Here is a 71,460-nt window from a genome sequence, read left to right as displayed (position 1 = left end):
CTTTGCATGGCAAGCGGCTGAAATCCATGGATGCACGCTGAATGCGTTCAACAGCTGCAAAGAGAAAGAGAGAGCAAGATTAATAAGAGACACACAACGGAATCCAAGTCGGAGCGAAGAGCGCACGAGGTTGCGGTTCGAAGTTGGAGTTTGATTGATCGGACACAAACTCATGGCGTGTGTGAGCGAAAGCGAGAGAGAGATGGAGCGAACACGTTGAAGTAAACAAAACAACGCTTGGGCGCGAATGAGAAGACAACATAATAAATCAACAGAGGCAAATGAAGTAAAAGAGTGTGAGAAATAGCGACAGAGGGAGAGAGAGTTGGTGATTGAGAGAGAGGCGAAAACAACTGGCGCGTAGGCGCTGCAGAACAATAAACAATAAAAAATAATACGAGAAAAAAAAGCGAAAAAAAATGTTGAGCGATGAATCAAAAGCAACAACAACAAAGGCGGCAATAAAACGCAATTGAAACAACAACAAAGTACGAAATAAAACGCGTTAAATTAGCCAAAAAAAAGTAGCTCAAGTTGGGCAGTGACCGAGGAAGAGAAAGAGGAAGAGGAATAGCGAACAACAGCTTCAACGCTCAAAAAACTAACTGTTTTCTAAGCCAACAAAAATCCAATTAGAGTTTTAGCAAGCCAAACAGCCATACACTATGTATATATATAGTACATATATAATATTATTTTCTGGAAAATGAATTTCGATAACAAAGCAACATTTCGATAAAAACTCATAATTTAGTTTATCAAAAGGTTCTCTTAAGAGAGTTCCTTGTACATTTATGGTATATTTTCTGGAATTTCTTGTTGATACTTAACAAAATTCTTTATAATATGACTATATTAATCTGAATCATATAAGTATGAAGGTTATATAAAGACCGATATGCTATATATGAAGCATATATTTACATATAACGCCTTAAGGCGTCTCCAAAAAGTCTTCTATATAGACTTTTGCAGATTCACTTACATATATATGTACATATGTATATGTATGTATTAGATAAATTCATATCTATGTTTTCTAAATGATTCAATTCATCATCTTTGAGTGTCTTAATATTTATTTATTGATCTGGGAAGCTGATGATGAAGAGACTCGGCAAACTGTACTCGTGACAGCCCAACAACAACAACAACAACAACGACAACGACAACAGCATGCAGAAGAGGAAGAAGAAACACATGGTGTGCGAGCCGAAGGAGAAGAGCCGGAAGAGTCAGGGAAGGAGAAGGCTGGCAAGGAAGGCAAGCGAAGACTTGAAAGAAAAAAAGAGGCAGACGGGAGAAAAGGCAAAGCAAGAGACACGGGAAGAGAGGCAGGTGAACGAACAGAGAATCTCGAGAATCTTGCCGAGGAGAGTGGGGGGGGGCAGAGGAGACGGGGCCAGAAGCTGCCGCAGCGACAGGCAACAGCGATTTCTGCCAAAGTTGGGGCAGCTGCCTTTTTGGCCTGGGCAGCAAGAAATGTTTGTTGTTGTTGTTGTTGTTGTTGTTGTTGTTGCTGTTGTTGTTGTTGTTGCTGTTGCTGTTGTTTGCCTTAATCATCGCCAAAAACAAGTTTTGCGGTTTGTTGTTTGGCTTAACGTTTAAAGACCGAAACAGCAAAGCAAATGCATTCATGAGTCGCCGCCGTCTCTCTCTCTCTCTCTCTTCCTCTCCCTCTCCCTCTCTCTCAGTTTGTGGCGTCCAGTTTCAGCATTGATCAATGCTATTGTTGTTGTCGCTCCATTTTTGTTGGACTCCAATTTCAATTCCCTTTTCATGTTCCCATTGACTGAAAGATGTTTTCTCATCAGGATACAGCCAGAGAACATTTTTAGATCTCGAGATCTCAAGAGTCTTCCCATATGTGTCTGTGCTCTCTGTGTTCTCCACTTGGTCCCATTTCGTAAATGCGCATCAAGTTCTGCTTTATGTTTTCTTCCAGAATTTTCAGCTCTATTTGCTTGGCCCTTCCAGAGCGAATCACGAATCATGCTCGAATCACGTTTCATTTCACGCTTTAGCTACGTTTCGATGGCTTTCTCAAGTTTGCCAAAAAGAATCGCAAAGAAAGCAGCCAAAAAGAGAAGCGAAGAAGTCAACTTCTTCTTCTTCTTCTTCTGCTTTGTTGCTTCAGTTCTCAGGCTCGTGATCCGCTGGGCCCCCACAAGCGAGTCGTGCCAAGTACCTCTATGCCCACTCGAGGCTGTTGATTTAATAGACTCGTCCATTCCCAAAGCCCCAAAGGTTCCGAGCAATTAAAATTCCAATTATTTTTCAACTCTTTACATTTCATTCGCCGTCAAATCCGTCGATTAGTCCCCCCCTCCCCCCATCAACAGTTTATGCAAATTCAGTAAGAAGAAGCAGTTATATTTGGTAATGTCTGGACCGAGGCGAACTCTCTAATGCAGTCTCTGAGAGGAGCTATTGGTTATGATGCCCCTTTTCCTCCATTTATTGTTTAGAAATATTCCTCGGAATTCATCTTTAAGCTGCTTTTGCCATGCGGCGCAAAGTTTCTAACAAACGGAAGTAAACCAGAAGACAAAAATATTGAAGAAAAGTTTTCCAGAAACTTTAAAAAGTTGAGCTTAAGTCTGCTTAGAGCAGCAGAGAATCACAAAGAAACGGAGAGAGAGAGAGGGAGAGAGAGAGAGGGAGAGAGAAGAAAATCCCTTGAAGAAAATATACATTAATTATAATTTCTTTCAGTTAAATTTGAATAAAATTGATTTTAGTCGGAATCCGCTTCGATTTCACGAGAAATTGTGATTTGGACTCGTGCAAGTGATATGAGCTAAAATTGGGTTGCTTTTTTGATGTCTGCCCTAATGCTCCACTTTGATTATATCTTTCATAATTTCATATTTTCGAATCGCTTCCGCTCACTGCTAGGGAAACCGAAGCTATTTATAGCTATAACTGATACTGGTCCTCCTGTGCCTCTTCCCGTTCCCCTACACCTACACTCGTTGTTCTTTTCCTTCTCCGTTCCCTTCCCACCCTTCACTCTCTCTCTGTCTCAGTCTCTAGGCTTCTCCGATTCTCTATCTCTGAGCCAAAGCCCAGTTTCTTTCTCTAGCTCTACCTCTTTCTCTTTCTCTCTCTCTCTCTCTCTCTCGCAGTCTCCCTCCCTTTACAACTCCATCTCTCACTTTATCTCAATTAGTCATATGCTTTTCTTCTTATTGCATTCACCTCAAATTTCATGGGATTTACATATATATCATTTAAATTTCGCATTTTTCGTCCTGCTGACAGCTAAAATTTTAATTTAACTTATTCCCTCTCGCTCGCACACAGCCTGCGTGCTGCCTGCTAATCACCTTTGGTGCTGCCTATTCCACTTCTACTTCTACTGCTCCGTTTCTGCTTCTTCTTCTTCTGCAGCTACTTATTTGTCTCTTCATTAAAAGCACGCCAACAAAAACACACATACACACACACACACATATGCATAGCAGGCGCTTTGGTCCTTCTTTACGTCTAACTGTACTCGCGCTTTGCCCAAAAATAAAAATAACAACAACAGCAGGAGCAATCGTTGCTACGCGCCTCTGTTGCGGCGCTGCTTTGCTTTGCTTTACTTCTGCTTTATGCTTCATTCGCTTCAGTTTTGTTTTTTTTTTTTTATTTTGGCAAAAGATTTTGCGTTGGCAGCATTTGCAATAAGAACACGTTTTTGTTGTGATTTTTTGTTGGCGATTTGGTTTCGGCTGCAATTTTCATTGTGATTCATTTTTGGCTACTAAATTGGCCGTTTTACGGCTGCATTTTGGTTTATCTTTTGTTTTGTTATGCAGACATGAACCGGTTAAGCGGGTAATAATTGTTATTTTTACGTTGCTGCGTTTTGCATTTTGCTATTCGATTGTTATTGCAAATACACAAAACAAATAACAACACACATTCATACATACATGTATGTATGCACATCTGCAGCGCTGCTTTATGGCTTAAGAGAGAGAGAGAGAATATTAAGCTGCAGGCGCAGGGCAAATCAATGCGCTCAAAGAGCAAAGTCAGAGCAACAGCAGAGTGCGTTAGCTTGAGTAAAAAACACGCACAACACACACATATACACACACATGTAGGCTAAGCGGAGGAGGCCTAGCACTAATTAAAGAGCGCAGCCAGCAGGTCTGCAGCATGTGCGAGAGCGAGCGAGCTCGATCGTATGCAAACACAAAACAGATGCATACACACACACACACACACACACACTCAGAAGACTTTACATGCACATTCATGATTTTAGCTTTAAGAGCGAGCTCAATCAATTTCTATTTCAAGCTGCAAGCGCACACACACATCTAAATTTCTATACAAGCTGCACACACACACATACATGTTGATATTTATAGACTTAAGAGCGATTGGCATATTTGCAATTTGAAGAGCAAAATTGTAAGCAGGTAGCGCAGCTGCATCTGCTGCTGCACATGTTAGAGAGCACTCGCTCGAGCGACATGCGATCACAAGCTGCGCTTAAGAGCACACACACACACACATGCACGCACACACTTATGTATATTTAAGGCAATTTATGTTGTTTCTTCCTTATTTTTCACACGTTGTTTTTGTTACTGTTGCTGCTGCGGCTGCTGCTGCATTTGGCTGGCTGAACCGGTTCAACGGGTTGCCTCACACTACACTCACACAAGCACGCACACGCACGCTTGCACTTTTGTTGTATTTGGTATTTCTGTTATCTTCATCTTCTTCTTCATCTTTTACCTTTGCTTAGTGTTTCGCTTCTCTTCCAGCTTCTGTTTTGACTTTGGCTGATGCTGTTTGATTTTGCATTAATTTTGCTTTAATTGCATTTTGCTTGTGAACTGCATTCGTATTATCGCTTTACTGCTCGCACTCTCACTTTTCCACTAAATAACAATAAAAAAAATTATTTATCATCTTATTCTTATTCTTATTCCTCTTCTTCTTCTTCGTGGTAGCTCGTTAAGTGCTTAACAAAAAAAAAACACGCGCGCATTTTGTATTATTATTATTATTATTATTTTGAATTCTGCTTAGAATTTGGCTCGTTTTGCCGGCGATAACGCGCGCGCGACTGAGTGAGCAGAGAAAACCAAAACTCACAAAGTTAACCACACATAAGAATATTTTACGGAATTTTCACGCTCTTGACTCGAAATCGAACCTCGCATCGAACCCGCTACGACGACCGCCTCGGACGGCTTTGCTTTTGCATCTGTTAACAGCGTGGCTTGCGTTAACAGTGGTCACTGCTAAGCGGCGCTGTTACGACAACAGCCAACAGCTGCAACCGCTCTGTTAGCTCGCACGCAACCCGCAACGCACATGTTCGACGCGTGTTCGATGGCCAAGAGAGCGAGCTGGTCCGTAAGCGTCGGCTCTCTTAAATGTGTGCGCGGCTTAGCATTCTGCTTAGCTGCAATTAAACCGTTGCAATTTGGCAATAGGCAGACCTTCTTTATTTCACCCTAAACCAATTAAAGCAACGTCACAAACACACGCACGCACGCATGCAAATGAACGGCAGCTATTAGAGATGTGCCAACATTTTACCGATTGCTACGAAAATTGGCTTTTTAACGATATTTGGGTAATTTTAACATATATTTGACTAGAAATTGATGGAAATTGTAAGAAATTGAATTACAAGCTTGAAATTTATTTATAAATTAAATATGTGTTAATAGTTTTGCTTATATTGCATGCATATTTAATTTGCATTATATCATATACATATACATATGCATATTTGGATTCCTTTAGTAGGTCCGTCCAAAAGTATGCCACAGTTCTTACAATATTTTCTAGAAGGAGCTGCTCATTTGCTGAGATAGAATTGTGGCTATATTGAGCGCATACCCTGTAAGAGTTGTACGTCTGTCAATGGGGCATATCAGTTCAACTGAATTTTGTACAGGGTATCTCCTAGTCGCGCACAAGTGAAGTCTGCTTACTTTGACATTCCCTTTTCTTTAGAGTGTTTTTTTTTCCTGCAATTTTTGCGGTTTTCGGACTTGTTTCAAAGTCTCTCAATTAACTCAGGTGTGCTGTGTGTGTGTGTGTGCTCTGTGTGTGTGTGTGTGTGTGTGTGTGAAATTGTGTTGACAGGCTGTGGCTTGGGCTGATTTGTAAGATGAAACGTGCAGCTGCAACAGCAAAAGCCGCAAAGCACGCAACAATTTCGAAATACAACAAAAAAAATACTTAATAAATACTACAAAAAATACCAACAGCCAGAAAATACCAAATGGACAAATTGATAAATGACAACGAATTATTATCAAGGTCAAACACCAGCACCGCCCTCTCGCCCGCCCGTCGCCTGCCACGCCCCCACGCTGCCCCTAGCCCCTAGCCCCATTTAATTAACGTAAACATTTCAAATTCTTTTTTATCAATTCGGGGCGTGGCGCTTGATAAGGCCAAGGTTCATTGTTAGGCCGGAGGCGGTGTCGAAGCAGTGGGCGTGGCATTGCCAGCACTTCCGGCCAGTCTCGCGCAAAGAAATTACGATCAAATATTACTGTACAGCAAATACAGGGTATCAAGGTGGAGTTGATGCATTCCCCTAGGCAATGAGAAGCGCATAGAAGAGCGAATAGAAATGGAAATGGGAATGTAGTTAAGAAATTAAGGATAGATCAGGTAAGTTGCTAGAGCTCAGCTGTAACTGAGAAGTCCTCGCGCTGAAGAAGTACGTTCGATATATCGAAAGAAACTATCGTTGAATGAAAGTCTTCAAGCAGTCGAAGTGAATGAGAGGGGAATATGTTGCTTGCGTGATTTGAGCTCTCTCCTTCTCGCTATATGCAGAGAAAATGACAGATATTGGGCCACTTTATAGCGTTAATCGGAACTATCGTATAGCAATTACGACGAACTATTGATTAGATATGAAGCTGAACTGTGCGTGAATAAATTTCCATTTCTCTTCTTGGCCTTTCTTCATTCCCAGACTATATTCTCTGGAGCAGGGAACTCTCTCAATCTCACACCTTCCTTTTCCTCCCATTTTCTCTTCATCTCTTGCCCTCTCTGTCTCTGTTTTTTCCTCTTTAGCTCTGTAGCTCTCTCTCTCTCTCTTTCTCTCTCTCTCTTTCTCTCTTTTTCTCTCTTTCTCTCCTTTACCCTTCTGCCTGCTCTTTCTATATTTCTTCCGCTCTCGTTCTCTTTCATTTCCTCTTATCTTTCCCTTACCTTTCTATCACTCTTTCTCTCTCTCACTCTCTCTCACTCTTTCTTTCTTTCCCTCTCTCTCTCTCTCACTCTTTCTCTCTTTCCCTCTCTCTCTCTTTTTCTCTCTCTCTCTCTCTCTCTCTCTCATCACATCGAGAGGGCATCAAAATTTCGAGCTCCCCATCTGAGCTCTACGAGTTTTTCTCTTCTCCTTATCTTGTTCGTCCTCTCCTTCCTGTCGTCTTGTCGATATCGCGTCAATGACGTTTGCTGTCGCTGTCGCTGTCGCCGTCGCTGCTGGCGTCGCTGTCGCCGCCTATTGACGTCGTAAAATTTGTCACTTTATGGAAATGCCGCAATACAAATACGGAAAAAGAAAGCAACACAAATGTGTGCAAGGAAATACACTGAGAGAAACGCGGGTAGCTACAGTAAAAGAGAAAGATGGTGTGTGAGAGAGAGAGAGAGAGAGAGGTAAAGAAAGAGAGAGAGAGAGGAAGAGTTACCTCTACGATTCACTTCAAAATTGTGCTCCTCTCTCTCTCTCTCTCTCTCACTCTCTCACTCCCTCGTTCTCTCACTCTTTCAGTGAGTCATTTCGGTCCGTGTACGGCCGCTCACCTTTGGTACCGTTAGCTGGACTCGTCCTAGAGCCAGCCCCAGGTGCGACGCCAGAGGACGCGTGGGCGGCTAGCTCCGTCGTCCAGGCACGTGCCAGCTCCACTGGCTGCAAACGCTTTTAATAAAGTAACAAAGCTGACAACAGAATCCGCTGACGAGGGGGGGGGCGTGGCAGGGCGGGTGTCTACAGGTAGGTCAGGTGCTGCAGGTGCGTGCGTGTGCGTGTGTGTGGCATAAATAAAAATATATATATATATATTCTCGTCGTCTTCTTCTTCTTCTTGCTATATGGTATGCGTATACTCGAAATTATTGGAACAGGAACTGACAAATGGGGCGGAAGGAGCGAACAAATGTTGTCGTCCGAGGAGGGGGAGGGGCGGGTGAGGTGGGGTAGGCTATGCAGATGCTGATGGATGGCGTACCAGGAGTATAGGGCGCTACAAAGTGAAGATGGGGGCGGAGACAGATAACGTTGGGCAATCAGAGACGGTGCAGGGTATCCAGACGGTGTGGTAAAGTATTTAGAGAGCAAAGGACAGAGAGATACTGGGCCATTCAGATATGAGTTCCTAGATGGTATAGTGGAAGATATGCGCAGGGTACAGGTCAATCGGTTATCAAAGTGTATGAAGGGAATGTACGGTATATGATCAGTGTAGGGTATTCAGATAATAGATCGACTTATGAAGCATTCTGTTAATAAAAATCTCTATATGTACCCATAACAGATATATCTATATAGGAGTATACATCATCTCTCCATATCTCTCTATAATCAGGTATCTTTCTTTCGATACATTAATATATCAAACCTATCTATCTATCGATATTTCATAAGAATGTCTACGCTTATCGTCTATCAAGTAAAATTTCTATATTGCGCTTGATGTTTAAGCTTTGGTGATATTACGATCTCTAACTATCGAGCAATCTAACTCTCTGCTGTTTATCGATAAATCGATACATCTTTATATATGTCTAGATATCGAATGATCTTTATATTATCCATAAACATCATCGCGTTTCTCCATTGGTGTTGTATTTTTAGCGATTGGTACGTAGAGACATCGCTAGCTCTATATATATCGATATTTCGATATATCAATCAATCCATGATTTGGTTGTTATCTAGTGCCATAAGAAACACAGTACATCTTTCTCTATCTCTCTTTATGTCTCACTCTCCCTCTCCCTCTCTTTCTCTCTCTCTCTCTTTCTCTCTCTCTCTCTCTTTCTCCCTCTCCCTCTCTTTCTCTCACCTCAACTTGAGAACCTTTTCGCTTAGTTTCCAATAGTTCAACAACTGTCGATAGGAATTATTTTGCATATTCAAAGACTTTCAGCCTGTGCGCGACCCTCCATTCATCATTCAGCATTCCTCATTCATCATTCATCATTCATCATTCATCATTCATCATTCATCATTCATCATTCATCATTCATCATCCATCATTCATCATTCATCATTCAGCATTCATCATTCATCATTCATCATTCATCATTCATCATTCATCATTCATCATTTGCCTATGGGCAACTGGACCAAAATCGTTTTTAAAGCCAACTCTGAAAATAAAGTTAGAATCTCAGAATTGTATTGGAATCTGTTTTAACAATTGTTCAACTGCTGCTGCTGCTGCTGCTTCTTCCTCTTCTTCTTCAGGATCTGATTGTTGTTGTTGCTGGTCGAATGAGAATTTCGCTGTTTGTTGCTTTCAGCATTTCCCATTTGCGTTTCTCTTTGGCCTTACCTTTTGCTTCATTTTTATAGTTTACCTGGAATGGCACTGCGATGAAAGCGGGTATATCGGTTGGAGAGGAGGGGTATGTAACGCCTAGGCATGGGTTGGAGCTAAAAGAGGCAGAGAAGAGATGATGAGGAAGAAGAAGAAGTGAGAGAAAATGAAGGAAAAGCAGAAGAAACGAAAGAAGGGGGAAAAGAAAGCGAGGAAGAATGTAATGAAGAGAAAGCTGAACAGGTACAAACGGGAGAAGAAGGTGAGGAAGAAGACGAGGACGAAAACGAGATCGAAGAAGAAGAAATGGAAGTAAGGGGGGGAATAGAAGAAGAAAAGGAAAAACTAGAAAAAGGAATACGAAAAATATGTAAATGAATAAGATTGAGCTGAAAAGAAGGAGCAGATTATAAAGAATCGAAAGCACACGTAAAACTTAAGGGAGAAGAGAGTTTCGGGGAACTAGAAGCAAATGAAGAAACAGAAGAAACGCCTGCAAAAGAGGATGAAGAAACATGAGAATGGCCGAGTAAAGAAAAGGAAGAATGTCAGGTATATGGAATATCGAATGATGATATGAAGAAATAAAAGCTCAGCCAACTGCTTTATCTCACTCTCTCTCTCTCTCTTTCTCTGTCTATCTCTCTTTCTCTCTCTTTCTCTCTCTCTCTTTCTCTCTCTCTCTTTCTCTCTCTCTCTTTCTCTATCTCTCTCTCTATGATTTCCCTAGCACATTTCAAGAGCTGTCATAGCTTTTCATTTTCTATTTGTTTCATAAGTATTTTATGTATATTTTTTTTTTTCATATACACAAATCTCAAAAAGTCTTTTTCTCGAAAACTTTAGCAGTTAAACACCCAAAATTTGGAACGTAAACTCCCATCAGCTATGCAAATTTCTGGTTAAAATTCTTTTCTTGATTTAGCTGACTTAAAGCGCCGAAAACGCGAGATATTTGTATTTATTCTCTCTCTCTCTCTCTCTCTCTCTCCATCTCTTGCTCTTCCCCACTCCCTCTCCCCCTCTTTCCTCCCTCTCTCTCACTCTCTCTATCTATCTCTTGCTCTCTCTTACTCCCTCTGCCCCTTTCCCCCTCTCTCCACCCTCTCTCTCTCTTTTGTCTGTCTGTCTCTATGATTTTCTTCTTCCATCTTGCTTTACAGGGTATCTGGCAGTCGTTCACTTGTCGCTGTTCTTTGCACATTCGTTTGAGTTCCCCTCCCCCCCCTCGCGCTTGGCCTTCTTTTTATGCATGTGGTTACGTTTATTGTCTTTCGACGCATTTGCCAATACCCGCAGCCGCAGCAGCAGCAGCAACAACCGAAAAGTTGCTGACGCAGCAACAACAACAACAACAACAGGAACAACAACAACAACAATAAGCAAAATTGTTTGTCTCAGCAATTGGCGTGACATTTTTTTTGCTGCTGCTGCCTCTCTCGCCCTCTCTCTCTCACTCTCTCACTCTCACTATCTCCACAGTTTTTATTATGTTCAGCCCTGCTGCTGTTGTTGTTGTTGTTGTTGTTGTTGTTGTTATAAATCATGCCTACAAGTATGCAACGCAATTTTTTTCAATTACAACTCGCTCCACACAGGGTGCACCGCCCGAAAGGGGGCGTCACTTGGCACAGGGTGTCGCCTTTTGTCGCCCTCTCACCCTCTCGCCGCCTGCTCGACGACGACATTTCTTCTTCTTCTTCTTCTTTTTCTACCGTTTACCTGGCAACTGCAATTTGGCAATTTATGCGCGTCGCATATCGTCGTATACCCTATGCAGCGCACGGGCAGAGCGGGCATATAGGCGCGGCTGGAATTGGACAGCTGCGGGAAAAGCCTTGCTCGCCGTAAAGCGCCTGCTGTGCGTAGCATTGAATGGGATGTACCCTTGCCCAGTGGCAGTCGTGCATACCCCACTCTATTCACATTTGTAGGGTATTTTCAGTGAAAAGTTGCTAAGAGAGAAGGAAAACTTGATTGAAGCTGCAGAAAAGGCAATTTAGTATTTAGGCTAATAGTCGTGTATACCCGGTATCATAGAAAATAGATATATACATGGGGTGTATACAGAGAATTGGGTCAATAGGCAAATATCTGACAGAAAGAGAGAGCAAGGGAAAGTGAGACAAGGCGAGAGTAAGCCAGAAAGAGAGTGCCAAAGAGACATAGAGAGAAACAGAGAGAGAGAGAGAGAGAAAGAGAGAGAGAGGACGAGTGAAAGAAACTGAGAGAGACAGAAAATGACAGAGGGAGAAAGACAGAGAGATACAGATAGCTTCCGAGGCAGACAAAAAAAGTGGGAATGCGACTAAGGGAGACAGGGAGACTAAGAGAGACAGATGACAGAGAGACTGGGAGAGAAAGATAGAGACTCAAGCAGAGAAGGATAATGAGAAAGTAACAACAGTTTTCCTCGATAGATAGAGAGAGAGAGAGAGAGAGAGGGAGAAAGAGACAAACATATACATATAATACAGAGAGAATGAGAGGGAAAAAAGAGAGAGAGATCATGGGAGAATAGGAGAGAGGGCTGGAAAGATAGGAAGAATGAAAGACACTGAGGGAGACAGAGAGAGTGATAGGCATGAGTAGTGAAATTTAGAGAGAGGGAGAGAAAGAGAGTGAGGGAGAGAAAGAGAGTGAGGGAGAGAAAGAGAGTGAGGGAGAGAAAGAGAGTGAGAGAGACAGAGAAGGAGAGGGATAGAAAGAGTAAAAGAGCCTGAATGAGGCTGCAAGAGCGAGAGAGATATATACAGAGATACAGAAATTGATAATGATAGTGAAAAAGAATCATCTGAGAGTTTTCCTCGCTCGCTCGAACTATCGCATTGTTATCCATGAACACTTCTCACCCCACTGAATGACCTACTTATATGATCTCACACCAGATCGTCATTCGTTTCTCTAAATTCTTCACCTCTCGCTCCACTGCTTGAGCTTTCTGCACTTGCTTTAATAATAATTTCGCAATGCTTTTCTAATAGCTTTCGTGCTTGAATGGCTTATTATGTGGCCTGGCACTCGCTAGGTGGGCGGTGGGCGGTGGGGCGTGTCTCGCATTTCAGTTCAGCTCGAACAGAGTCTGTCAGGAGCAGTCGACAGGAGGCGGCGGACGGGCGGGACGGGCGGTACGCCTCTTCGGGCTTTCATTTAATTAAAATGTCATTATTATTCAGTTGCCGCTGACGGCGACAGCGACGGCGACGGCGACGTTGGCTGCGACGCCGGCGTCAGTTGCCAGTTAACAATTTAACAGTTAAATGTCAAGTGTGGCCCCCAAAAACTAGCAAAACTCTCTTTCGCTCTCTCTCTCTGCATTTCACTTTCGCTTTGCTCAACTTAACAATTCTCTGTCCTTGTCGCACACCCACAAACCTTCACACTCTCACTCTCATTCTCACTGCTCTATCTGCGTTTCGTCTTCGCTCTGTCTCGCTCTAGCGTCTTTTGTTTGTATTAGCAAGCTTCACACCTGCTCCTCCTACTCCTGCTGCTCCTGCTCCTGCTCCTCCAGCTCCTGCTCCTGCTCCTCCTGCTCCTGCTCGTTCGCTTCACACCAAACTGCATCGAAATGGCTGCCTCTGCCGGCGTCGCTGCTTTCACCGTTGCTTCTGCATTTACCGCTACTTTTAACAGTTCTCTGCCTCTGCCTCTGCCGCTGCCTCTGCCTCTGCCCGCAGCTTTCACTGCTTAGCTGCAATTAAAATAATACAAATAAATGTCGCCTGTCTCTCAATTTGTGGGCGAACGGGCGACAGCGGTGGGCGTGGCTGTGACGTTTTGACTGAATGCAATGAAATATTTCGCATTGCTATTGTTGTTGTTGTTGTTGTCGGTTGTTGCAGTTGCAGCTCACCCACTTCTCTACCTCTCTCTCCCCCGCTCCCACTCCCCACCTCTCTCTCTCTCTCTCTCTCTCTGCACCTGTAACAAATTGTTTGCAGCTCAGTCAACAAGAACGCGCGGAAGACAGAAAGGAAAACACAAATGGGAAAGGTAAGTTTTATTGTTGTTGTTGTTGTTGCTGCTATTTGACAACGACAACGGCAAATACTTGATGAATGCTACGCACGACCTTCACCTGGCTGCCCCTCGAGAGTATTGCGACCCTTGAGTCCGCTGAGCCAGCCACGCCCACAACAGCGCCCACTTTCGGCAAGAGACAGAGACAGAGAGAGAGAGAGAGTTGCTTCCTCTCTTGCTTGACTTTAAGAGAATCGCAGAATCGCATCGCTATCCCTGTCACACTCTGTCTGTCTCTCTCTCTCGCTCTCTCTGTCACACACTCCGTTTGCCTTGACTTGACTGTCACAGATTTCTCCAGCATCTAGGCAAACGAGCTTAAGGGAATACGAACAAAAAACATTGTGGAAAATTTTGTGCTTTTAAATTCAGAAACTCGAAAAATAGTTCAAAATTAAATCTTGAATTGATCTGCTTTAGGGGCTTTGGCAATGGCTGTGGAGGAGAGCGAGCGAACAGCGCCGACTGAGCAGCAGCAGCAGCAGGAGCAGCAGCAGCAGCAGCAGGAGCAGCCGTTGGCAGCACTTGGCGGCCGCGTAGCGGGAGGTGAAGTGGGACGGCAGACGCACCTGAACAACAACAGCGGCCAAAGGTGAGTCCGCGGCCAGAGCCAACTGTTTGAGCTGCAGCAAAAACTCTGCCCTCGTTCCACTAGCCAGCAGAAGGTCTATCCGACGCTGCGACTGCGGCTGCAGGAGACGCCGACGTCTGCGCCACGGCAGCTGGCAGGCAACCGCTCCAGCTCGGCGGAGCGACAGACGCGGCAGGCAGTGACGCGACCGCGACACGCCGCAGCAACGTCGTCGTCGCCGTCGCCGTCGCCGTTGCCACCGCTGGAGCTGCAGCAGAACAGCGGCAGCGACAGCTACTGGCTGGAGGCGCACGACTCCAGCACAACGAGCCGAGCCGCCCAGCTGCGGCAGGCGCAGCTGGAGCAGCTGCAGCAGCGGCAGCAGCAGCTGCTGGAGTCCTCGCCGTGGCTGCCCCACTGGCAGCCGCCCCCCCGTCCCGGCCAGCGCCGCCTGACCTTCGAGCAGTGGCTGCTGCGCAAGAGGTGAGTCGATAAAAGGGAATCGAAAGAGTATTCTCCCGCATTTTCCCTTTCTTCTTTACTCTCTCACTTCTTCTCTGTCTCATGTTCATTTCTTGTCTCTATCCATTTCATTTATTTTCATTTTTCGCCCTATCCCTTTTATCTATTCTTTCCTTTTTCCTTTTCCAACTTCGCTGTTCTTTTCATTTCATTTCACTCTTTTGCTGTTTCTTCTTTATTTCTTATTTCTATCCCTATCTTATTTCTTTTCATTTTATCCCTATTCTATCCCTCTATCCCTTTTATCTATTCTTTCGTTTCCCTTTTCTGTCTTCTCGCTCCTCACGCTTTCTTCCCTCTGAAAGATGTGAGTGAACTCTTTCCCTTTCTTACTTCTTTCCCTTTCTTTCCTATCCTTTCTTTCTTATCTTTTCCTTCTTCCTTTCCTTTCATTCGTTCCCTTTCCCTTCGTCATGTTCACTCTCCCTCTCTCCATCGCTTTCTCGTCCACTTTTTCTCTTTTATCTTCTCGCACCCCGCCCTCCTTCTCTCCCGCAGGAGTCAAGAGTCGCTGCGCCGCCGCCAGAGCCGACGCGAGGCGCAGCGGGTGCAGCAGGCGAAGCAGCTGCGCCAGCAAATGGCCGACAAGAGCTACGCGGAGTGGCTGAGTGCGAAGAAGAAGCGGCTGATGCTGAAGGAGTCGCGCTTCGACGAGGCGCTGGCCGCGGAGATCGCGACGCTGCAGCGGCAGAAGAAGAGCCAGCAGTCGCTGCTGGTGTGGCGGCAGCGCAAGCAGCAGGAGGCGCGGCAGCGGCGCGACCGGCAGGAGCAGGCCCAGCAGGAGGACCAGGCGCACCAGAGCCTGCGCGAGGAGCTCAGCCATCTCGCCTGGCAGCGCTGGATGTCGCGACAGACGGCCAAGCCGCCGCCGCAGCTGCAGGTCATGCAGCAGATCCGGCAGCAGCAGCTGATGCAGTCGCAGCAGCAGCAGCAGCAGCCGCGGCGAGACAAGCAGAGAGTGTCGGCCGCTGGTGCTGCCGCTGCTGTCGCTGCTGCGACGCGGCAGCGCAAGCATGCGCAGCCAGTCACCTCGTTCTATCTGCACGTGCCGCTGTCCGCGGCGCAGCGCTCGCTGCGGCGCCGTCTGGAGACCATCAGCTCGGCGCAGCACGCAGCGCAGCAGTCAGCGCAGCGCAAGCAGTGAGCGGGCAACGAGAGAGCTTTTTCCCCAAAGCTTTAAGCTGCGTGCGATTCAGCTAACCAACTGACTTCAAGCTAAAGCTCCAACCCCATAGCCAACCTTGACATCACTAGCCAATCATAACTGTAGCCGCGCTATAGCTTTCGCTGAATCCAAAAGCTTCTCAACAATTGCCCGCGTAGCTAGACAGTTCAAGCTAGTCAACTTTAGGCCACACACAAATCAAAGGCAATAAAATAAAATCGAATTCCCTCAATCAACGCTTTTGTTTTAAACGGAAAGCTGAAAGCTGCTTAAAGTTAAACTAAGAATTCATTGTAGTCAGCTTAAAGCTGCTAGAAGCTAAGCATTAGGCAGTTAGCTTTGATTAAAGCTCTCGCTTTATATGGATTTCTATGTAAATAGAACTTGGACTGTTAGCTCTGCCAGTACTGCTGACATTTAGTGGAGCTTTCAGCAAGACTTTACTACTTGCGCTCAATCCAAAAGCTTTTTGCTACAAGCTTAGATATGCCTTGAAAAAGTCTTCTTCATTTAATGCTGATTATTATACTCAATTGTTTCCTTCAAATTGTTTATTCGCTTACACTAAAAGCTTTCGGCCAAAAGCTTTTGATATATAGTGCAGCGCTTATAAAGCTTTGTGCTAAGAGATTAGATATGCCGTAAAAAAATTCCCTTTTCATCTAATGCTGATTATTATACTCAATAGTTCTTACTCTTCAGCTTGAAAGTGTTTATTCGCCCACACTAAAAGCTCGCGACAAAAAGCTTTTGGCATATAGTGCAGCGCTGATCGAGCTTTAAGCAGGATCCTTAAGCTTACTTGAATACTATCTGGTAAGCTTTGCATATAAGTAAGACCCCTGTCTAGATTTACTTGCCTGAAAGTTGCTTAATGCAGCTTTGAAGCTCAAAGAGGTAAGGCTAAATCTGCATATGACTGGCCTAAAATGCTCTGGACTGGGCCCAGTGCAGTGACAGTAATTAAGATTGAAGTTTTTAATGTTTTTGTTTAGGTTAATTCAATTAGGCCGACAATCGAGAGGGAGCCTTTGGGGCTGACTTGGTCAGCAGCGCCGACAATGCAGCTGCAGTCCGCAAGCCTCGAGGGGGAGCGAACGGTAGAGAGGTGGAGGTAGAGGCGGTCGAGCTCTATGGAGTTCAACCACAAGACAACGCCCACACGCTCTGCCGCCCACTTATCCTTTTAATCCATTTTCATTGTGAGACATTGCTCGAGCAATTCTTTTCCCCCCCTTTTGTTTTTAGCCAGGTAACAGGTAAGGCCAGCATCGATGTGTGACAGAGATAGAGATAGAGAGAGAGAGAGATAGAGAGAGTGTGTGTGTGGTATAGAAAGTGTGAGTGGATAGAGACAGTTGGTCGTAGGAATCGCAGCTGCTGCTGTTGATTTGAGTGCTGGCTAAAAGGAAGGGTCGAGCCCACATTTTAGCCAAAAATTGAGCTGCTCGAAATGTTCCTGTGCAGTGACCCCTCTCGGCTGGCCCTCGTTATGCCACCAGAGTGTGTGTGCGTGTGTGTTTTGGCTCGTTGTTTGGCAATCCAATGAGCTGCTTGTCCGACGCTCCGCATCCTGCATCGAGCCTTAGCCTTAGCCTTAGCCACAGCACCTGCGTCATTTGTAAAACAGAAAATGCAAATTTCTCCTCTCCTTACGGGATTTTGTTGTTCCCTTCCATTTTGGGTTTTTCCTCTACTGTTTCGTGTTCTACTTTTGTGTGTGTGTGTGTAACAATTGGTGCCTGATCGATGTGGAAATTGTTGATCTTCTTCTGGGTCAAAGCGCCTGGCAGCGTACAATGTGCTTCAATCAAGTTTCAAGTCCCCGGGGCCTCTGGCTGGCCACAGACATTCAAATGAGCGCCACACTGTGAGAGTTTGATTGATGATTGAAGGCGTGAGCAGGGCCCAACCCTATGAGAACCCTGAGCACACTGACAGCCCCCTAAAGAACAGTACAATCTCGGTTAGCTAGACGATATATCTATCTTTAATATTCGAATTGTAATTAAAATTTTTCACCCTGCGGCTTGATGGTAATGTTTTGTACCTGTTGAGGGAAAACGTATTGGACGTAATATACAGATATGATGCAGACAATATTTCATGCTCACCTGCACATTGGATGGAGTTGAGATGGTCCAGAGTACGGCGTCGGCCACATCCTCAGAGCGCAGCATCGGCATATGTGGCTTGATGACGCCCTGTATCTGCTCGGGCAGGATGTCCGTGTCGACAATGCCGGGACTAATGGTCTGAAATCAGATATCAAGCATAAAATTGTGAGCAATTAAGATGGAGGAGTACATCAATGTTTGACTAAATCTTTAAGGGCTAGCTTAGCTGAGGGAGGGATTGATAATCAAGAGAGTTGAGGCGATGGGACTCTAAGATATATACTTATATATAGAGATGGAGGGTGAGGTCGAAGAACAGGGCAAGTCGAAGCTGTAATGGACAATCGAGAGAAGATGATAGGGAATGTGGAATGTCAGGTCCTTTGAAAGGTCATTCGGATGGGAGCTTCACAGGAAGCTTGAATAAAATAGACGATGGATAGTTAAACGAAAGATGGGATTGAGGGGCGGGCACATCTGATACTAAGTCCAGATGAAGCTGGGCTAGAGGCATGAGATATCGCACGGTACGGCAAATATTCACATGGAGTGCGTCTGAGGCAGAGATTCACATTTTCCGATTTCCAATTAAAGAGACAAACAGCATTTCGAATAGCTCACGCTTTGTGACACGAGGCGGGCGTTTGGGTATTACACATTCCTGGCCTGCCTTTACCCCACTCACCGAGACCCGGACGTGCGTTTGATGGCGCTGAAACTCCTGGCGGTAGATCTCCTGCATGGCACGCAGCGCAAACTTGGTCGCCGGATAAATGTTTAGCGATGGCATTTGAGGTCCCAGATTTGGCACCTGCTGCCCCGCAACGCTGTTCACAATGATCACGTGGCCCTCGGCCAGCTCCTGCTGTTCCGCCTGCTGCTGCTGCTGCTGCTGCTGTCGTCGCATTGCTTGGAATGCCTCGCGGATGCAATAGACACTGCCCATTAGATTCGTTTCGATGGTGTCGCGTATCGCTTGGGTATTGCCCGGCCCGCTGAGCTCCGTGGTGGCAATGATGCCCGCATTATTGACCAGCACATGCACGCCGCCCAGCTCCCGCTGCGCCCAGTCGAACGCGTCGAGCACCTCGGACTCGCGCGTTATGTCGCAGCGTCGGGCATGCAGGCGCCGCTGCTCGGCTGGCGGCAGCTCTGCTCGCATCTTCTCGATGCGCTCCTGGCGCCGGGCCAGGCCAACGACCACCAGACCGGCACCGGCCAAGGCGCGGGCACAGGCAGCCCCAATGCCAGCGCTGGCGCCGCTAACCACGGCCACTTTGTTGCGCCAACGTTCCATTTTGTCGACTGGCCGACCAGGCCTCTGCAACCAACGAGCTAGCCCTCCCAGCCAGCCAGCCAGCCAGCCAGCTGAGAGGCCGTAGTAATGCAAATGAGCCAAGTGCTTGTATAGAGCCTAAGCCGTATCGATTTGCCTGTACCGAACACCCACCCACAAATCCATCCTGCCCACTGACATCATTTCGATTGTCGACTGCGAACTGTCGCTGTCGCTTTGTCTTCGAGCCAACTTGAGGTAATCTGCACGCAAGTGGCTGTAATTATTCCGAGCTGCTGTTCTCAATCAGAGCTCTCGGCGTGATTGGAGCAGCATCAACTGCATTACATTGCATCGAACTCCATTTACAGTTGTTTATGGGAAGGTATTCTCTGCAATTGCAGCAGCTGGCTGCGGTTCCTGTGAGCGGCCCACTGGGAAGCCTTACGGGTCTAAGCCTCTACCTGACTGGAATTTCCCTGCAGAGCTGAGCTACTTGCGGGCAAATCTAGTTGAAAAGAAAGTGAGGATTATATTTCCTCCTCTTCCTATAATATATTTCTATAATTTGATTAGAAAACCAATTCAAAAAGCAAACAGATTTTGGGCCCGAGTAAAAAATATATTTTGAAAAACTTACAAAAAAAAAGAAATTGAAATGAGAGGATGTTGACGATATAGGGAATTGACGTGAGTGAGGGAGGCGGGGAGGAAAGGGCCTTCAGGGCGTTCTAAGCAAACCTGAACCGAAATCTAACGCCATGGCTTCACTTTCTGAGGTTCCTTCGACTTGAGTAAATGTCTGGGCTCGATGCTGCGTGCTCGCTGCAGCGGCTTATTCGATTTGTTGGCCGCCGACAGCAGATGCTCGTCGGAGCGTAGAATGCGCGTCTCATTGAAGACGACTCGACGGCGTTGCACCAGGGCCGCCTCTTCGGCGAAAACGGCGCGACGCTGCTGCTGCTTGAGCTCATGCTTCTGCTCCTGCTTCAGCTCGTAGTTGATGTCGGTGCAGCTGTTGTTGCGGCTGCGCTCGGGCAGCGCCTTGCCCTCTGCGAGCCAGTCCTTGAGCCGGAGGCGCAGCTTCTCGCGCTTGTCCTGAAACTTTTTCGGCAGAATCTTGCTGTCCTGCTGGTCCTGCTGCTGGCGCAGCTGCTCCACTTGATCGTCGTGCAGCTCCAGCTGCGCCCCGTCCGGCGATGTGTGCCGCTTCATTTCGCGCACGCGCTGTGCATTGTCCTTGTTCCAGATCATGGACGTGCGCTGCGGACGCAACAGGCAGCTGTCCAGGGAGCTGCTCAGCTTCAGGGGCTCTGGCCGCACATTGGGGCTCTGCTTGCAGACCGTGCGTCGCGGCTGAGCCAGACGCTCGAGACGCTCGTAGTCGGGCCCCGGGCGCTTCGGACGCGGCTGCGGCGGCGGATTCTGCGGCTTCTTGACGATGGGCCCATGCACCGATTTCCATTCGTTGGGGTTCGTGAAGAGGGGCGCGGTAGTGCCGCGCAGCGAGTCAAGGCCCTTGCCCATGGGCACGGGCTTCGGCTTGTTGCGAGAGGCCAGGACCCATTGCTCAAAGGCCTCGGCGCTCATTTCGCGGCGCGCCGTCTCGAGTTGATTTTGCCGTTCGATGTAGGCCTCACGCTTCAGCCGCTGCTCCCTGAGCTCGGCCAGCTTTTCGCGCTCCCATTCGATGAGACGGCGTTGCGCTTCGGAGGCTGGCAGCGACTGACGCGAATGGGTTGTCAGCTGACCGGAGCTCACATCCGACTTGGCCCGTCGCAGCTGAGAGTTCTTATTCTTGATCCAAAGCTCATAGTTCAGCTGGGCGAGACGCGTGCGCTCCTTAGCACGTTGCTCTTCCAGCTCTGTTGAGAGACGGCGCTCCCTTTTCAGCTGATCCTGCTTCTCCCTGCGTAGGCGGAGTAAAACAAAATGAGATGTAATGAATTGATAAACCCAATCGTTCATTGATGTAGATAGAGCTAGCTTACTTTTTGGCAGCCAGCCAGGCGTGGAAGGGCGACGACAAGGGCGATGAATTATTGCTGTCTCGCTTGGCCATCTGCTCCTGCATGGAGAGCAGCGTGCTATGCGCTACGATCTCAGCGCTGTTCCACTGCCCCAATTCAGCGACAGTTCGACTTCCATGGCTGTGATGCGATGAAGTCCCAGACGACTTCGTTTCCTGATTCTGATCCGGATCCAGTGGCAAGTTATTCTGTGACTTGGCTTTGCGCTGTGATTCGTTGACATTCTTCAAAGTCGGCTCTGTATGTGACCTAGTCTTGAGCGCGCGCGGAATGTCCGAGTCCAACACCGTCAGCTTCGAGTTCATTTGCAGCTGTACCTTGTGTTTCGCTTGGGTTCGCTTCTCACGCTTTGGCTGCAAGTCTGCTTGAAGACACATCTCCTTCTGTGACTTCTCTGGCTCTGAACGCATCACTTGAATTGTCTGTTCTTTTAAGAATTCCAGATGTAAGCTCTCTGGCTTTAGTTTCTCCGTCTGACAATTTGTTAGCAGAGGTTTTATCTCATACTTCGATCTCTCTGTTTGCGATTTTATTGGCTGCGAGATCTGTTTCAGCTGTGACGTTTTCTCCGACTGCGAAATCGCTTCGTACGACCATTCCAAGTACTGACTATGATATCGACGTTTTGTCTGCTCCTTAGACTTCAATTTTTGTTTCACCTGCAATACCATCTTATTAGACTTCTCTTTCTGCTCTGCCTGCAAGGTCTTCTGTTCTGGCTTCTCTTTCTGCTGTACCTCCTCCTGTTCTACCTTCTCTTTTTTATCCACCAGCAACATCTTCTGTTCAGACTTTTCTTTCTGCTCTGCCTGCAACATATTGTGCCCTGACTTATCTTTCTGCTCTACCTGTGGAGAATTCTGGTTTGCCTTCTCTTTCTTATCCACCGCCATCATCTTATGTTCAGCTCTCTCTTTCTGCTCTACCTGCAACGTCGTCCGTTCAGCCTTCGGTCTCTGTTCTTTCCCCTTCTGTTCTGTGATCTCTTTATTATCCACAAGCAACGTCCTTCGTTGAGACTTCTCTTTCTGATCTAGCTGTAGCGTCTTATACTCTGACTTTTCTTTCTGCTCTACCAACAAATTCTTCAGGTATGTCTTCTCTACATGCAGTGTCTTCCGCTCTGGTTTCTCTGTCTGATCTACTTGCAGCATTTTTCGCTCTGCCTTCTCTATCTGCTCTAACAGAAAATACTTCAACGTGGCCTTCTCTATCTGATCTACCTGAAAAGACTTCCACGTTGCCTTCACACTCTTATCTACCAAGAACATTTTGCGTTCTGCCTTCCCTTTCTTCTCTACTTGTAGCGTCTTATCCTCTGACTTCTCTTTCTGCTCTACTGGCAAATTGTTTTGTTCCTTCTCTTTTTTATCCACCTGGAGCGTCTTGGGCTCACACTTTTCTTTCTGATCTTGCTGTAGCGTCTTATACTCTGACTTCTCTTTATGCTCTACCGACAAATTCTTCCGTTCTGCCTTCTCTTTCTTCTCTAGCTTTACCATCTTTTCCTCTGAATTCTCTTTGTGCTCTACCGGCGAATTGTTCTGTTCTGCCTTATCATTCTTACCTTCCACTTGCAACGGGTTCTGTTCTGCGCTCTCTTTGTGCTCTACCAGCAGCGTCTTTCTTAGCTTATCTTTCTGCACTACCTGTAGTGCCTTCTCTCTTCTATCTACCAGCAACGTCTTCCGTTCAGGCTTTTCTTTCTGATCTATCTGTAGCGTCTTATACTCTGACTTCTCTTTATGCTCTACCGACAAATTCTTCCGTTCTGCCTTCTCTTTCTTCTCTATCTTTGCCATCTTTTTCTCTGAATTCTCTTTGTGCTCTACCGGCGAATTGTTCTGTTCTGCCTTATCATTCTTATCTTCCACTTGCAACGGTCTCTGTTCTGCGCTCTCTTTGTGCTCTACCAGCAGCGTCTTTCTTAGCTTATCTTTCTGCTCGACCTGTACTGCCTTCTCTTTTTTATCCACCTGGAGCGTTTTGCGTTCCAATTTTTCTTTCTGATCTAGCTTTAACTTCTTTTCTGCTAATTTCTCTTTCTGCTCTACCGACAAATTTTTCCGGTCTGTCTTCTCAACGTGCAGCGTCTTCGGCTCTGGTTTCTCTGTCCGATCTACTTGCAGCGTTTGTTGCGCCGCCTTCTCTATCTGCTCTAACAGAAAATACTTCAACGTGTCCTTCTCTAACTGCTCTACCTGAAAAGATTTCCGCGTTGCCTTTGTCTTATCCACTAACAATGTCTTCCGTTCTGCCTTCTCTTTCTTCTCTAACTGTAGCGTCTTTTCTTCTGACTTCTCTTTATGCTCTACCGGCAAATCGCTTTGCTTTGTCTTATCATTATTATACTTCACTAGCACCGGCTTCTGTTCTGCATTCTCTTTGTGCTCTACCAGCAGCGTCTTTCTTAGCTTATCTTTCTGCTCTACCTGTACTGCCTTCTCTTTTGTATCCACCTGGAGCGTCTTGCGTTCAGATTTGTCTTTGTGATCTAGCTGTAGCGTCTTATACTCTGACTTATCTTTCTGCTCTATCAACAAATTCTTTCGGTCAATCTTCTCTATCTGTAGAGGGTTTTCCTCTGACTTCTTTTTCTGCTCTGCCGGAAAGTCGCCCTGCTTTGTCTTATCATTCTTATCCTCCACTAGCAACGGCTTCTGTTCTGTATTCTCTTTGTGCTCTACCAGCAGCGTCTTCCTTCTGTTTTCTTTCTGCTCTACCTGTACTGCCTTCTCTTTTGTATCCACCTGGAGCGTCTTCCGTGCAGACTTGTCTTTCTGATTTAGCTGTAGCGTCTTATACTCTGACTTATCTTTCTGCTCTACAGACAAATTCTTTTGTTCTGTCTTATCATTCTTATCCTCCGCTAGCACCGGCTTCTGTTCTGCATTCTCTTTGTGCTCTACCAGCAGCGTATTTCTTAGCTTATCTTTCTGCTCTACCTGTACGGCTTTCTCTTTTGTATCCACCTTGCGTTCAAACTTTTCTTTTTGCTCTATCTGTAAAGTCATATGCTCTACATGTAGCGCATTTCGGTCTGCCTTCTCTTTCCTATCACCCGGCAACATTTTCCGGTCTGCGTTCTCTCTCTGCTCTGTCTTCCGTTCTGGTTTCATTGTCTGATCTACCTGGAAAATCTTCTGTTTTGCATTCTCTCTCTTATCCTGCAAAGTCTTACGCTCAGACTTTTCCTGCTCTACCAGTAACGTCTTATATTCTGTCTTCTGTTCGGGCTTCTCTTGTTGCCCTACCTGCAATGTCTCCTGCTCTGACTTCTTTTTCTTATCCACATTGTTCTGTTCTGCATTCTCTATCTGCTCTAGCAGCAACTTCTTCCGGTCTGACATCTCTTTCTTATTCAACGCGTACTGGACTGCCTTATTCTCCAGCTCCGTCTGCACCGCCTTCTCTTTCAGTTTCGGCTTCAATGTCACCTGCTGTGCCTTCTCCTTCTGCTCCTTGCGCCCCATGGTCATATTTAGGTAAGGCATATCCAGCATCAAGTTCCCATCTGCCCGCTTCTCTAGTTGCTCCCCTTGCTTCTTTTCCTTCTTTGAATGTTCCCCCCTCTCTAGCTTCTGCTGATGCTTCCCCAGTGCCTGCTCATTCTTTCCGTCTTTGTAGCCCTTCTGCCCGTGCAGCAGATAAAGGTCCGTCCTCCGCATACGGTGCGCCGAGTCCGCAAAGTAATGGAAGCGATGTCGATGATCGAAACGCCCTGCGCTGCAGTACGAAAACTATTTTGAAGCACACATCTACATCTACAAGGCTCAGATGACTTACTGTGTATACGACCGGACTCCAACGGAGCTGCAGTTGATCCTCACATTCTGACAGGAAGCCACTGTTTTGTTGCCCGGCTCCGTAGAGAGAACTACTCGCATTACCTCATTGCCATGCTTATCATTGGTAGCCACGAAAGCCATCTCCCATTCAAACAGATTGATACACTCGTGACCACGGCTGCACTTGACGATTTCTTCTCTCCACTGCTAAAATACAGCACAATAAAAAATATAGAAAATATATATTGAGAAGTGAACACATTCACAGAATGCTCAGTTATGACACAGCACAGCACAGCTCAGCTCGGCTCGGCTCGACAAAGGGCTACTCAGTCAGCGAAGGCCAGAAAACTCACAGATCCCCAAACTGAAAATGTGTGTGGTTTATTTTATTTTGTTTAACTTTCAAGTCTAAAATTGAACACTATTAACAGAACTGAACTAAAACCGAGGGCCGACAAATACGTAAGATAAACTGATATAGTAAGCTAGCAATCGTTATTCAAGATTTAGTTTCGGCTGAGAGATTTTTAATTCTAGAAGTTAATCCGAACGTGCGGTCGATTAGATGACAAATGCCAATTGCCAAAAGTTGTGCATGAAGCCAACTACATTTTAGGATTTACCAACACTGCAAACATCGATAGCCCAAGACATCGATTGATGAGCAACGTTGCACAACACTAAACAATTAAATAATTGTCAACAAGCAAATCTAGCCTAATTTGTATAACTTGCTTCCGTCCTGAAGTTCCTTCCTGCCTTTTATTTCCTATAAAAGCCTCCCACTCCTTACAGTACGCCCCTTTATTTGATTATAGACGAAACGGAATTGCATTGAGTGCGACTCTTCGCACCACTCAACTAGTTAAATGCGGGGCCAGTGCCAGTGAGAGACTTAATAAGCAGCAACAAGTTGCAGAGGTTCCACGTAAATGTACTCCGCTCCACATCGACGTCGATTGCCGCCCTCGCCGCAGTCTCCGGCTCGCCTTTTCCATCCGACACTCATAAGTAGTTTAGCATTTAATGCAGTTACGACCTCAACAAACTCATTCAAGGACTTTGACAGCGCTGTCAGCCGGCTCTCCCCTCAAAGACACATGGATAGACTTTAAATATGTATATACACCTATACATACATATGTATATGGGCATGTTTATAGACACGGCCATCGACAATCTGCGACGACACTTGACGCACTTAAAAATTGTCTCAGAGACTTGAGATTAAATTATGCTCCGCTTCAATGTGGCTCGGTATCTTCTGGGTGAACTTGCAATACTCTCAAGTGGAAATTTTCTTAGTTTTATTTGACATTTTCCAAATTTAGCATACTCTTCTCATTTGACTCCTGAGCATATCTCAAGCTCCCTTTGTACCGCTCGTAGTTTTCATTTGATTACTCGGAAACCAGCTCTGATTCAGTGAGTGGAATATTTCATATATCAACTCAAGGCTTGTTGCAATATTCCATTGCTTATCTTTTCCTCACAATCGACTCTCGAGCCGTCGAGCATACCCCAGCACCGTCTGTAGGGTATTTGCGCCACGGCAACGTGCGCCAATGACAACTCATTAAAGCGTATTTGCGTTAAGTTCTTTTGTGAAAAATTTAACAGGCAAGCATTTTAGCTTGGCTAGCGTGACTCTCCCGCTGAGCAACCCCTAGACCCCCATAGCCCCCAATTGTGCCCACCCTATTGCAGCTGCCCATTAAAAAGTGCAGCATGTTATTTCAACGTAGACGAGCTGTTACCATTTTAGCACGGGCTACTCACGCTGCAGCCCGCCTTTGGCTTTGTCTGCGAGCTGAGCTGCGTCTAGGGAGAATCGCTCCGACTACCTCTCTCTCTCTGACATACGCTTGCCGTATATGTGTCTCTCCTCCCCCTCTGGTCAGGTACTTAACTTTTAATTATGCTGCCCGGCGTCGCGTGTCACTGGCCCAGCGAGCAGTCGACCAGCTGGACAGCTGGACAGCTGGGCAGGTGTCACGATTAAAATCGGGTAGCTGTACAGTCACCCAGCCCGACCGTAGCCCTGCTTGGTCTATTGGGTATACTTATTTAGCTGCCTGACTTGACTTGACTTGACAACCTGAAGCTAACCAAGTATGTCATTTGGCATGAAGAGCAATTGAATACCCTGACAAGGATCTATTTGAAGCTTACTGAAGTTCTCTTGCAAGACAAGCTAAAATGTCGGTATTACAAGTTCTAAAAGAGCTATATGATATAGGCATATATTAGATATAGATATAAAGGATATATTGTTTGTAAATATAAAGCTAATGAGCCAATTAATTTGTACGGGTATGGGATGGTGCAAGGTCTATAATGTTAACTGAAGACTCCTCCTACATCCCTTCGATCAAGTCCATATTGATAGGTGTAAGGTCTGGTATGCTCGTAAGTAGTTTGAGTTAGCTAGGTGTATGTATATACATAGGTAAGGTTTATTACTCCTTGGACCCTTAAATTACGCCTCACGCATACTCTTCTTGGCTGCATAACGGTGCTAGGGCGGCGTGTCCTATGGCTTGTACCCTGTATTCCCACAGACCTGTTTCAATTTGCACTGAACTTTGCACTCTGCACAATTTAGCTCTCTATACACACATACATACACACATTTATATTAGTATATTTGTATACGGTTCAAGCTGTAGAGCTAGTTAAGCATTTTTTCAAGTCTGCGCCAATTTGCTTTGGTTGTTATGCTTTTGCTTTCGCTTTTGCTCTTACTTTGGCGTCTCCCGCTGCTGCTTCTTCTTCGCCTTCTGCTACCTGCCTACCTCTTGCCCTTCTCCATTTTCATTTACACATTTTTTCAGCTACTTTTTACGCTTGTGCTATTCCTGTTGTTGTTATGCATTTTGCATTCGTCGTTGCACTAAAAAGTTGCTTGCTTTTATGAGCAAGTTTGGGTATACCTCGTGAAATTGACCCAATGCTGGGAGTAAGCAACTGCTGTGAGCCTATATAAGAGCCTATATAAGAGCCTATAAAGACTAAAGACTAAAGACTAAAGACTAAAGACTAAAGACTAAAGACTAAAGACTAAAGACTAAAGACTAAAGACTAAAGACTAAAGACTAAAGACTAAAGACTAAAGACTAAAGACTAAAGACTAAAGACTAAAGACTAAAGACTAAAGACTAAAGACTAAAGACTAAAGACTAAGACTAAAGACTAAAGACTAAAGACTAAAGACTAAAGACTAAAGACTAAAGACTAAAGACTAAAGACTAAAGACTAAAGACTAAAGACTAAAGACTAAAGACTAAAGACTAAAGACTAAAGACTAAAGACTAAAGACTAAAGACTAAAGACTAAAGACTAAAGACTAAGACTAAAGACTAAAGACTAAAGACTAAAGACTAAAGACTAAAGACTAAAGACTAAAGACTAAAGACTAAAGACTAAAGACTAAAGACTAAAGACTAAAGACTAAAGACTAAAGACTAAAGACTAAAGACTAAATTTTTCTTGATCGAGTGGAGTACAGGGTATTAGCTAGTCGCTTGAGATCTGCTGTTCTTGCATCTCAAATGATTTTTCGCGGAACCTCAAAAACTGCTGAAAAAATCCAACTTGATTGTCATTTAAGCATTGAAGTGCATTTCACTGGAATCGAGTTCGCGAGGAGGGAAGGGGGGGAGGCGGCGCAAGGGGGACCTTCTAATAAAGGGGGCGTCACAGGGCTTTTGGGCGTGGCATTTTGGGTGAGCGGGTCGTCTATTGCAACTGTTTCTCAGCTTGAAATTTGCTTTGTCGTTGGTTTCTCTGCTTCTTCTGGTTGCCCAGGCAGCAGCTAGTTGTAAATAATTTCGAATGCAACGTCAACTTTCGCTTGGAAAAATCGTTTTCGTTTTTCCGCAACTGGCGAAGAAGAAGCAGCCGCTGAAGAAGAGCAACCAGCAGCAGTGGAAGCTGCGGCTGAAGTCGTTGTCAAGGCAATGAAACCGCAATCGTTGTCAGGGCAATGGCCGCAATGTCTCATATCACATAGTCTGCGGCTCCATCTCTCTCTCTATCTCTTTCTCGCTCTCTCTCAGAGAATGGCAATTAGAAAAGTTATAAATATCAAAAATGTTCGTTTGCTTTAGCAGCTGAAAATGCTGCGTCAACTATATTAGAGAGCAGCCCCAACTAGCAGGAAAATCCTGCATCAAAATAAAAAGGTGTCACAGATAGCAACAACAACCCGAGTCCTAACAGCAACAGCAACAGCAACAGCAACAACAACAGCACAAAGAACAACAGCAATAACGAGGAACAACATTTTGAGTGGCATTTGGCAAAGTGGAAAGTAGTGGAAAATTTCATTGGAAACTTCATCTCTTCCACTTCCCATTGCCACATCGCGATCGACTTGGTTGGCTGGCATCATTGTTTGGTGCATTTGATTGATTGATTGATTGACTGTCGTTGATTGATACTCAAACTTTGCTGTAACACTCTCTGTGTGTGTGTGTGTGTACATGTCTTTATGTTTGTGGTATGCCGAGTCATCAGTGCGGTCCACTTCATAAAGCGTATAGTGCACAGTGGGCCTGGAATAGAAATAAGAGAGTCAATCTATGAGTCTTATACGCATATAGAATCTGTTGAGTCAGCTGGTTATCAATCAGGCACACAGGCAGCCAGTCGGCCAGCTATCTGAGCGGACTGTCTTGTTCAATCAAGCAGTCCAAGTTTCAATTATCATTCTGTCAGTCTGTAAGCCAATCCGTACATCAGTCAATCAATGAGTCTACCAGTTAATCAATCAGTTAATCACTCAACAGACTTTATTAGTCTGTTAATAATACTCATTCAGGTAGATATCAATCATAGTGGTTATTCTGTCTATCAATCAATCCATCATATCAATCAGTCAATCATCTAAGACAATTAGTCAGTCAATCAGTAAATCAGCGTGTCAGCCAGTCGAACAGTTCGTCAATCAGACTAGTGTTAATCCCTCAATCAATCAGCCTGCGGTCAAGTACTCAGTGAATCAATCAGTCTATCAGCTTGTCAATCACTGCATATCCAATCATAGTGGTTATTCTGTCTCTCAATCAATCCATCATATCAATCTGTCAATCATCTATGGCAATTAGTCAGTCAATCAGTAAATCAGCGAACAGTTCGTCAATCAGACTAGTGTTAGTCCCTCAATCAATCAGTCTACGGTCAAGTACTCAGTGAATCAATCAGTCTATCAGCTTGTCAATCAATGCAAGTCCAATCATGCATAAGAAAGAGAACCACATAAACATGCGTCTGTCTTTAGCTCTTGAACTCTGGCCTTTTGTGTTAGCCTTTTGCAGTTTTTGTCCCACTGTGCCATGACGCTGCACTTGAAACTTTCCGCCCAACATTGTGGCCAACAACAACATGAGTCGTAATAGTTGTTGTTGTTGCTGTTGCTGTTGTTACGTTGGCGGGTGGTAAAAGTATGTCATTTATAAGCGATTTCTTGTGGTTTCATTGCTGTCCCACACAACCGGCCAGAGTGAGTGAGTAACAGAGAGAGAGAGAGAGTGTGTGTGTGTGTGGGAGAGGGAGACAGTTAGCTTTTGGGATAACGATTTTGAAGGCGAATTGATGTCACTTGGCCGTCATTCATATGCGGCGTGTGTTATGCTCGCCCGTAGATTAACCTGCACACACACACACACCTACACGCACACACGCACACACCTACACACTCACAGTGGTCCTCACAGAGAGAATTGTGTTTTTTATTCTGTCCAGTCATTCGACAAACGGAAGTTACACTCAAGCGAAAACTAATTTCATTTCATCAGAATTTGACTGGAACTTTTCCCATTTACTTGACGCCGCTACGTGCCATCGTTTAGTGTGACCTACCGCACCGGCCCCCTCATCGCTCACACACCACTTTTCACATGCCAGCTCGCCTTTGGCACGCCCTCTTTTCTACTTAATACTCCGCTGCCCCTTTCGCCTTTCGCCTTTCTGGCCAGCAGCAAACAACAAAAGTTTATTGGTTTGATCCCGTCGCTCGTTTCGCAGTGAAAGGTTAAATGAATAAATGCGTTCGCCTCGGCGTCTGCCCTTTATACATTATATACAAAGATATAGATATACATATATTCTATATACATATATATATCTTATTTTTTTGCGGTGTCTATATAGACATCATGCCTGCAGCGCTCAGCTTATGACCCAGCGTTATTTTTTGCTCCTGCTGCGTCTGCGGCTGCTGCAACCGGCGAACGACGAGCGTCGAACGTCGAACGTCGAACGTCGAAAGCCGAACGCCGAAAAGTGCGCTGCGAAGAATTTTTGTTTGCTACTTTGTCAAGGACACCTTTGCGCAGGTGAAGGCGGAGGCGTTCGGTGCGACAGAGTGGGCGTGCTGGCTCGTATTCGTACACTGAGCAGAGAAGAAGACAACATGTCAAAGTTGTAGATGTTTTCAGAATATTAGAATGCCAGAGTGTAAGAATATAAGAGTAGTATAAGAAGTTTTCATCTAGAGTATAAGAACACAAAAGTGTAAAAGTGTAAGAGCATAGGAGTATAAGAGTATAAAGTATACGAGTATAAGACTATTAGAGTATACGAGTATATGAGTATTAAGTATACGAGTATAAGAGTATTAGAGTATACGAGTATATGAGTATTAGACTATATGAATATACGAGTACAAGAGTATAAGAGTATTAGCATAAAAGAATATGAAAGTATAAGAGACTAAGGTATAAGAATATAAGAGTATAAGCGTATAAGAGTCTAAGAGTCTTAGGGTATACGACTATAAGAGTATAAGCGTATAAGAGTCTAAGAGTCTAAGGGTATAAGAATATAAGAGTATGAGAGTATAAGCGTATAAGGGTATAAGTACATAAGTATGATAGTATGAGTGCATAAGAGTATAAGAGTGTGAGTGTGTAAGTGAATAAGAGTATGAGAATATAAGTTTATAGGAGTATAAGAGTATAAGCGTGTAAGCGTAGAACAGTATAAGAGTATGAGAGTATAAGTGTGTAAGCGTAGAACAGTATAAGAGTAAAAGTGAATAAGAGAATTCAAGTACTAGATTATAAGACCTTAAAAGTATAAGAAGGTAAGATCACAAGAGTAAATGATTACAAGAGTCTGGGAGCACAAACTTTAGTTATATAAGCATATCCCATGAGATTCCTATCCTAGATCAAATATATTATACAGTTTTCATATTTATGCAGGTAAATTGATTTGCTAACGAAATTTTCTTGAAGTGTAGCTGTTACCTGAACGCGATACTGAAGTCAACTCTTCCTCCAAAGTGCTCTGTCCCTGCATCCTCTGCGTCCTTGCTCTTGTTCTTGTTGTCGTCGCATAACGACTTTTGGTTCATTTATTATTCATATTCGATAATTCGCCGCGGGACCTGGCGACCCGGCCACCAGGTGAGCAGTCGAGCCAGCTCAGCTCAGCTGAACCAGTTCAGCACTCTGAACTGAGAATCGGTGAGCCGCAGCCAAATAATGCGACCGCATTGCCCCAAAGCATTTTCTGATTGCTACCCACTCGCCGGGGTCAGACGACTGGCGCTGCACTTTGAGCTAAGAACGAGGCACAAAAGAGAGTAAAGGAAAACAACTTCAAATCAGTTAATTAAAGCGCTTTGACTCCAAGTTGAGTTAAGCGTTTACTTTGTGTTTTTTAATCGAAAAAGCTGCAAGTGACAGTTGATTAAGAGCTTTATGAGGTGAACGCTTAAGTGCACTGTGCACATTATATGAGATCTAATAGTGCTGCAAGAACTGGCTTAAGCTGAGAGGTAAAGCTTTAATGAGCTTTTGCGCTGTAGAGTATCTAAAGTGGAGCTTGCTTGATCGATGAGAGCTAATTTGAGAGCATGCAGAAAAGTACTCTTTGAATGGCCTACATGATCTGGAATATTTTTAAGATCTGAAAGCTTTGAGATCACTCTATTGGTTTATCGGCTTCTGCTTGAGATCCTTGCTTGAAAGTGCTTTCAAAGTCAGCAGAGTTTTAGTTACGTTCGAGTAGAAGCTTTAATCTTAGAAATATGCATTAAAGTGACGATGCGATTTTTGGTTGTCTAGAGAAGAAGCTTAAAACTCAGTTTCAAGATATTTGATTTCTGTTCAGCTGTTTCTTGATCATAAAAACTTTCAAGTAGAGATTTAGTCGAGCTTTGCATTGTTTATAATGCGCTTTTATATTGCTTAAAGCTTTCAGGAACTTATACAATCCTCTTAATCCTCTTGAGTTGCGCTTTCTAGCTATTGCTTAAGCATATCTTACGTTTAGTCTTCTTTGGAGTAACCAATGCCTCTCGGCACTTCTCCCTTCAGTTGGAGCTTTCAGTTTGGCTCTTTCGCCGAGCTGCTCAACTGTTGCTCAGCCCTCGCTTCAGTCCATTAGTTAGCGAATTGCAACGCGTGAAACTTTATTAAAAACTCATCCGATCATTGAATGGATTGCCAAATATTTGAATGGATATGCACTTTGCAATGCTTAACGATACCTGTGGGGCAAGTGGCACACACACACACACACACACACACACATAGAGACATATTAGAGTCTTATCCGTAACGCAACTTGCAATCAAAATTTTCAATACAAACGAGACTTGTTTCCTTTGTTGCGTGTTACGCTGCGTTCCGCTCACAAGCCGCACACACACACGCTAATACCCACACCAATGGGTACACACACACATGCACACCCACCCGTCCGCACACCAACACACAGAGGCACGCCATGTTGTTGGTGTGTGTGTGTGGGAGAGGGAGACAGTTAGCTTTTGGGATAACGATTTTGAAGGCGAATTGATGTCACTTGGCCGTCATTCATATGCGGCGTGTGTTATGCTCGCCCGTAGATTAACCTGCACACACACACACACCTACACGCACACACGCACACACCTACACACTCACAGTGGTCCTCACAGAGAGAATTGTGTTTTTTATTCTGTCCAGTCATTCGACAAACGGAAGTTACACTCAAGCGAAAACTAATTTCATTTCATCAGAATTTGACTGGAACTTTTCCCATTTACTTGACGCCGCTACGTGCCATCGTTTAGTGTGACCTACCGCACCGGCCCCCTCATCGCTCACACACCACTTTTCACATGCCAGCTCGCCTTTGGCACGCCCTCTTTTCTACTTAATACTCCGCTGCCCCTTTCGCCTTTCGCCTTTCTGGCCAGCAGCAAACAACAAAAGTTTATTGGTTTGATCCCGTCGCTCGTTTCGCAGTGAAAGGTTAAATGAATAAATGCGTTCGCCTCGGCGTCTGCCCTTTATACATTATATACAAAGATATAGATATACATATATTCTATATACATATATATATCTTATTTTTTTGCGGTGTCTATATAGACATCATGCCTGCAGCGCTCAGCTTATGACCCAGCGTTATTTTTTGCTCCTGCTGCGTCTGCGGCTGCTGCAACCGGCGAACGACGAGCGTCGAACGTCGAACGTCGAACGTCGAAAGCCGAACGCCGAAAAGTGCGCTGCGAAGAATTTTTGTTTGCTACTTTGTCAAGGACACCTTTGCGCAGGTGAAGGCGGAGGCGTTCGGTGCGACAGAGTGGGCGTGCTGGCTCGTATTCGTACACTGAGCAGAGAAGAAGACAACATGTCAAAGTTGTAGATGTTTTCAGAATATTAGAATGCCAGAGTGTAAGAATATAAGAGTAGTATAAGAAGTTTTCATCTAGAGTATAAGAACACAAAAGTGTAAAAGTGTAAGAGCATAGGAGTATAAGAGTATAAAGTATACGAGTATAAGACTATTAGAGTATACGAGTATATGAGTATTAAGTATACGAGTATAAGAGTATTAGAGTATACGAGTATATGAGTATTAGACTATATGAATATACGAGTACAAGAGTATAAGAGTATTAGCATAAAAGAATATGAAAGTATAAGAGACTAAGGTATAAGAATATAAGAGTATAAGCGTATAAGAGTCTAAGAGTCTTAGGGTATACGACTATAAGAGTATAAGCGTATAAGAGTCTAAGAGTCTAAGGGTATAAGAATATAAGAGTATGAGAGTATAAGCGTATAAGGGTATAAGTACATAAGTATGATAGTATGAGTGCATAAGAGTATAAGAGTGTGAGTGTGTAAGTGAATAAGAGTATGAGAATATAAGTTTATAGGAGTATAAGAGTATAAGCGTGTAAGCGTAGAACAGTATAAGAGTATGAGAGTATAAGTGTGTAAGCGTAGAACAGTATAAGAGTAAAAGTGAATAAGAGAATTCAAGTACTAGATTATAAGACCTTAAAAGTATAAGAAGGTAAGATCACAAGAGTAAATGATTACAAGAGTCTGGGAGCACAAACTTTAGTTATATAAGCATATCCCATGAGATTCCTATCCTAGATCAAATATATTATACAGTTTTCATATTTATGCAGGTAAATTGATTTGCTAACGAAATTTTCTTGAAGTGTAGCTGTTACCTGAACGCGATACTGAAGTCAACTCTTCCTCCAAAGTGCTCTGTCCCTGCATCCTCTGCGTCCTTGCTCTTGTTCTTGTTGTCGTCGCATAACGACTTTTGGTTCATTTATTATTCATATTCGATAATTCGCCGCGGGACCTGGCGACCCGGCCACCAGGTGAGCAGTCGAGCCAGCTCAGCTCAGCTGAACCAGTTCAGCACTCTGAACTGAGAATCGGTGAGCCGCAGCCAAATAATGCGACCGCATTGCCCCAAAGCATTTTCTGATTGCTACCCACTCGCCGGGGTCAGACGACTGGCGCTGCACTTTGAGCTAAGAACGAGGCACAAAAGAGAGTAAAGGAAAACAACTTCAAATCAGTTAATTAAAGCGCTTTGACTCCAAGTTGAGTTAAGCGTTTACTTTGTGTTTTTTAATCGAAAAAGCTGCAAGTGACAGTTGATTAAGAGCTTTATGAGGTGAACGCTTAAGTGCACTGTGCACATTATATGAGATCTAATAGTGCTGCAAGAACTGGCTTAAGCTGAGAGGTAAAGCTTTAATGAGCTTTTGCGCTGTAGAGTATCTAAAGTGGAGCTTGCTTGATCGATGAGAGCTAATTTGAGAGCATGCAGAAAAGTACTCTTTGAATGGCCTACATGATCTGGAATATTTTTAAGATCTGAAAGCTTTGAGATCACTCTATTGGTTTATCGGCTTCTGCTTGAGATCCTTGCTTGAAAGTGCTTTCAAAGTCAGCAGAGTTTTAGTTACGTTCGAGTAGAAGCTTTAATCTTAGAAATATGCATTAAAGTGACGATGCGATTTTTGGTTGTCTAGAGAAGAAGCTTAAAACTCAGTTTCAAGATATTTGATTTCTGTTCAGCTGTTTCTTGATCATAAAAACTTTCAAGTAGAGATTTAGTCGAGCTTTGCATTGTTTATAATGCGCTTTTATATTGCTTAAAGCTTTCAGGAACTTATACAATCCTCTTAATCCTCTTGAGTTGCGCTTTCTAGCTATTGCTTAAGCATATCTTACGTTTAGTCTTCTTTGGAGTAACCAATGCCTCTCGGCACTTCTCCCTTCAGTTGGAGCTTTCAGTTTGGCTCTTTCGCCGAGCTGCTCAACTGTTGCTCAGCCCTCGCTTCAGTCCATTAGTTAGCGAATTGCAACGCGTGAAACTTTATTAAAAACTCATCCGATCATTGAATGGATTGCCAAATATTTGAATGGATATGCACTTTGCAATGCTTAACGATACCTGTGGGGCAAGTGGCACACACACACACACACACACACACACATAGAGACATATTAGAGTCTTATCCGTAACGCAACTTGCAATCAAAATTTTCAATACAAACGAGACTTGTTTCCTTTGTTGCGTGTTACGCTGCGTTCCGCTCACAAGCCGCACACACACACGCTAATACCCACACCAATGGGTACACACACACATGCACACCCACCCGTCCGCACACCAACACACAGAGGCACGCCATGTTGCTTTCATATTCCATTTTCAGTTTTATGCATGATTTATGCGCCATTGTCCGACACGCCGAGTCGCCAATGCTGGACGCTCTCCCTCCCTCCCTCTGCCCCACCGTCGCACCGCTCAACCGTGCCACGCCTCGTTGCCGTCTGACGCCTCCGTTCGCTGCGCTGGTGCCACATGTGAAAGCGAAACGCAGACGTGGCCAATGCCAAAGTCAGAGCTGGCAATGCACATGCAAAACCACGCTGCCACGCTGCCACACTGCCACGCCCACATATTGCAATTGCCCAGAAACACCACAGCCCGCTCTAAAAACAGCTCCAGCAGGACACATTTGCGCGTGCTGTTTAGCATTCTATTTATGTCGAAGCCTCTCGCCTAACCTCCAGGCTCCCCATGCGCTCTCCCTCTGGCCCTCTACGTGCCCCCCACCACCCACCACCCAGCCACTCCCCCTCTCATGCTCCCTCTGTGAGTCTCTTCTTCAGCGGCAGTTACCTTATCTCTGTTGCTAGCCCAATTCCTATCCCGATTTACACACACCCACACACACACACACACATACACACACGCGCACACACACACATTTTTTCGGGTGTTGCCTGCTTATCAGTGCACACACTTTACACCGGCAACAATGGGCGGCCAAAGGGGGCGTGGCAGCAGCACTTGGCATTTATGCGCACACATACACTCACACGCACACACACACGCACACACACACACACACACACACACACTTATAGAGATTTACAAGTGCATTTATGATTTTGTGGTCAACGGCATTGCCAACTCCAATATATACACACATTCAGTTAGACTTTTCTCTATAGATATATACACATATATAAAATACACTGAACAAAATTTTGGGCAAAATTTTACAACAAAATTGTTGCATTTACTGGAATATTTTCAAGTAAAAAATACGACTAAATATAAGATATTTTAGCAGCTCTTGATATACATATAATTAACTAAAAGAAAACACTACAACTCTAACTATATCGATATCGATAAAAATCGATAACAACTGCAAATATCATTTCAATCATTTCTCGCCAATAGAGAAATTTGAGGCCAGCACATATGGTATTTGGCTTTATCTAACGTCACCTCGCCTATGCCCTGCCCACCCACCTATTCCGCCTCCCCCGCTGTCGCCCAGTGTAGCCCGCTGCTTGGACAGTGGTCATTCGCTTGCATATATGTATGCATGCACACAGATAGAGTTTTCTGCTCGGTGATTTTTCATATGCAACTATTCATGTATTCCAGTGAGTTATGCCACTGCCCTGCAACCATCCACCTGCCTCAGTGACGCCCCCCCTAGCCCCTTATCCCTTTAGTTACGCCTCTGCCTCGCTCTCTCCCCTCTCGGTGCACTCTTTGTGTATATATTTGTGTGTGTGTGTGTGTGTGTGTGTGTTTGTGTGTGTGCATGTGTGCAGCATCCAAGCGAAATTGTAATCTGTGATTTGTGCTTTGTGCTTTGCATTCATTCATTCCCATAGCCAAGTCGGAGTCCAAGTCCGAATCATGTCGAATCGAATCGAGCTCGAGTGCAGACAAGATAATGCTATCGACTTTGTCCTTGGCTTCAGATATCTGCCTTTCAGATACGCTTGTGCTCTTCGAAGTGTCCAAGCTCAAAGCAGGAAATAGCCCTCAGGCTGCGCTTGAAGTCTGTTGCCCGTTGTCTGTCACCTTGTTGAGTTTGAAATTGTTAACCGAATTTTCAATGAATTCGAGATAAGGGTCGTTCAGCGTGCCTCCATTGTTGCTTTCGACTTGAGCTCCATCATTATTATAGTGGATCAAATCATAGTAGCCTATGAAAATCATAGAGCCTGGTTTGGAATCACATTTTCATTTATTATTGAAAAACACGTCGTATAGACAACACCCAAAATTTGTTTCTAGTTTTTCAATTTTTCTATTTTTCTAACAACGAAATTATTCACACATAAATATATACCGATTCAAGTTTATTGGACACGTTCCACGGTCTGGGCCGCTCAAAGCGAAAAGGTATGTGCTATACTATACTAAGATGATGGCTCAGTTCCCAAGAGCCCTTAATTAATCTTTCGATTCATTTTCCAAACTATTTGCTTGGCGAATATGAAATACTTTCGTTTTCACGTAAATCCCGATTTTCCGAGATACCCAAAACAATTTCGTGCTAAATTAACCATAAATAAACACACATTTCATTTGGTATTCCACTTCAATTTTATTTTATTTTTTTTTTTTTTTTTGTTGCAAATAAAACTCAAAAAATTCCGTCTGCACTTTATATATATAATATTTTGTTGTAGTCAATAGAAATTCTTTTGGTACTTCTCGGTGTAGCGTACAGCATTTCGCAGCATATTTGATTTCCATATTAAATAGAGCAACACGTTCGACTTGTAAACCAAATAAGCTCTTCACATAAATTGAATTCGCCTTATACCAATATTGAATAATTGCAACAAAAAAAGCATTCAATGAATGCAAGTAGAAGTCTGAACGCGCTATATCATATATTATGCAGCAATGTATACACCTGATATTAGTGGATGATTTTACCAATAACGTCATAAGAAAGTTGTCTAGCTTATACTTAAGCCTTTATAAGTCTCCACAGGCCACCCTTAATAAGTCACTAAAGGTCTCCACAGCTCTTTATCTCACTATCAACAGCTCTCACCAACTGTCCATAGGTACAGGCAGCTTCCATACAAACTCTCCAATTCTCCACATTGTAATATCATAACTCTCCACTGCTCTGCACAATCAATGAACTAGTAATAGAGATTACCGATTTCGCATAGCTCTCAGTTACCTTTCGCAGGTTGCCAAACAACTCTTCACAGCTCTCCACAGTTAACTATGAGCTCTCTGAGCCTGCAATAGAACTTTCAATTATATTCTCAACTCTCCACAGCTCTGCTCAACTCTCCACAACTCTCTACCTTAGTCCATAACTCTCCAACTCTCCACATTGTGATATCATAATTCTCCTCTGCTCTGCACAGTCAATAAACTAGTAATAGAGATTACCGATTTCGCATAGCCCTCTGTTACATTTCGCAAGTTTCCAAATAACTCTCCACAACTCTTCACAACTCTCCACAGTTAACTATGAGCTCTCTGAGCCTGCAATAGAACTTTTCACTTATATTCTCAACTCTCCACAACTCTCCACAGCTCTCCACAACTCTCCACAGCTCTGCTCAACTCTCCACAACTCTCCACCTTAGTCCATAACTCTCCACAATAGCCCATATCTTTCTGACAACTATCCGAAACTCAATTTAAATCGAAATAACTCTTTGCACTCGCGCCATACGCTCGGCGCAACACTTTAAAAACTCGTCCGACTATAAATTTCAACAACAACTCGGCAAACAAACTCTACACACACACACACACACACACACATGCAGCGGGCGGCTCGTTGCAAATTGAATAAATGCAACAAATAGACCAAATGAGACTTGGCTATGCGAAAGCCCCTTTACAGCATTTGGTTTGTTTAAGAGGGAGCTTGGGCCTGGGCCTGGGCCTGGGCATGGGGTGTGTGTGTGTGGGCGTCGGCCACTCCCACAGGTGTCATTTGTAGTTTCGCCTTTTTCGGCGCAAATATTAAATTGCTGGATACGTTTCGACACCCGAAGTACCAGAGCCAGAGCGCAGGACCCGGATAGCTGGCTTGGCGATGCGAAGCACGTTCGAGACGGCCTCTGCGTTGGCTGCTTTTTGTATGCAATGAGCGCGCCAAAAGAATTCAAACTTTGGCTGCATATTTCCAGCTTGCTTTTTGTAATGCACTTCAAAATCTCTACGCGAGAAAAATGCAAAAGAAAGAGAGAGACAGAGAGTGCAAAGATATGCAGCAAATGCCACAAAGTCGAATATAAAAATCTATACCAGACTGCGCGCCTGAATGCATATGCATACATATTTCCACAACGAGTTGTTGTTCGCCACCTGCCGCAGCATGCATACAAAAAGACAGAGAGAGAGAGAGAGCGAGAGTGAGAGAGAGAGAGAGAGAGAGAGATAGTAGCAGAGACAGCTGCTTGCCTTGGCCGCCACCCAGTCGCATTTTTTTTGGAATATCCTTGACTAGATGGTATTATAATTCGATTACGACATGCATTTTATGTAGAGCGCAGTATTTGCTAGCATTTCAAGTATATCTGCTCATGGTCAGCGGGACAAGAAATGCTTTTATTTACTAAAAAAAAAAAAAAAAGATGGTGAATAAAATGGATATGGAAATGGAAATGATTAAGCTGCAGCACCTGACAGTTGACCCAAAAATATTTGCACAAAATATTTACCAGCCCAGACTCAGGAATTTAAAGCCAACGGAATGCAAGAGATTCGTTTGATGGCCGTTTAAGCTCAAGGCTTAGAGCTCATAAGCTTTTTATGGCTTTATGTTTCGATGGCGTGAGCGTATTACAAATGGGAAATCTGTACCTGTTTCTGTCTCTGAAACAAAGAGTTTTTCTGTTGGTCTACCTGTCTTCCTTCTGGCTTGCTATTTGTCTGTCGGTCCGCCCCAGGACTATCAGACTATCAGTGATAGATAGCTTTTTCTTGTAATAATCGATAAATATCGATACCCAAAAATTGCTCTCTAACCTACAAATGATCAAGACAGTATATTTTCTTTTTGAGCACTTTCTTATATACATTATATAATTCGCGTAAATATTCCCAACGAACTTGTTAGGCACTACCAAAATGAGTCTCATCTATGCATTTCTGTCCTTGCCAAACCAATTTCGATAAACAAAAACAGAAGTTAGCTGAAATGTCGAATTCCAAATCTTTTCAAATGCAAATCATTTCGTTATTAGTCAACTGAATTTTGCAAAACATATTTGGCTTGCCCCAAGCACACACTTGACTCTATGGATGTCGGCCCGTTGGAAATCAACCAAAATTGTGGCTCATTTCGAATGGTGGCAAAGGACTGCAGACAGGTAGAACAAGGGGAATTCATAGCCAGAGAGAGAGAGAGAGAGGGCGAGGAGAGCGAGGGTATAGCTGCAAAGGCATGTGATGACCGCTGCGATTGAAAATCGCTTGTTTTGATTGAGTTTAGAACCCAAAAGCCAAATATGCAAATTGAATTAGTTTTTGCACGACTCTGCTCGAACCATAGGCACACACACACGCACATCGTTCCACATGTGTTTGGCCACAAACAAAGTTGTCACCTTTCTCTCTCTATGTGTGTGTGTGTGTGTTTTGGTGGTTGCGGCATTTGCGTCAATTTGAATGCCATAAATCACGAGCGATGCCCGGACGCCGATCTGACCTAATGTCGAAGATGCGTTTCCGGCGCCAACCGGAAATGAGTTGTGAAATGAGACGCCAAGAAACAAAAGTGCTGCAAAAAGCGAAATGTACAAAAAGGGATAAAAACAAAAAAACAAAAAAAAAACACTCAACCGACAAACAGAACCAAAATAAAAGAGTAAAGAGCAAAGAAACAAATGATTAATTGCCCGGCATTTGTGCAGCTCGTTAGACGGCGACGAGCCGTCAACAAACATAAACAAAGCAAAAGTTCAAATCAAATCAATGCACAGCACATCAAATACTCTCTAACTACGGGCAGCCATATGACACCATATCATAAATCGCACAAATCTCATTGAACTCGATATATGTTCTATATCATTGTAGAATAAACATTTCTACTAAATATCAGTGAGCTACCTTCTCAACGAGCTGAGGTCTTATAGGTTTATATATGATTTATTGAGCTGATTTGCTTGATTTTCACATACGTACATACCGACTATATAGGGAATGCTTACAACAAATTTCAAGCACAATGCTCCAAGAGCAGCCGAGTTTCTGTAGATAGCTATATGATATCATATACATACATATGTTACATCTCATTATATAAGAAAAGTTTTACCATATGCTATTTACATGCAGAGATTAAGTGTACCAAACTCAAGGAAATCGGTTCATTCCATGTGTTGAGGAGAGAGTTGAGCCAAAGTTCATACTGTAATCGAAATACCCCATTTCAGATGAGTGCGACAACAAGCGTAAAACATTGCCTTAGACACACATCAGACGGCAGTCGGTGGCTGTTGCTGCTGTCCTTGTGGCTGGCTTTTGGGGGCCAACAATGGGTTAATGCAACAAAACAATTTTTCAACATGCTTTCATTTTGGCCTAATTGAATTGCCAAAAACTAAAGCTGTCAGAAATGCCCCCTTAAAAAAGGACGCTAAGCAAACCATAGGGCAGACACACACACACACACACGGCCAAACATATACGGGCAAACACACACACACACACACACAGACAGACAAGATTAATGAGCGTAAATCATTTCAAACATTTTTCAAATAATTTATGAAAATTTCTCTCGTCGTGAAAAGGTCGTCAGCATATTTTGGTAGTCATTTCTTTTCTCTGCTCGTTCGCAGTGGCAAAGCGAGCATATTGGCTTTTTAGTGAGTGGATTACTTGTAGTAAAATTGTCTGTGTTCACGGCTTGCACGAGTATCAAACCGTCAGCTATTCCCCATTGCTAAGCTATGGCTTGTTTTGGGCACTTTGCATCGTTGTTTTCAGCTTTGTTTCACTTTTTGATTTCATTTTTGCCTTGCCCACATACAAATCTCGAAACACTATTTGCATGCGCTTTAGTTGTACCCAAAATATATGCCCTGTAAAATAGGATTGGGTTGGATGAACTAGTTTCGATTCAAGGAACTTCTAGTTTATTGAGAGTAGTTAGTTGAACTGGACTCTCAGCACAGTTTAAAGGACTTTCATGGATAGTTTTAGTGACACACAGATGCAGGGCATCTGGTAGTCGAGCATACACGACTGTAACATTATGGCTACTTGTTATATTTATGTTTCGGTTGAGCTCTTTGGGTTAGTCAGATTTAATTATGCGTAAGCCAAACATAAACGCGACCATCTGCTTGAGATCATGTGAGTATTTAGCTTAATGGTGTGCGAAGGGCTTACGAGACTCGGACTCGGGGCCTCGGCACTATTAAGTGGACATTTTTGACAAATTTCCTCATATAGCTCGTACAGCTAGTTAATATTAAATATGTCATATTAGCTCGAAAGGGCCGGCAAATTTCAAGCATTCAAAAGGTCGACTTAACATTATGTTAAGTGTGAGAAAAGCTGTTAATTATAATTTTACGGTATGTTATTTTTAATATGATTTAAATAGAAATATGACGATGTGAAGATGATGAAGTGAATGCTGTTAGTTATAGTTCGATTCTGCATTTAGTTGAGTTGCTCTGTTCTCTGTTCTCTGTTAACAACATGTTAATCGCATGCCAAGCAGCTGCTAGCAATGTAAGGCATTTCTTTAGGGTAAATGCTAAACTGCACTTTAAGGCTTAAATTAGCTGCAGCTCAATGAAACTGCGAGAAGTGTCGAGCCAGATGCCCGATTCAGCACTCGAGCACAACGAGCATAAACAACCGACACGCACTTAAGGTAGAGGAGGTTTTTGGCTCGATTGTTGTCGCAGGAAACTCAACTGACAGGCACACACTCCACGTTACACAGCCTGAGTTTGAGTTTGGGGCTCAAGTTCCGGCCCCAAGGCCAAGTAAGAGCCGCACATAAATCTCATTGTTCTAGCCGAGTGCAGGTCTCTCGTCTCTCGGTAAACTTGACAAATCTGCAGCCCGAATTAATGAAAATTGCAATTTCCAGCAGCAACAATGAAGCTGTTTTCCTTATTGCCGACTTCTCTGCTCTTCTCTGCGATTCTCATAAATATAAATTACAGCAAAAGTATCAATACCAGCATCAGTATTAGTAGCTCTATTCGTATTGCAGCTGTAGCTGTAGGTGTGGGATGCATTCGGGTTCGCCTCACATGCAATGCAAAAGTGCAATGTTAATTACGCACCATCTGAATCGGAAGCGGATATGCAGAGAGCTGGTTAATCATTGTGAAGTGACAGGCAGCTCTGGCTACAGCGACATCTGACACATACATATGTACATGTGTATGTATCTATACATGGAATAATTTGAACATGACACTCACTTTGTTGCTTTTGAGAGATACAAAGTGCTCGTTGCAGAAAAGACAATTATATCCGGCACTCGGTACAGCGATGCGACATGTGATTAATTAATTACTTAGCCGAGCGCACGCAGTGAAACCGAATGGAGTTTACTTCCAAAAATTAATAGCCAAACTCTCTGCAAAGTAATTGAGTAGTCCAAGGGTCTAAGCTGACTGAATCACGTTAGACGAGTGCCAAACGCACTGATTACAGACTTCACAGGAGGATGCTCCACTTGGAGCGATTATATGAATTATCTTTTCGGTTCGCAGACAATGAAATACCCTAGCAAAAGTGCGCCTCAAATGGGGTATATAGGGGTATAGCTGTTGCTCTCTTCAATCTTGCCAGGCAAATGGTAGTCAAAAAATTTTCAGCTGAAACTTTGATGTTGTACTTCACCTTAACTGATGGAAATTTGAAGGTTTTTCCCAGTGCTCATTGCGAGCGCAAAAAGTTGCAGCGTTGCATAGAGCTGCGCCCTTTGGGGCTCGCCAAATTGGCATCAAATTTCACATAACATTCCCCAGCATTTTTATTGTGAGCGCTGTCTGGCTGGCTGTTTGGCTAGTAGTTGAAATAATTATGTTTAAAGTTGATATTCAGCCACGCTTTACCCTGGCACAAAGTAGTTTTTTTTTTTTTTCCCCCTTTTAGTTAACATATTTTGCACAAAAGAATTAAGTCGCGCTGTTAACGAGCGCACTTGATATGCTTTATGCCGGTATTTAATTCCTCCATTTTGTAGTTGTAAAACATTTTTGTATTGCGGGGTGGTGGGGGAGGCAGCGACGGCGTTTATTTAAAAATGCGCATATGCTTTGACGACCAAACAACAATATTTGTGAGCATCATAGGAATATAAAATATACAGATATACGAATACATATGTATTTACACACATACATACATATATATTTATATACTATCTGTATACATTATAAGCAGACAGACATCAAGTGTGTGTGTGTCTGCGTGTGCTGTTGTAGGTCTGTCTCTATATTTTGTATGCATTCCATAGAAATTTACATAAAATAATATCAGAGAGCATCACAGCACGGTATGAAACAAGTACAAGTGCTTTTTAATCAGGAGTGCACGACTAACAGCTACCCGGTAGCGTTGACAAACACCCTTAGCAAAACCTATCCAATTTGAGAACTCGAGTTAATTCTGTATGAAAGAGTAGAAGGGACAGACAGACAGACATGACCAGAACTACAATATATATATATATATACTCTATGACGATTCGTCTCTCTTCGTTCCATTGAAAACTTCTTTAAATAATCCATGAGTAAAACCTCAGCTTCTTCTTCACTTTTCTCATCAGCATAGTACTCTACTAGATAGTAGATTAGCTCGTCTACTGATCCTGACCAGAACTACAATATATATTTATATATATAATATATGACGATTCGTCTCTCTTCGTTTCATTGAGAGCATCTTTAAATAATCCATGACTAAAGCCTCAGCTTCTTCTTCATTTTTCTCATCTTCATTTACTCTCAGCTAGACATGGTTAGGTAAGCTCGTCTATTGATCCTGGCCAGAACTACAGTTTATATATACTCTATGACGATTCGTCTCTCTTCCATCCGTTGAAAGCATCTTTAAATAAGCCTTAGCTTCTGCTTCATATATATATACTCTACAATACATATATTTTCTGCGACGATTCGTCTCTCTTCGTTTCATTGAGAGCATCTTTAAATAATCCATGACTAAAGCCTTAGCTTCTTCTTCACTTTTCTCATCTGAGTACTACTCTCTACTTTTTTACCTTCTATATTATAAAACCTGCCATTATTGACATACCCCTTTCCCAATTACTTCGTACAGGGTATACAAACAGCTGTTGATTTGCTATATGTTTATGCTGGACCTTGCCTGCTTCTGTATTTTCGTATTTTTGGGCTGAATTCATCAGCAGTAGGCGCCAAAGACAAAGCGACGCCAAGTCGCAAAGTGCCAGATAGAAATTTGTTACTTGCGTGAGTTTACATAGTAATATGCTCTGCTCTGGGTGTACGCATACCCTGCCATCTGAATTGCTGCATATTTTTGTGACTTCCAAATGCAAATGCGATTGCCGTTCATAAATGCAGATTCCATTAATTTGTTGCAACATGACAAATGGACGATAGATATATTTTTTGGCTTCAAGCGGCAAAGTTTCAATTCAGATAAAACACATAATAAACTCTTTCATATGAAAGCAGTATGAATATCTGAAAAAAACAACAGTTTAAACGTTTTTCAACACTGAAATTTGTATGAAAACTCTATTAAAGCTATGGACAGATCATTGACAGCAATACAAATAACGAATTCTTGAAACAATGCATTGCTTTAAGGCTACAGTGTTGAAAACTACTTGACACATTAACCAACACTGATGCACTGTTATCACAAACTTCTAGCTGTAACGGCAGGCAACTGTTAGGCACTTTCTTGAAGACCCCGCAGAGGAATTTCTAATGTAAAATGAGCTCTTTGAGTAGTAGTGTTGAAAAATTTATCAATAAACATTAACTTTCCAATACTAGAATCCATTAACTGCGAGCAATACGAATAACTCATGAGCACCGTATAAATTAGTGTGTTTCATTTGCCGATAAGTAATGCGTGCAATGAAACGCTTTAAGCTTGGGCCACGCCCACGCCCACCACCACCACGCCCACGCGGTGCAATTCAATACGATGCTCGAGTTAATCTAACTTTTGGTTTTATCCATGTCCATGGGGAATCAGCGAATGTTCAACTAATAACACTGGGGTATTAAACGCTCCAAATATCTGGTGACCAAAATAAAAGCTAAACAGAGAGAGAGAGAGAGGGAGAGAGAGAGAGAGAGAGGGAGAGAGAGCTGAGGCTAGCTCCACAAATGAAATACTATTTATTTATTTATTTACCCAAACAACAAACATAAATTGCACAAAAGCTAAAACTAATCACAGGACAGCAGCAGCAGCAGCAGCAACAGCTGCAAACAAACCAGCGACTGCTCGAACATCGAGCATGCACGACTAGCAGATACCCTGTTTGATGATCAAAGCTAATTGCGCTTAAGGCAATGAGGACTTGAATTAAGTGAATGGATCTTACATCTACTATCTACTATCTATGTGATATGTTCATGTTATAAGAGTCTTTATAACTTTAATTACCTCTTTTCTGCTTACCCAATTTATAGGGTTTAGGTCTTATAAGCCTTGGGTTGTGTTTGTAGTATAAGCGGCTGAAATGAAGCAATTTGTAAGCAGTTAAAGTTTATATGTTAAATGCATAATGCTAGCTTAGCTCTAAGTTTATAATCTAGGACATAGGCTATGGCTATCGATACTTATCGATAATACTTAAGATACAAAATATTTTAAATTGCAGGAAATCACTATAAGTCTTGAGCAAAAATCTTTGATGACCTTGTTAGCAATCTTTAAGCTATTATCAATATATATCGGTAATTAATTTATCGATAACTATCATTCTGATAAAAAACGATCAAAGCATAATACAAATAGAAGATATACAACTCTTTTTATGGCAGAGACTAGATTAATTGATATAACTGTTATCTGTTATCCAAAACTAATGCTCATCAATATGCATTTTGTCCAATATAAGTGCAGGGTATATAGAAAAGCGTAAACAACTTTTTGGCTTTTGGTGCGTTTTTGGCGTTTTGTCACCGAAATGCAAAAAGTTGAGCGCGGCAAATTGCAAAGAGCAAAACAACAACAAAAACAACAAAACCCAAAAAAAAAATACCAAAATGGCCAAATGCGATGCTTAGCACATTGTCAGCACAGCTAGCTGGATGTGTGTCTGTGTGTGTGTGTCTGTGTGTGTGTGTGTGCGTTTGGTATTTGCATAAAATTTAAATTTCATTTCTTCGATTTGGGCCAAGTCAACGAGGCAGCCAAAACGAGCCGAGGGTCGCTTTAAGGCAACGATTTGTATGCACGAACGTGCAGCCTCGAATCCCATTTACAACTCAATGATTTTCCAAATCACATACACACCCGCTGTGTGCGTGTGTGTGTGTGTGTGCGGATGAGCAATTTGAAGCGCATTTGCAAATGTGGCACGACACGTACTTAAAGCAACACACACAACAATTTCGAGCTGAGAGAGCCGAGAGTCTAACGGCTAATTACACGACAATTTTCAATGATTTCTCGTCTCTCTTCTCTTTTTTTTTTTTTGGCTCTGCTTGCGCCCTTCTCGGCAATTCTCATGCCAGAAGCTGTTCGAGCTGTGCACCACAGCAGTTGGCGCTGTTTGTGCTTTATGTTTTTGCCGGAACAGCTGGCCATTTGCTGACTTTAAAGCGCAGCAAAACTATGCTAGGCATGCTTGGCTAATAGATACTACGTGATTAGAGATTACTCATATACCCTGTAATATTACGTATTAAAAGTTCTGTGAAGATTTTAAGCAGCAATGCCATGAATATAATCACCAATAGCTTGCTCTGATTCAGCTCGACTAGTATTTACCCTGTATGTATGTGAGGGAAACACAATTTTATGGACATAAAGGGATATTTGTAGAACTATTGCTAGAATATTATTGAATTTATGAGCAGTTAAGCTTGGAATACATTGACCGACTTCAACATACCCTGTATACGCAGCTAAAGTGCCAATTTCTTATTAAATGATAGCCTACATGACCATAAGATACCCTGTAGATAGCTAAAAAGTGTTGCAAAACATGCCCGCCTAACTGTGCACACATTTTAGAGGGTATATTCTCATATGAAATACGCTTCACACGCCCGACCGATGTCTGTGCAGTGTATAAAAATGCGTGAAAAATCTGTTGAGCTTGACCTTTGCCGGCGAGGCCCAGTGGTACAAGACCAAAGAAGGTCGGCGCTTGGTATTTGGTATTTTGGGTCTATGTGTGTGCGTGCGTGTGTGGGCGTATCTCACGCACAATCAACACGAGCTCCAACTGGAATACAACTGGAACCCAAGGTCTCCCAGACTTCCCACCAAAGAGCTGTCAGTCCATCTGTGCCGTTACTCTGTTGTTGCCGTTGTTGATTCTTAAAGTTTATCCGATTGTTTAATGAGCTCTGAACGAAATAGAAATCAATGATGCGAATTTTATGCGCCTTTGGCAGACCCTGCCATGGACACTGGAACAGACTGGTCAAGAGACAGCAGGAGAGGGAGCGGGAGGGGCGCGAGGGCGAGGGCGAGGGTGGGAGCGAGGAAGACAGGGAAACACGTCAGGACAATATGGTTATGCTTTGTGTTAGGATTGTTTGGTCTCTGGTTCGAACACGCATTTGTCGACAAAATAATAAACAGTTTGCGAGCTTCACACACACAGACACAGAAACACAGAAAGCATGTGAACAAAAGGCAACAACAAAATAAAAAGAAGAGAGAAAGAGCAAAAGGAAAAGGAAAAACAGTGTACAGCTGCTATATAGAGGAGTTCGCATTCCCCCGCATCGGACTCGGAACGCCAAATGCGAATTCGGACATTTGGTTTGGACGCCATCGAGTGGGCGTTGGGCGCGAGCGAGTCAGCAACTCGATTGCTCAATGAGTTGCGAATGCTGAAAAATGTTTGCAAATATGCTAAAAGCGAACAGCACGAAATATCATAATACAAACATCCGAGCATCGAGTTATGAATCGAGTGCCAGACTCGGAATCAAACTCATGTCTCACTTCTCTCTCTCCCGTTTTTTGCCAGCTGCCATTCATCACAAATTCAGCAAAACTAACAATACTCGAGGATTACCAACATGGTAATCGTATATCAATTGAAATCGGCTAGCAATTGGTTGAGTGAGAACTTCTGTTATGCTCCCATCCAAAAACAAAGACGAAAACGAAAAAACTGGGGGAAGAGAAACAAGAAAAATGAGATTGAAACAACTTTGCTCAATGGATATGGATATGGATAATATATACAACAGCTAACGTCATGAGCCATAAAATGGGGAAAAACAATAATAGAGCCAGTGAGAAGAGCGAAAAAGTTATTCAATTAATATTCATCTGCTGAATAGGGACTTTTGCGCCCCTCTCAGCGCTTCTCATACAAATCAATTCACAAAAATTGAACGAAATCGAAGAAGTGAGAAGCGCTTGATTCTGAAAGATGTAAAAAAAGATGTGGGAGAAAAAAAAAAAGAGGAAATAATAGCCGAAGTGAGAGGAAGAAAGACAAATCTTTAGCTGGACAAAAACAGATTAAGAGAGAGGGGTATGAAATAATGGGATACTAATCGAAGTGAGAGGAAAAATTAGATAGGAAAAGAAGATTATGAAAAGACGGAGGGAGACGAAAGGACAAAGAGAATGAAAGCGAAATTTGAGAAAAACGGAGGGAGATAGAGAGAGAGAGAGAGGTTTAGGGAGATAGAGCATGAAAGCGTACAGAGAGGAAAGAGGGAAAGAGAGCGAAAGATAGTAGGAGAGAGAAAGATAAGACAGAGAGGGAGAGGTGTTAAACGACACACGAGAAACAGAAGTGACAACTAAGGGGGGGCTGTAGGGCCTCTCACCTACACAGAGAGAAAAGGGGTGAAAAAGGAAGAGAGATAAATGTCAACTAAAAAACTGAATTATATTATCATAGACTCTATATAAGCTGTCAAAAGCAATAAATGCAGATACAAATATACAAAGGCTATATAGCCTTCCTCATTTCACTTTGTCGTCGCCTTTCTCCTCCCACTCACTCTCTTCACGCCCACACCTTGCTCTCTGGGTAGCTGAAGCAATTGTCAATTGGCGTAAGTGAAAGGTGGAATTGGCATTTGTTTGCCATTTCCAATTTATATATTTATATTTATTTTAAAGACAATTTGTTGGCTCGAGTTGGATTTTGATTTGATTGTTTTTGCTTTGCCGCGCTCGGATCGAGGCGAGTTGAGATATCAGGAAACAGGTCAACTGGAAAAAGCGTTCAGGGTCAATTGATTCTAATTACTTGGCCCAGAATTGTTTTTAGCCATTGCGTAACGTTATTTGGGCAAAAAACGAGAAAAAAAAACTGCACGCGTTGAAGCGTTCTATGCATTCAATTGGAAATACATGGGCATTGACAAAAAAAAAAAAAATGAAGCAAAGGAGACAAAAGGACCTGGAGGTCTACAGGTCTGGGGCTGCTTGGAGCTCTGGGGGGCTCGTTCTGTTTATCTGCAGGAATTCACCTTTCTGGCACTGCCAATAAAAATATAAAAATATGAAAATCAAGCAGGCTGTGAGAGAGCGCGCGACAACTCTACAGAGTTGTCACACACCCACACACACACACACACACACACACACAACAAACGCAACTCCTCGTCCCCCCCAGTCAGACGAATGTAATCAAGTGTATTCTGGTGAAATAATTGAAATTCTATTGAGTCACATTTCATTTATGTATGTACATCTTCCCCTCTCTGTCTCTCTGTCTCTGTATGCTCGCTGTCTCATTTGCTCTTACATATATTTATGTTCGCTTTGCATAAATTTCAATACGGATTCGAATTTCCAATTTCCTATATATAAATTGAGCTACAGTAGATGTTCGCTTGAGTGAACTAATTAAAATCATGTCAACCTATCGACAATAAATATATTATGTTATGCAATGCCATTATAATACATCCATTATACCCATGCTCATGCGCATGGGTATGATCGATTTGTCATGCAATATGTTACGCCGGAAATGAAGTTGGGCCTCATATAGTCAAGGTCGATTTCGAGCATACTCTCCTTTTGGGAACTAGTTCTCTAGTTCTGTGAACTAGAATTACTGCATCGACTGCTGGTAATACTCTCAGCCTATTTTCAGATGGAAATGACTGCCTAAAGATTCTGCACAGTGAATTGGTTCTTTTGAGCGCTTACCAAACTAGCTCTTTACCTTGAAAAATAGATATACCCTGTTCTCACTCTATAGATTATTATCCATACGCATCAAGCATGTTCCTCCCTCTATTCATTCAATGCATCTAGTTTCTATAAGCACTTAACCAGAGCTGAACCTGCTCTCAACTGCTTTGCTCTTCACAACTGCTGCTTGAATAGTTCCACTCTCAATGGCCGGGCACAATGTGAACTAGTTCTTTTGAGCTGGCAGCAAGTTCCGCTGGACAGTGACTCTGCTTGAAACAACTTCCACACCCATCCTCAACGCTACAGCTGTTGCATGAAAGGCAAGTGCTCTCAAGAACTAGTTCTTTTGAACACAACCAACTAGAGCCGAGCGCAGACAAAGTTTTACTTGTTTGTGTTTTCTCTTTTACGGATGGGAAACAGCGGCAGACCGGTAAAGGGGGCGTGTCAGGTTCACAGCTCATTTACTCTCCATTTAGTTATTCAGGGCGATATCTATATGCGATAGATAGTCGCTCTGTCTACAGATAGATGCGAAAGTATTTCGTGCGCACTTTCGCCGGCAAATGAGGAAAATGCAAATTGCGCGTTTTCACACTTATTCTTGTTGTTGCTCTCGTTGTTGCTGTTGTTGTTGTTGTTGTTGTTGTAATTTTTCTTTTCAGTTTTTTGTGCACTTTATTTTTCCTGCACATTATGCGGCGATGGCGGTGGCAGCGGTGGCTGTTGCTGCTGCAGCCACATCCATTGCCACAGCTCGACCCCAGCATTGAGTTGTTGTCACACACACACACATACGTATATACATATACATGCACAGACACATGCAGAGACACTTACACAAATGGGGTCAGAAGTCTGCATTTTTCAATATCATTGGCGCCGAACGGTGGCTGCCAACACACACACACACACACACACACACACACACACACACACACAGGCATATAAATATATACATATATACATGTGCATGTAGGCGCACACACACTCACACTCACATGTGCAGCCAAATTTATGCATATATAAACTTGGAAAAGGGTTTGCCCATAAGTATTTCGCACGCCCTGAACTTTATGTTGAGGCCTAAGGTATCCGATTCATATATATGTATGTATATATATACATGCATAAGTGTATATGTATATATATGTATATGTGTTTATTTATATTGTGATGCAATCGATTGTTAACAAAGCAACAAATCTTTATGCACACACGCACACACTTGTGCATACGAGATGAACTACATATGCATAAACACATTAATGAATTTATATATATATACATGCATTATACATATATATACATATATAACCATATACATGTATTTACACACACACATCTCAATAAGGTAGAAATGTGACGAATTCACCTGCATTTACTGCAAACACGTAATGACGAGGCCGAGCATTCAGCGCTCTACTACGCAAGCTGGATAGAGCTAGATATAGTGTTTATACAATCGGCAGCCTAAGTCGAGGCATAGGCAAAGGAAAGGAGTGCAAGAGAAGCATTATTTCACATCTATAATATATAATAGAGTTGATTATAACCGAAATTTGACTTGTACATTTATCTATAATTTTACTATATACATATATATTTTTCAGTTTATCGAAAAACTATTGTATTGCATTTCAGGGGTTTCATCGATGAGGTGAATCTATATCAGAGGTGAATCTATCGCTCTCTCTGTTTCTCTTTTTTAGTCAGAGCCTGATGATCAGAATTACCTTTTTACTCGACTGGAACTATAAGTTTGGTATATTAAAGTTTTCCAAGTGCAAACAGGTGTCTATATATCTGTCTATTCATATGGGGCGCAGTACTCAAGAAGTGAAACATTAGCTATTCAGATACTTACGTAAAATAAACTCTATATCTACATAAGCCACGATCCATATCAATACTGGGATACTTCAACTGTCCGAGCTAGAAGTTGCAATTTCTTTATCCTCAGGATATGCCAACAGCTCGACTGCTGCCATAGGGTACTACTAGTCATGCATCTGGCTGAACTTAGCACTGTGAACGAGTCCAGTGCGGCGAGTCAAAATTTTTGATGTGCGCCATTTTGTGGCGTCTGACGCTGGCCTTCGCCCTGCTTTGTGTGTGTGTGTGAGTGTGCAAGTGCTGTTGACCTTGGCAACGAGGCGCGTGCGGCATGCGGCATGCGGCAACCTTTATAATGGGAGCTTAAATTCATTTACATATCGTATAATGCATGCTCGTATCATCATATTTGTATAGCGACTTGAATGTGTGTTTAATTACTTCGGCAAAGCACACACACGCATATGCTCTCGCTCTCCCCCTCGCTCTCCCTCTCTCTCTCTCGCTCCATCTCTCTCTGGCACACAGACACGCCCAGCAGAGGCCCCGCACATCGACAGTTGAAGTTTTAAGCCTCGCCTCGCACGCGAACGCCCGCAAGTATGCAGCAAATTTGTTAAGCCGCATCTGTGCGGAAAATCTGTCAGGCCCAAAGCGCCAGCGACTTCCAAAAGTAACCCCCTCCAACCTCTCGCAACCCCTCTCGAACGAACGCCGCCCATGGCCTTAGAATCGTAAGACTTAAGCAGTCGCGTAATTGGCGCAACTTTTCGCCCAGCCACATGCAATGCAGTCATTCGCATGAAAGATATCAAATGCACATAGTATACCATTCTCTATGTATGTACATATATGCATATATGTATATGTCTGAAATGGAGATGTACAGGTAAACATATACATATATGCACATTAGATTTGTTGGTATGAAAGTCGTTTATTAATTGGTTTCATGACTATTTAACATATGCAACTGAGTAGATTTTCAGAGGGATTCGAGGGATTTGCTATTGGGATGATAGATTGTTATTGTTATACCCTGAACGCATTGAAAATGCAAAATCGGGGTATCATGATTTTGTGAAAAGCATGTAACAGGCAGATGGAATCATCGCATCCCATCCCATGGACTACATATATTCTTGATCAGGGCGACTCAGCAGTCGATTTAGGCCTGACCGTCTGTCCGTTTGCATGAACGCCAAGATCTCGGAAGATATAAGATCTAGAAATTTGGCACGTATATGTGAGTATACCACACGCAGTATAAGCTTATCATATTTTATTGATAACTCATTCGATATATTTTTATCTAGAATAATCGATAAATTGATTTGGTTTTTTCGGCCTAATTTGAGCACTTTTAGATTTGGAAGCTTCAGATTTACGAAGATTTTATAATTTACAAATTTTAGCTACACCATGTGAATATCATCTTGGAGGGTTCAGGGTATCTACTAGTCGAGTTTTTATTTAGGAGTACTCGAAGACCATTGACAGATATTTTAAAGCACTCATTTGCAAGCAAACATATAGAAAATCTTCTCTTGGAGTCGAAGAGCTCTAACACCTGAGATTCAAATAGCAATATTCACGCCTTGGATTCGTGGAAAGACTCAATAGATCACACTCGTATAAACTATGACGTAGACTAAGAAACGGGGCTGGGGCTGGGCACGCACAATGGGCTAGCGTATACCCTAACAAATATTATTGAAATAGTTCAATTCTAACTACGCTTGGACTAGTCTAGAGACTCCTTGATTGCTCCTTGCTAAGTTCCACTTAATAAACCTTGCACATTAACAGGCTCTTCTCAAAGCAATTCCACACATGCATCGACTGTATATTGATATTTATGGAACAAGCTGTCCTTGTGTGTTGCCTTATAAGAAATTAGGGTCAGGCGAAAGTAATAGTGGGGCATCCACATTGGAAAAATTATAATTGATAATGTAAACCGAGTTGAGCCAAACAGTGTGCGAAAAGCTGCAAAATTTAAGTGGTTTATTGCGAACTCTGTGCGCCATAGAGGGACAGAGTGACTGAGAGGGAGCGAGAGAGCAATAGCTGATGGGTGCTGCTTGGTTATTTTTCTTCCTTTTTTTTTATTTTGGGTAGCGTAAATAAAGCATAAACAAGACTAAACAAAAATCCCTGACGAGCTGTTATTTGCATTTTGTTGATTAAGCAAATTTAAAACTTTGCTACCAAAAGAGACGGCGTGCGAGTGAGTGGAGCGAGAGGGAGAGAGGCAGAGTGCGAGAGCAAGGGAGTCGAAGACAAAAACCAAACGACAGGTGGCGTGTGTGTGTGTGTGTGTGTGTGTTGCACGCGCTCATTTTACTGGACTTTTCTTTACTTTGCCGGATTTTGCTTTTGGTTTAGTTTGGTTGATTTTTTCCTTTTCTCTTTTTTTTTTTTGTGGAGTTCGGAACGAACTGGCAACCAAATGCAGCTTAAAGTTATTACACTTCAGCACAATTGAAAGCAGCAACAGAGCACACACACACACACACACTCACACACACACGCGCACATAGTGTAGTTCACAGACTCATTCACACATTTCCCAAAATACTCTGGAGGGCTGCCGCAATGCTTCCTCTGACTGAAACTTTTGTGTTGGTTAGCGTGTATTAGTGTTAGTGTGTGTGTGTGTGTGTGTGTGTGCTAGTGTTGGAAAACTAGCCAGTTGGTCAGTCGAAAAAATAGTAAAAAAGTTTTGCTTGGCACTCGAGCAGCGACTGTGTTTGCGTTTGCCACTCAAGTGCGAGTTATTAAGCGAGTTAGTTTTTCGGATTTTCCTATCAAATTTATTTGTTGTTTGCTTTTACCTGCACACACACACACACACACACACGCAAACTTGGGGTCCCTTTCACACACAGAGACATCAGTCCTCTTGCTTCCTCTGTCTGACTTTCAGCTTTAGCCCATTGATTGGACTTCTCATTGTTCGTTCCCTTCATTCACTTCACTTCATTTGATTTATTCATTTGTTGAGACACTCGTTCCGTGCCATTTTCTCTGCTTACCGATTTCTTGTTTCGCTTTTCAATAAAGCTTTGCATGAGCTGCGAAATTGTGAAGAGCGTGAAAAAGAAACACCTCGAAACGCGAACGAATGATCAAACTGATGGAGACTGCAGATTCGATTCGTCAAAAGGAAAGCCACCTTGATGGTCATGCTTATGAGTAATGAATAATGAGCAATGAGGAATGAGTATTGAGTATTGAGTAATGAACCATGACTGATGACTGATGAGTGATGACTGATGAGTGATGACTGATGAGTGATGACTGATGAGTCATGAATGAGTATTGAGCATTGAGTAATGAACCATGACTGATGACTGATGAGTGATGACTGATGAGTGATGACTGATGAGTCATGACTGATGAGTGATGAATGATGACTGTTGATTGATGACTGTTGATTGATGACTGAGTGATGAGCATTGAGTAATGAACCATGACTGATGACTGATGACTGATGACTGATGACTGATGACTGATGACTGATGACTGATGACTGATAACTGACTGATGAGTGATGACTGACTGATGAGTGATAGTGATGACTGGTGACTGATGAGTGATGACTGACTGATGGGTGGTGACTGATGATTGATGATTGATGAGTTATGACTGATGACTGACTGATGACTGACTGACTGAGTGATGACTGACTGATTAGTGACTGACTGAGTGATGACTGACTGATGACTGACTCATTGATGACTGACTGATTAGTGACTGACTGAGTAATGAGTGATGACTGACTGACTGATTACTGACTGATGAGTGATGAGTGATGACTTATGACGAGTGTGCAGAGTTAAAGGATTATATATATATCTGTCTTATGAGATGTTCTCCTCTTCAGCTTTCTACTGCTTTATTAGCATAATAAAATTTATTTGGCATCTCGATTTCTCTGCTTTGTCGACTTTGTTTCATCTTTAACATCTTTATCAACTTCTTTACTTTGTGGCCTTTGTCGCGCTTATTGTAGCCATCATTTACGACTGCTGCCGCTCCAATTACTTAACATGCAGCTAAAGTACTTGAACTCCAAAAAAAAAAAAAATGAAAAACAAGAAACTTTAGCCAAAAGCCGAAGGCTGTCGCCCCGCCAACGGCCAAACATTGTCGCAACGCATTCAATTTAACTTTCACAATTGCAATCGCATTGGCATTGCGACATTCACTTTTCATTTTTAGCTCCCTCCTCAAGCGCCCCCCCTTCAGTAGAGCCCCCCACTACAGCCTCTAGTCCCAGTCTTGGGGCGGAGCTGAAGCCTGCGCTGGCGCCACATGCGCCACATGACCACAGGCCATAACTCATGACCATCCAGTCCGCCAGCGTTTTTCTCCTCCCAGTGCCACGCCCCTGACCCGGCCTCCCTCTTCAGCTACCCCCTCGGACTTGTTACCACTTGGCATCATTTTTCGGCGTCAAGTTTGCAACGCCCGTTCATTCATTCAATTGTCACAGCTCACATGCACCCGATCCCTCTCTCCCTCTCTCTCTCTCTCTCTCTCACTCTCTCGCCCTCTCGCTCTGTCCCTCTCCACAGCCTGTGTCGCATTCAGTTGTTGTTTTCAATGTCACTTTGTCAGCTTATTGTTTCGTTTGCTGCCAAACCCAAAGCCCCCTAAGTCTATATAAAAATCAGTGCAAAGTGCGAAGTTTTTGTTTGGTCTTTGTCAGAAGGCAGCTTCAATGTCCTAATGCAGCTGCCAAGTGGGTTTTGCAACACTTGGAAGTAATTTTTAAGTGTGGAATCAAATACTACTGTCTGCTGGCATCATGTGTATACACACAGTGCTATGGTATGGGCGCTTGGACTCCTCTACTTCAATATACTACGTCGTATACTCCTATACTCTTTATCTTAAGAGCTGAAAGATTCTGAAGCATTGATATTCATTTCTTCTCTCTCTCTCTCTCTCTCTTCTATTCTTCGAGTCTTCTATAGTACTCTCCTATTCTTATACTTTAGCTCTCTCATGCTAGTACACTCTTATACTCACATCGTTTACTCAGTTGCTTATACTCTCTTATACTCCTTATCTTAAGAACTGAAAGATTCTGAAGCATTGATATTCATTTCTTCTCTCTCTCTCTCTTCTATTCTTAGAGTCTTCTATAGTACTCTCCTATTCTTATACTTTAGCTCTCTCATGCTAGTCCACTCTTATACTCACATCGTTTACTCATGTGCTTTCCAAATTCTAAACGTAGCAAAATTGAGCATTCGGAAAAAAGTGGCAAAAAGATGCTGTACGAAAATAGACGTTGGAAATACGTGAAAAAGTACAATGGGCATGTGGTGTAAACAGTTTTCGGGCCATGTTTCTATTGTTGTTTGCCTATGTTTGTATGTGTGCTGGCATTATATACGGTTGTTTTTCTTTTGTTTCTTTTTTTTGCTGCCATCTTTTTTTTTTTTTTTTTTGTTTACTGCTTGGCCCAGAGAGCAGAAAGAAGCAGAGTGTAAAGTGCAAGTTGGCAGCTTGGCCGCTTCCGTTTCCGCTTTAGCTTTGGCATCGCTGCAGCCAGCGGCAACAGCGGCAGCAGCAGCAATAACAGTAACAATGGCAACAGCAGTTGACTTCACATACACACACACACACACACACATATATATGCATATATACTCACACACATGTGACAGTCGCTTTCTTGTTGCCTACTTTTTGGCATTGCTTAAAATCACGACAAAAGTTGCTGTTGCCACAGGTTGTTGTTGTTGTTGCTGTTGCTGTTGTTCCTCTTGCTGTCGCTTGTTTGTCTGACAACAACAACAACAACAACAACAACTGCAATAACAATAATGCCCACAAATATGTAACAGGCAAAGCAAGGCAGCTACAACAACCGCAATATCAATAGAAAAAAAAACTTTTGCTGCAGGTAGCTCCAAGTTGTTGTTGTTGTTGTTGCTGTTGTTGTTGTTGCTGTTGCCCGTGTTGTTGATTTTACCTGCTGCAATTTCGCAATACGTTTGCTTTTTTTCTGCTTCTTGTTTTGCCTTTTTAATGCCAGTTGACAGTAAGCAAGTCCATAGACACAAACGCAGACGCCCCAAAGAGACAATTGGACAAAAGAAAAGAGATGGTTGCATTGAAGCGAGCTTCTACAATGCTCTAGCATAGAGTTAAAAGCCTTGGATGTAGCATTCAATCGAATGACGAGACACACAAGCAGGAATATAGCAGTAAAAATTCGAAATATATTCAAAAATCTTACATAGTTTAGTTTAGTTTCATTATGTCATCTGAAATCTAGAACAGATATTGAATCATAACATAGAAATATAGAAAAATCCCTTTTAATACTAGGAAACATAGAGGTTACGAATCTATTTTCTTGTCCGTTCATGAAAATGAGTTTTTCCAATCAAATTTACAGAGTATTAAAGGCTGCTATGTAAAATAGCATTATTTTTTGAGGGCAACTTGGCTGGCTAGAAAAGGTAATGCTGGGTAATTGGCAAGAGGAAAAGAAAATCTTGGCACACAGTCGAAGGCAAAGCGAGAGGCCAAGTCAAAGTCAAAACCAGCTGCCTACAAAAAATGGCGTCAAAGCTATTTGCAGGAGCCGAAAAGTAGGCAATGCAATTATCATAACCATTATGGGGAGAACTACTAGAAGAAGAAAAAGAAGAAGAAGAAGACAGGCAACTGTATCGTTAATAGAGACATGGACACGTTTAAGGGTAAAAGGAGACAACGCGAGCAGCAACCCAGGGATAGCAAAAGGATTTTAAATAGAAATCGGGCAATAAAAGAAAGATATACATAGATATGCTCAAAGAAGGCAGGGCAGAGTAGTAAACATGTTACGACATGCTCTCAGAAATACATAAATATATATATTCGATATGTATATAGAGACCTAAAAATGTGGGTATACTCTGTATACTGAGTCCTCAATAGAGACTTAAGTGCAATTATCGTTGCTAAGATTTCAAATAATATCTCGAAGACTTATGACAAGTGAAAGAAGAGTTTTTTTTTTTGTTTTGGTAGTAAAGCCACATTCAGAGGGAGAGAATCAAAGAGTAAGAGAGAGAGAGAGAGAGAGAGAAACTATAAAACATGTACATTTATAAGAACATTTAGTAATACCTTCAGCGATATGTCAACATCCTGTTTCAAGAGAGGGAAAACAAAGTTTAGTACTTATGCTTTACTTTTCTCCTGGGAGACTGAGAAGCATTTGACTCACATTTCAAAATATGAGCAATGTCAAAAATCTACACACATATATAAAATGAATAGCCTTTGACTCATTTGTTAAAGCAAAACATCTAACATCTACACACAAATAATTCCATTCACCTCATTTTTTTTTTAAATAATCTATTTTACAAATTTACTCACACATATTTTATTTTTTTTTTCGCTTCTAGATCTAAGAACGGATACAATTCTGAAGTGAGACCTCAATATATACAAATGTAAGTATCAAAACACAATAGTGTTATCAATGGGACACATAGTAAAGAAGTCCAAGTAGTTAATATCAAATTAGCATGCTATTATAAAGAAGTTCATTATTTTATTTTGTATACCCCGAACCCATTGAAAATGGGAAATCAGGGATAATGGTTTTGTGTAAAGCTATGTAACGGGAAGAAGGAATCATCGCAGACCCCACAAAGTATGTATAATCTTGATCTGGACGACGAGCTGAATCGATATAGCCCTGTCCGTCTGTCCGTCCGTCCGTCCGATCTCAGAAGATACAAACGCTACAGAGCTGAAATTTGGTGTGCATACTCGTGAATACCATACGCAGTACGAGCTTTTTTTTTCGATATCTCATCCGATTACTTTTTTATCGAGAACAATCGAAAAATTGATTTTGTTTTTTCAGTCTCATTTGAACACTTTTAGACCTGGAGACTTCAGATTTTCCCTGTAAATACATATGATGAATACAAACATTTTTCGCCCCCAATTTGTAAAAGACGCATTTCAAATACTAGAGACTTGTGCTTTGGAATGTACATACATTTGAGCATTATGACGACGTTCTGAAAGTTTCTCATAATATTACCCACTGTCTGTCTATTTCGGCACTATTGAAGCTAGAGACTTGAAATCCGGAACATATACTCGTGTATATCTTCGATTTATAGAGTGTTAAAATTTTCCGGATCCGCCCACTAGGGGCGTGCGTGTTTAGATTCTTTAAAGATGGATAGAAAAATTATATATCTACGCCTACTAGGGGCGTGGAAAATCGGATGATGGATTTATCTCCGCCCAAATGGGGCATGGAAAACCTCAAAAGTTTATATCTCTTAAAGTATAAGATAGATATAAGATAAGATTTGGATAGTTAAGTTACTAGTAACCTCCTCTATCGATTCCCCAAATCGATAAAAACAGAACTTTGTGAATGACTATTCTGCAGTTGGTAACTCCCGAATGCAACGTTCTTACTTTTTTTTATTTTTATTTTTTTTTTATTAGTCGTCATCCTAGCCGTTGAAGTAAAACGAGGGAGATACAAAGTTATGCACAGAAAATTATTATAAGGTATATGTATATGAGGTGGTGAAATAACAATAACTAATATCTAAGCGATATGCTTACATCCAATCACAACAGATGGACCAAGAAAACGTGGTACTTGTGCTCAGTTGGAACTGCATAGGCATTTACTTCTATGTCGGCAATAAACAAAAATCTACTCACAAATACTTGTACTCATCAATAGAAACTGAATAGGCTTAGACTCATATTTTAACAAACATAAACAACATCAAACATCTATACACAAATAGTTTTTAACAAATTTCAAAAAAATAATCTATATCAAAAATTTCACCCACAGATTGTTCTCCATTTCATTAACATATATATTCACTATTATATATATATTTTTTCAATCACACAGCTTAACTCATCAGTGTATTTGTGGAGTTATTGGCGACTTGAGTACGTTAAGTAATATATATCCAAAGGACAGAAATTATCTTCAGATAATAATTATAACTTGTAAGCATATCATGATATTATTAATGAAGGTCATAGAATATCTTTTTACCCACATATAGCTGAACTCTTCTGTATTTCTTTTGGAACTTGACTTAAGTATATTAAATAATATCCATCCAAAGTACAAAAAATCTTCAGGTAATACAATGTATATATGTATGATATATGGTACTATTAATAAGTAACTCTTTTTTACTCACATATAGCTGAATTTACCTGTATCTTTTGGAAATATTCCCGACTTGATCACATCGTGATAATTTTTTTTAAGTAGAGCATATCAAATTACCATGATTTTATTAATGCCACTCATATTGGTAATCAGATAGCTTCTAATCATCTCCCGCGCATTACTGTTGTTGGCCTACATACGTTTGGCATATTGTTAACGTTGTTTTGGTTTTGGCTTCATCTATGCGTCTAGCTATCTACCACACCCCTGGCACAGCAATAGCCCTAGTCTATCGTCTCATCCTCCTCTCGCCTTTTCTCCTCTTCTCCATTCAACCCATTTACCCAAGCATTCAACTTGATCTCCAGATGAGAACGAGAAATTTTTATATTTAATTTTTATATTTAACTTTTCTATGTTCTAAAGTCATACCAATATCCTGTCATCTAGATGGTACGTGTTATAGGCACACAGTTCTAAGCATAATGAGTGGCCCCGTTGGTAATTGTTCCGATAAGCCCCGAAAGGGGGTAAAGCGTCAGCACGCACCGAATGACGTAATTGAGCGCGTGTTCGCACCGCCTCGCCAGATGCGCCGTATGACCGAGAACGTGCCCGATAATGCAGAAAACGTAAATCAGGAACATACTGAAACAGCTCCTACTAATTCTGGAACAGGCAATGATCATTTAAATGAGAGTGGACAAAATCTAAATGCCGGTGTGAAGATGGAGAAAAACGTAAATCAGGAACATACTGAAACAGCTCCTACTAGTTCTGGAACATGCAATGATCATTCAAATGAGGGTGGACAAAATCCGATGTGGAGATGGGGGCTGCACCCCAACCACATCCACAACCCGGACTAGGGCCGCGAATCGAAAAAATCGAAAAGACAGCTCTAGGAAGAAGACTTAAGTCCCAAAACGGCGTCCTGCCTTCGCGATATATTCAAAATTTTTATTTGTTATCCATATTTCATACAAGTGAAAACGGCGTCCTGCCTTCACTATATATATCTAAATTTATATTTGTTTTCCATATTTTATACAAGTGAAAACGACGTCCTGCCTTCGCGATATATATCTAAATTTCATATCAAGTGATCCTAATGAAATATTTAATTGTTTTCTGGTTAAATAAAGTTAAAAAAAAACTAATCGAATGTCTTTCAACTTTGTACCTGGTAGAAGTTCCTAGCCGAGCGAATTGGGAATTAAGGGATGTATTGTGTTAAGGAAAGGGACAGCTATAGTTGTTGCTGATCGTGATCCCGGCTGTTGCCCAGTAAGAGCGAGAAGACTCTTGAGTCCTTTGCCTCTTGGAGCCGACAAACGAGAAGAATTCGAAGCTAAATAACAAGTCGAGAGAGGGACTTGGTCTCAGCAATAAAGCGGAGTTCTTGTGGAAGGCAATGATCTTTGTATTATATTTTATATCATATTTAAGAGACAACAATGAGTAATATCTAAGGTATAGAAAGAAAAAATTTTCCTTGTGTATTATATTAAAATGTTTACTTTTTCGCAGGGTGATCTGAATAGCCTTTGACTTATATGTCAGAAGTAAACATCAAAAATCTACCCACAAATCAATAGGAACTGAATAGGCTTTGGCTCGTAATTGAACAAACATACACAACATCAAACATCTATACATAAATATTATTTTTCAAATTAAAAAAAATAACCAATTTCAAAAATATCACTAACAAATTGTTTTTTTTTTTTTTTCAAATATTCGTATATCCTTTCTTAAATAGGCGGATTCCATCTAGAATATATTGTATATGTAAGTAGATTATATCAATTTATCATAATATTATATAAGTTATGTAATAAATCCTTTCACCATTGGCTTTTCTCATCTGTTGCTTTGTGGAATTTCTCCCGACTCAAATATGCTCCGGCGGATTGAGTAGATATGTGAGTAGAAACCATCTAAAATGTTACAAGAACATACATATAAGCACATATGTATGTATATATAGTATATATGTAAACGTGTCAGGCTATAGACTAAGGTTCTCATTTTATCTATGGAGCTGGCGCTGTATAGGAGCATGTATGCGCACAATTATCCAGCTTAAATAGAGTGAAAAACATTAACTTTTCTGACGACTTAAGCTCGTCAACTGCAATCCTTTCCGAGCCAGAGCTCACATCAGCTGTCAACTGTCGTCACTCAAGGGCAGTCCGCAATGTGTGGGCACGTTCAGCTGAACGCCAAAACAATGCAATGCAATTAACAATTATATGATAGCTATACAAATTAATTTTGTGGATAGCACTGTTAAAGCGACGCAGCGGATCTTATCAGCAATCAGCAGCTGTTGTTGTTGCAGTGTCCTCGTCAAATGCGCTGCTTAAATGAATTATGCGCTGTTAAATGGATTTCAAGGCGAGAGGCAATATCATAAATGCAGCATCGATTGCCATGTAATTGTCATAATTAACTGCCACACATCGAGAGATAGTGTGTGTGAGAGAGAGAGAGAGAGAGAGTGAGACGGAGAGTTGAACGTGTGCACAAGATAAAACAGTTTACGCTGCGTATACGCAATATTTGCCTAAGTCTTGCTTGTCTGCCTCGTTTTAAGCAATTCACTTGCGGCCGTGATGGATATAAATTTAATTACTTTTCAATCAACCAGCAACAAAAATCTCCGTTTCTCCGCTTCTCATTTGTGTTTTGAGTTTAGCGCTCGGCACGTCCAAAAATTTAATGGCTGCTTTGTGCCGTAGCGCTGCAGGTGTCGCCCCTGCCAAGCTTTAGACAGAGTTTCCCAGTCCCCCAGTCTAGCAGCTGCCCATTCGCCCACATTTTTATACCCTGAACCCATTGAAAATGGGAAATCAGGGTATAATGGCTTTGGGTATAAGTATGTAGCGGGCAGAAGGAATCATCGCAGACCCCATAAAGTATATATATATTCTTGATCAGCACGACAAGCTGAATCGATATAGCCCTGTCCGTCTGTCCGTCCGTCCGCGAATACCATACGCAGTACGAGCTTGCTTTATTTTTTCGATATCTCATCCGATTGCTTTTTTATCGAGAATAATCGAAAAATTGAATTTGTTTTTTCAGTCTCATTTGAACACTTTTAGACCTGGAGACTTCAGATTTTCCGTGTGTATACATACGCTGAATACAAACATTTTATAGATTTTGGATACCACGCCCCATTCGCCACCAATTTGTAAAAAACGCATTTCAAATACTAGAGACTTGTGCTTTGGAATGTACATAAATTTGAGCATTATGACTACGTTCTGAAAGTTTCATTAAGATCGTACGTTTAGAAATTAAATTATTCAACAAATAAACTCTCATAATATTGCCCACACTGCAGCGCAGCCCAAGCGCAGTCGCTGCTTACTGCGCAGTAAGCAGAGCGCGGGCTTATGCTTGCGTCTGGATGTATACGTATGTATGCATGAAGAATAGAATATCAGCTTCGAGGGTTCAGGGTATCTCCTAGTCGAGCAGGCTCGACTAGAGCTTTCTTACTTGTTCCTTTCTCTTGCTAAGCGACTGGGCAACTGCTGCAGTTTCAGTTCGTCAAGCAACGAAACTTTGGCTCACTCTTAACAGCCATAACCCAGTTTTTGTACCATGCTCTTGCTGACATTTTAATTAAATCCCTAAACGAGAGGATTCAGTATCTCTCTCTCTCTCTCTCTCTCTCTCTCTTTCTCTTTCTCTTTCACACTCTTTCTCACTGTCTGCCGTTTCATATGTGGCTGTGCAGTTGCCCAGGAAACGCACTGACATTGGCCCCGATTCTCGCATACAACTCAATCGGCAGCTGTGTTGACATCCTCGCCTGCTGCCCCATCTCCACCTCTACCTGCACTACCAGCATCACCGTCACCTCTTCTTCAACAGCCAAAAATCTTATCTCATATGATCTCCGGCACACACACAACACAGGCCCTCTGCGCCGCATTCAAGTGCATTGCTACTTGAAACTTTCTCTCTCTGTCTATCTATCTCTCTCAAGAGTCTCCCAAACAAGTTGTCACTGGCTCGAGTCCCGTTGGGCAGCAAAATAAAATGAATGAAATGCCAAAGGCTAATCTTAAATCAATAAAGTAGTGCAAAGGAATAACAAATACAAACTCTAAATCAAACCTTGAAGAGCATGAAAGGAACTTGGAATAACCGTCTCTGGCTTAGGCTTAGGCTAGTGCTCCATCAATCCAGCTAGTCAATAAGAAAGGCTTCAAAATTAAGCTTGACATTATAGGCAAGGGTATACCCAAAAAACGGTAAATCGATCCCAATAGGAACTGAATAGGCCTTGACTGAGACTTCAGAAAAAAAGCAACGTCAAAAATGGTTGTACTCATCAACAGGAACTGAATAGGCTTAGACTCATATTTTAACAAACCTAAACAACATCAAACATCTATACACAAATAGTTTTTATCAAATTTCGAAAAATAATCTATTTCCAAAAATCACAAAGTAAATAAACCTTTTTCTTCCTCAAGAGCAGTTTAGCTCATTCGCGATTGTGGAATATTTTCCCGACTTCAATATATTTCATAACTCTCCGAAAGTTGGATTACGATCTTCAGGAGATAATTTTCTATCCATGTAAGTGGATGAACAAATGTTTTTGTGATTGGATAGCATCTTAGTAGTTGAAGTACAGATGGAGCACAATATAGAGAAAGAGAGAAAGTGTGTGAGAGAGAGAGAGAGAGAAAGTGAGGGAGTGAGAAAGAAATAGAGAGAGAAAGTGAGGGAGTGAGAAAGAGAGAGGGAGAGAGTTTGAGAGAAAAAGTGAGCGAGAGACACAGAGAAAACACAGAGGATGAAACATGATAATGAGCAATTGAAGTTCTATTTGAATGACATAGATAATCATCAAGGCACGAAACGAGGCGAGAACACAATGAGTAATATCTAAGCGATGGAAAGAAAAAATGTTCCTTGTGTATTATATTAAAATGTTTACTCTTTCGCAGAGTGAACTGAATAGCCTTTGACTTATATGTCAGAAGTAAACATCAAAAATCTACGCACAAATCAATAGAAACTGAATAGGCTTAGACTCATATTTTAACAAACATAAACAACATCAAACATCTATACACAAATAGTTTTTATCAAATTTCAAAAAAATAATCTATATCAAAAAATTCACCCACAGATTGTTCTCCATTTCCATAAGTCGAAGATTTTCTTCAGGTGATCATTAACATATATATTCACTATTATACATATATTTTTTCAATCACACAGCTTAACTCATCAGTGTATTTGTGGAGTTATTGGCGACTTGAGTACGTTAAATAATATATATCCAAAGGACAGAAATTATCTTCAGATAATAATTATAACTTTTAAGTATACCATGAACGTAAATCAGGAACATACTGAAACAGCTCCTACTAATTCTGATCATTCTAATGAGGGTGGACAAAATCTAAATGCCGAAATGAAGATGGAGGCTGCTCCACAACCACAGCCACAACCCGGACTAGAGCTGACACCGGTACCGGAACCAGCAACAGGCACCGATGTCGCTGGACCGCCGGTTACCACTATTACTGATGCGGCTGAACAGGTGATATACATAATTAGTCTAATGCCAGAGCTCAATTACAGTAGATGTTTTCACAAGCAGCCACAATGTCACGCATGTTGGTGCACTACTGTCAAGCGCTCGAGTAAAGGTCGTCTGCAGACTGTACAAATCGAGCCGGCCGAGGCTGCCATGAAGCTAAATAAGATCGCTAAGGTAAATGGGGCTAGGCAAAGAAAGAGAAAGAATATTGCACGCAACCGTCCAAAGGTTAACGATCTCAAGGAGCAAGGAGACCAGAGATCTGCTGCAAAGCCTAATGTACGTAAAGCTGCCAAAAAACAGGCCACACAAAAACAAAAGACTGTAGCAAAAAAGACACCCAAGCCAATTAAATCTAAGAAACCCGGACGTGCTGCTCGAAACGTGGCCAAGTATGTGCCAGTCCGCAGAAGGCGGACCAGAAAGGACTCTGCAATCAAGTCGAAGACTACAGGGCGTCGTGCTCGAAACGTGGCCCGAATTGTGCGAAACCGAAATCGGCCTAGAAAGAACTCTGCAATCAAGCCGAAGACTACAATGCGTGTTGCTCGAAACGTGGCCCAGTTTGTCCCGGCCGCGAATCGAAAAAATCGAAAAGACAGCTCTAGGAAGAGGACTTAAGTCCCAAAACGGCGTTCTACCTTCGCGATATCTTTTCAAAATTAATATATGTTTTCCATATTTCGTGCAAATGAAAACGGCGTCCTGCCTTCGCGATATATTCAAAATTTTTATTTGTTATCCATATTTCATACAAGTGAAAACGGCGTCCTGCCTTCGCGATGTATTCAAAATTTTTATTTGTTTTCCATATTTCATACAAGTGAAAACGGCGTCCTGCCTTCGCTATATATATCTAAATTTTTATTTGTTTTCCATATTTCATACAAGTGAAAACGGCGTCCTGCCTTCGCTATATATATCTAAATTTATATTTGTTTTCCATATTTTATACAAGTGAAAACGACGTCCTGCCTTCGCGATATATATCTAAATTTCATATCAAGTGATCCTAATGAAATATTTAATTGTTTTCTGGTTGAATAAAGTTAAAAAAAACTAATCGAATGTCTTTCAACTTTGTACCTGGTAGAAGATCCTAACCGAGCGAATTGGGAATTAAGGGATGTATTGTGTTAAGGAAAGGGACAGCTATAGTTGTTGCTGATCGTGATCCCGGCTGTTGCCCAGTAAGAGCGAGAAGACTCTTGAGTCCTTTGCCTCTTGGAGTCGACAAACGAGAAGAATTCGAAGCTAAATAACAAGTCGAGAGAGGAACTTGGTCTCAGCAATAAAGCGGAGTTCTAGTGGAAGGCAATGATATTTGTATTATATTTTATATCATATTTAAGAGACAACAATGAGTAATATCTAAGGTATAGAAAGAAAAAATTTTCCTTGTGCATTTTATTAAAATGTTTACTTTTTCGCAGGGTGATCTGAATAGCCTTTGACTTATATGTCAGAAGTAAACATCAAAAATCTACACACAAATCTACACACAAATCTACACTGAATATGCTTAAACGCATCTGTTTATATACATAAATAACATAAAACATTGATACACAAATATTGTTTTTCAAATTTCAAAAAAATAATCTATATCAAAAATTTCACCCACAATTGTTCTCCATTTCCATTAGACGAAAATTTTCTTCAGGTGATCATTAACATATATATTCACTATGTTATACTAATCTTAAGGACGCATATAAATATATATTTTTTCAATCACACAGCTTAACTCATCATTGTATTTGTGGAGTTATTGGCGACTTGAGTACGTTAAATAATATATGTCCAAAGGACAGAAATTATCTTCAGATAATAATTATAACTTGTAAGCATTTCATGATATTATTAATGAAGGTCATAGCATATCTTTTTACCCACATATAGCTGAACTC

General features: G+C 42.3%; 5 protein-coding genes across 8 annotated transcripts in view; 2 read left to right on the top strand and 3 right to left on the bottom strand.

Moving 5' to 3' along the window:
- kek5 (leucine-rich repeat, immunoglobulin-like domain-containing kekkon 5 protein) overlaps window positions 1-5,214 on the bottom strand; it is a 209,477-nt gene extending 204,263 nt beyond the window's left edge. The window contains exons 1-2 of the mRNA XM_089263157.1: window positions 4,741-5,214; window positions 1-54 (exon numbers count right to left, since the gene is read on the bottom strand). The exon at window positions 1-54 is cut by the window's left edge and continues 13 nt beyond it. The gene's annotated coding sequence lies outside the window, so the exon portion shown is untranslated. The remainder of the gene's footprint in view (window positions 55-4,740) is intronic.
- Window positions 5,215-13,870: 8,656 nt separating this feature from the next.
- LOC115564233 (uncharacterized) lies at window positions 13,871-16,039 on the top strand. The gene is made up of 3 exons (XM_030388314.2): window positions 13,871-14,151; window positions 14,215-14,613; window positions 15,151-16,039. The coding sequence occupies exons 1-3, from the start codon at window positions 13,991-13,993 to the stop codon at window positions 15,794-15,796; spliced, it is 1,206 nt and encodes a 401-aa protein (XP_030244174.2). The 5' UTR covers window positions 13,871-13,990; the 3' UTR covers window positions 15,797-16,039.
- A 1,745-nt stretch (window positions 16,040-17,784) lies between these two features.
- Window positions 17,785-19,269, bottom strand: LOC115564232 (farnesol dehydrogenase). Its single transcript, XM_030388313.2, has 3 exons — window positions 18,620-19,269; window positions 17,932-18,072; window positions 17,785-17,867 (listed from the first exon to the last, which is right to left on the bottom strand). The coding sequence occupies exons 1-3, from the start codon at window positions 19,229-19,231 to the stop codon at window positions 17,826-17,828; spliced, it is 795 nt and encodes a 264-aa protein (XP_030244173.1). The 5' UTR covers window positions 19,232-19,269; the 3' UTR covers window positions 17,785-17,825.
- A 631-nt stretch (window positions 19,270-19,900) lies between these two features.
- LOC115564231 (uncharacterized) lies at window positions 19,901-25,417 on the bottom strand. Of its 4 annotated transcripts, none has more exons than XM_089263992.1 (4): window positions 25,027-25,417; window positions 24,495-24,966; window positions 21,202-21,977; window positions 19,910-21,119 (listed from the first exon to the last, which is right to left on the bottom strand). In XM_089263992.1, the coding sequence occupies exons 1-4, from the start codon at window positions 25,167-25,169 to the stop codon at window positions 19,964-19,966; spliced, it is 2,547 nt and encodes an 848-aa protein (XP_089120118.1). In that variant the 5' UTR covers window positions 25,170-25,417; the 3' UTR covers window positions 19,910-19,963. The 4 variants fall into 4 exon arrangements, with proteins under 4 accessions (XP_030244171.2, XP_030244170.2, XP_089120118.1 ...); XM_030388309.2 differs by having other exon boundaries at window positions 19,911-21,119; window positions 21,202-21,899; window positions 25,027-25,416; XM_030388311.2 differs by lacking the exons at window positions 24,495-24,966; window positions 25,027-25,417 and adding an exon at window positions 21,993-22,847 and having other exon boundaries at window positions 19,901-21,119; window positions 21,202-21,959.
- Window positions 25,418-38,931: 13,514 nt separating this feature from the next.
- LOC149090507 (uncharacterized) lies at window positions 38,932-70,583 on the top strand (the record flags this gene model as incomplete). Its single annotated transcript, XM_089264890.1, has 7 exons — window positions 38,932-39,014; window positions 62,201-62,248; window positions 63,697-63,797; window positions 64,420-64,832; window positions 65,634-65,764; window positions 69,226-69,550; window positions 69,611-70,583. Coding segments are annotated over 7 exons (1,662 nt in total), but the record flags the coding sequence as incomplete, so codon positions are not given.
- Between the last annotated feature and the right edge of the window lie 877 nt (window positions 70,584-71,460).

The sequence above is a fragment of the Drosophila navojoa genome, chromosome X (genome assembly GCF_054131105.1).
Source record: "Drosophila navojoa isolate 15081-1374.11 chromosome X, UAZ_NAV_1.0, whole genome shotgun sequence".
In the NCBI taxonomy this organism is placed as follows: domain Eukaryota; kingdom Metazoa; phylum Arthropoda; class Insecta; order Diptera; family Drosophilidae; genus Drosophila; species Drosophila navojoa.
This window is presented reverse-complemented; position numbering and strand designations above follow the sequence as displayed.

Coding starts and splice junctions, on each gene's coding strand:
- LOC115564233 (XM_030388314.2), top strand. CDS start 13,991: ATGGCTGTGGAGGAGAGCGAGCGAACAGCGCCGACTGAGCAGCAGCAG. Junction 14,152..14,214: donor AACAACAACAGCGGCCAAAG/GTGAGTCCGCGG, acceptor TCGTTCCACTAG/CCAGCAGAAGGTCTATCCGA. Junction 14,614..15,150: donor CAGTGGCTGCTGCGCAAGAG/GTGAGTCGATAA, acceptor TCTCTCCCGCAG/GAGTCAAGAGTCGCTGCGCC.
- LOC115564232 (XM_030388313.2), bottom strand. CDS start 19,231: ATGGAACGTTGGCGCAACAAAGTGGCCGTGGTTAGCGGCGCCAGCGCT. Junction 18,073..18,619: donor AAACGCACGTCCGGGTCTCG/GTGAGTGGGGTA, acceptor ATCTGATTTCAG/ACCATTAGTCCCGGCATTGT. Junction 17,868..17,931: donor CAACTCCATCCAATGTGCAG/GTGAGCATGAAA, acceptor TTCCCTCAACAG/GTACAAAACATTACCATCAA.
- LOC115564231 (XM_030388310.2), bottom strand. CDS start 22,742: ATGGTAAAGCTAGAGAAGAAAGAGAAGGCAGAACGGAAGAATTTGTCG. Junction 21,120..21,201: donor GCCTGGCTGGCTGCCAAAAA/GTAAGCTAGCTC, acceptor CCGCCTACGCAG/GGAGAAGCAGGATCAGCTGA.